General features: G+C 37.4%; 3 protein-coding genes across 3 annotated transcripts; all 3 read left to right on the forward strand.

Annotated features, from left to right (window-relative positions):
• Positions 1 to 1,656: 1,656 nt before the first annotated feature.
• LOC113299560 (uncharacterized protein YpgQ-like) lies at positions 1,657 to 7,398 on the forward strand. Its single transcript, XM_026548596.1, has 10 exons — positions 1,657 to 1,859; positions 2,042 to 2,072; positions 2,259 to 2,277; positions 2,471 to 2,568; positions 2,867 to 2,885; positions 3,076 to 3,173; positions 4,292 to 4,390; positions 5,389 to 5,561; positions 5,903 to 5,994; positions 7,044 to 7,398. The coding sequence occupies exons 1-9, from the start codon at positions 1,746 to 1,748 to the stop codon at positions 5,987 to 5,989; spliced, it is 738 nt and encodes a 245-aa protein (XP_026404381.1). The 5' UTR covers positions 1,657 to 1,745; the 3' UTR covers positions 5,990 to 5,994; positions 7,044 to 7,398.
• A 562-nt stretch (positions 7,399 to 7,960) lies between these two features.
• On the forward strand, positions 7,961 to 10,138 carry LOC113293351 (cytochrome P450 86B1-like). The gene is made up of 2 exons (XM_026542007.1): positions 7,961 to 9,407; positions 9,537 to 10,138. The coding sequence occupies exons 1-2, from the start codon at positions 8,052 to 8,054 to the stop codon at positions 9,948 to 9,950; spliced, it is 1,770 nt and encodes a 589-aa protein (XP_026397792.1). The 5' UTR covers positions 7,961 to 8,051; the 3' UTR covers positions 9,951 to 10,138.
• Positions 10,139 to 31,843: 21,705 nt separating this feature from the next.
• Positions 31,844 to 45,289, forward strand: LOC113299561. Its single transcript, XM_026548597.1, has 27 exons — positions 31,844 to 32,061; positions 32,695 to 32,925; positions 33,105 to 33,164; positions 33,299 to 33,391; positions 34,052 to 34,280; positions 34,412 to 34,518; positions 34,689 to 34,751; positions 35,356 to 35,456; positions 36,431 to 36,525; positions 36,735 to 36,755; positions 37,095 to 37,190; positions 37,285 to 37,405; positions 37,557 to 37,739; positions 37,973 to 38,154; positions 39,068 to 39,339; positions 39,968 to 40,069; positions 40,656 to 40,832; positions 41,133 to 41,321; positions 42,017 to 42,258; positions 42,345 to 42,491; positions 42,701 to 42,920; positions 43,185 to 43,313; positions 43,440 to 43,580; positions 43,944 to 44,027; positions 44,116 to 44,301; positions 44,486 to 44,545; positions 44,628 to 45,289. Exons 1-27 carry the CDS (start codon positions 32,053 to 32,055, stop codon positions 44,700 to 44,702), a joined length of 3,615 nt encoding a protein of 1,204 aa, XP_026404382.1. The 5' UTR covers positions 31,844 to 32,052; the 3' UTR covers positions 44,703 to 45,289.
• Positions 45,290 to 72,089: the final 26,800 nt, after the last annotated feature.

Genomic DNA, 72,089 nt, shown 5'->3' on the forward strand with positions numbered 1-72,089 from the left:
AAAGAATACATAAGATACATACTTTAGTAGAAGCTCAGTTACAGAAGTCCCAAGCTAAGTACAAGGCTAAACATGACAAGCATCGTGTTCCTTGTAATTTTTCTAAAGGAGATTTGGTATGGTTCTGTATAGGGAAAGAACGGCTCAAAGGTAAAGGAAAGAAGCTTAAACCCATACGCTATGGTCCATTCAGAATACTGAAACAATTTGGAGATAATGCTTTTCAGCTGGATTTACCACCATACATGCAGATGTACTCTGTCATTAATGCAGAATATCTGAAGTTATTTGAACCTCCATTACTTAATGAAGAGGAAGATCAAGAACTGAAGCTACCACCTATAGAATATTTGTGGATAGAACGAGAAGAAGTCCTCAAAGAAGATTGCATTGTTGAGAAGAAAGTGGCACCTACCAGAAGAGGAGATCGTGTAATGTTTCGTGTGGGACGTGCAGGTCAAGTGCCAAGTAAAGCAAGATGGTTCAATGAAGAACAGGGAGAGGCTGAATTTCCCCATCTTCAATTCAAAGCTTACACAGGAGTTTCAGCTTCTTAAAATGGGGGAGCCATGATACAGGATTATCGTAGCAGAAGACGAATGCTGTGAATATCATCTTCACGGTTAGAATAGTTGTGCAGGTCGTCTGCATGGAATCTAAGTAGAGTGAAGATTGTATCCACACAAGCACAGGGACAGCTAAGTAGTGTCAGAGGAGGCTAATCATTAGTCTAGGAATAGTTGAGCCATACTATGGATAGAAAGTGTCTAGAGGATACAAGATATTGGTCGACTAGTTTGTTTGATCAACAAGACTTGAGGTTTCCTTACTTAGATTAGGATTCCTAGTTTGATGAGTTCTTAAGCTCATAACTTTTATTTCTTTTACGACAAGTTTTCCCTCATATAAAAAGGGGAGACTTGTAAGCTAGAAAGAGAGAGAAAAATGAGAGGGAGACAACCATATTTTTGGTTTGTAATAGATTTTATTCTCAAGACAATAGAAAAAGAAGAAGTTAGAAGAATCAATCGTATTCTTTTCTTTGAATTCTGTTATTTATCTTCGTGTTCTTTTACTAACTTCCTATTCAGCAGCACTAACTCTAGGTACCCTTGATCGGTTACGTATCAATTTGAGAGTGAAGAGATTTAGAATGTGTGAATTTGGAGTTGAAATGAGGTATGAGGAGTATTTATAGAACTCAAAGTTCTAGCCGTTGGATGACAAGATTTTTCAACTGTCCAGATATAGCCGTTGGCGGTTTTGGGGAAAACGCGGGAGAATTCAGCAAAGACGTTGGCGTGTGAAGGAAAAACGGGCGGTTGTGCGACACACGCCAGCATTCATACTATAACCGCCCGGTTTTTCATCAAGCGCGCGTCTGTTCTTTCGTCTCACTCAACAAATCAATAACTTTGTTAGTTTGCCCATCGATTTTTCATGTTTATTGAATCCATAGTGGGAGTCATGCTTGCTATTATCATTCAAAAATGATTAACAAACCGAAAAAATGTACTGCAAACACACCGTGAGAAAGGGATGTGAGAGGGAAGGGGACCCACTTCTGCCCTTCCCTTTCTAGATGCTAAGCACGCTAAAATACTGGCCATTGGATCCTCTGCGGGACACAACGAAGTGTAAAACTTCGGTGTGTCTATCATCTCTCCTTATCATTTGCTCTTATCATCAGCTGAGAGGTGACTGAGAGTGTAATAAGCGAAGCAGAGAAGCTGGTAATATCATCCATGAAAGGAAACGATGCATCTCATGATGCTTCACATGTTTTCAGGGTTAGAGACCTTGCTCTCTCTTTAGCAAAAGAAGAAGGTTTATCCTCTTCCCTTGATCCCATGGAAATTGTATGTTCAAGAATAAAAAACCTAATTGATTTTTGTTCTGCTTTTTATTTCTACTAAGTTAGGAGTTAACAAAATTAGGGTATTTAGAGGCAATCAAAAACTATAACCTGATTATTTCCCCGTTCCATTTTCATTTTTCTTTGAGATTTATTCTGAAAAGGGTATTTATCTTTTCTTGTTAGGTTGAACTTGCTGCGCTTCTCCATGATATTGGTAAATCGTTACCTCTTTCTCTTGTTAAGGTAGTTTTTTTTTTTTCATTTGGCTTTTTGTATGTTGATGTGAGTTCTTTAAATTGATTGTATTCCTCTAATTCAGTTAAGGGATTTTATAACAATACTTTTATTATTTCATCTTATGATCCTCGGTTAATTGCTAATTTTGCGCTCTTTGATGCAGGAGACTACAAATATGTGAGGTATGCATTCACTCGTGCAGTTCTTCATTTCATGTTATCTCATGTTAAATGATTGGGGTAGCGTCTGCTGTGTCTTGTTTAATTTCATTTGCACAATCTGTTCTTTTTTTTTTTTTTTTTTGCATTTTACTTGTTTCAGTTTAAGCTTTTTATCTTATCAGTTTCCTCTTCTTTTCTTGTATGTACTCTATAGAGATCCTTCTGAAGAAATGATTACTGAGAGGTTTCTTGAGGCAGAGAATGCTGAGGAGAGCAAGAGGCAAAGAATACTAAGTATCATAAAAGGAATGGGTAATGTTCTTTACAAAGCTATCCTGCATTTCCATGTGATTTCAATTCATATAGGTCCTTTGTAACTTATCAAATGTTGGATTCCTCTGAAATATCGTACTAGTATCATTAGGCTCTTTGTATTTCATCAAATTTCATGGGGCATCTAGGGTACAGGAAAAAAACAGTCCTATAGTACAAGTGAGGAATTCTAGCAATATTAGCCTTAATAATTCAGTTAAGGGATTTTATAACAATACTTTTATTATTTCATCTTATGATCCTCCGTTAATTGCTAATTTTGCGCTCTTTGATGCAGGAGACTACAAATATGTGAGGTATGCATTCACTCGTGCAGTTCTTCATTTCATGTTATCTCATGTTAAATGATTGGGGTAGCGTCTGCTGTGTCTTGTTTAATTTCATTTGCATAATCTGTTCTTTTTTTTTTTTTTTGCATTTTACTTGTTTCAGTTTAAGCTTTTTATCTTATCAGTTTCCTCTTCTTTTCTTGTATGTACTCTATAGAGATCCTTCTGAAGAAATGATTACTGAGAGGTTTCTTGAGGCAGAGAATGCTGAGGAGAGCAAGAGGCAAAGAATACTAAGTATCATAAAAGGAATGGGTAATGTTCTTTACAAAGCTATCCTGCATTTCCATGTGATTTCAATTCATATAGGTCCTTTGTAACTTATCAAATGTTGGATTCCTCTGAAATATCGTACTAGTATCATTAGGCTCTTTGTATTTCATCAAATTTCATGGGGCATCTAGGGTACAGGAATAAAACAGTCCTATAGTACAAGTGAGGAATTCTAGCAATATTAGCCTTAATAATTTTAAAATGCTTTCCCATTCTCTATGAAACCTAACCCATTTTTTAAAAATCTACTATTAGCTAGCTCATGAAAAACAACTTAAATTTTAAGATAATTATCTTACGGACCCAAACAGGACAGAAAACCATCGTAAAACTTAATGAGTTTGTAAGCGGAATCACCTCAAACCTAGTTGATATATTTTTATGATAGCCAGCTAGGCCCTGTGTTCTTAAAACAGTTCAATGACTCTCTTTCTGCATCTTCAGTGGTTGATTCCTAATGGCAGAAGAAAATTTTCATTTCTTTCTCCAGCGATTTTTACACAGGGTTCACTCTGACACTAGTATTTGCTTAGTTTTCCCCCTTCCCATTTTTGTCAGTACTTCTATATGTATACGTCTATCTTATACAACAAAGCATCTGTTGCGCTTCAGCTTGGATGGCTGATAAAGACTGTTATGCAAGTAAATGATATTTGAAATTCTTTAGGCCAGTTGAAAACATATCTGCAAATTCAATTTTCCGTGTATCATTCGTCGGGATTTCTTAATTGATGTGGCTATGATTACCAGTGAATTTTCAGGTTTCAGTTTTTTCAATAGGTTATGCTCGAACATACACCATCCATCTAGCTGGCGGAGTCGTACTAACATTTATTAACCTTGATCACTTTATGTTGTTACTATTAATTTTGTAGTTTTTATTTCGTTGATATTAATTTAATTACCATGGAACCTTATATGTTGACTTCTGGTCTAATATCTAATGCTGTTTTTGTTTCAATTGTCACCTTTGAATATTTAATCTGCTGCCATGTATTAAGATATCCTAAGTCAGTGTTCTGTGCTTAATAAACTTGATATCCCTGATGTTATTACTTCTTTCCTTTTTGATTTTTGGTTGATACTCTCTTTTAATTCAGGTTTCAAAGAGGAGCTTGCGGGTAACCAAAGTGCTGAATTTTCTCCAGAGTTTGGTGTCGTCCAAGATGCTGACCGTCTTGATGCAATTGGAGCTGTTGGTAATCTCTTTATCTTTAGTCATAAAGCGTGGAGGACATACTCATTGCAAGATCACCTGGTTTTGAAGCAAATGCGGTTCCTTCTTTACTTAAATACAGCTTAGTGGATTAAGTGGCTTCTGCCATATTTTAGCCAAAATATACAGTTACCTTATTTTCCAAGTTCTGTTTAGGTTAGATGTCTACCTCTCATTTAGCTAAATTTCTTATTAAGACTAATAGTATGCAAATATTCTTTATAGGTATAGATCAAAGTAGGAAGCAGTTAATGATTGATAAAATGTGTAACTCAAACATTGTTCACTCTTTTTGCTAGTTTAATGAATCGTAATTTCATCCAAAAAGAAAAAAAGATGTCTACCTCGCATGAGTGGTATGTATGTGGCATCAAAGAGCTCGCACTAGTATTGCCATTGGTTACCAATCTCTACCATAGATTTGGTGCATTGTGATTCCACATGTCTGTTGATCTCCACTAGTCCCATGTATTGGGGTTAGTGGGGTTATGGTCAGTTGGACTATTGAATATCCCCACTCAGCTTAAGGACAACCCTGGCACAGGGCTTTAAGGGTGTATCTCTTTTCTAATGTTGCATGAACCTTTTACTTATTCTGGAAAACCATGTACCATGGGCAGAGGCCGAAATTGGGACAATAGCGGGTAGAAACTGAGAGAGAGGTGTTACACATGACACTACCACTCTAGGAAATTGGTAGTTAGGAAAGTCTTGTATGTTGTTGTCATCCTTCATAATCTTTACCATCCTGTCTATGGTCTGTCCATTCATCCAGAGCCCAGAGCTGGACTAGGCTTCAAGAAACCTAAGAAATTCCAAGAATTGGGCAGGTAGATTTTTTTCCACTGTATAACATGTGGGTGTATACCCCAAATGCTAATGATGTAGGTTTTCTATATTGTTATCCTGTTTCTGTTTTTACCTAATGTCCAATGATTTCTGACTTTGACCCTCGAATTATTATCTCTATTTTGCATACAGGAATTGCACGATGCTTCACATTTGGTGGAAGTAGGAGCCGTGTATTGCATGACCCTAACATTCATCCACGATTACATTTATCGAAGGGGCAATATATGAATAAAACCGAGCAGACTACTGTCAATCATTTTCATGAAAAGCTACTTAAGCTGAAGGACTTGATGAAAACAAAGGTACGTAACTGAAGTATGAATGTCTCAGATTTTAGTAGTATGCATCCGTATAACTATTGTTTTCTCTCGAACTCAGTGTCCTATAATTCATTGATATGTCCTCGAATTGTTAAACCTCATCCCAACTGTCTAAGGATATGCATCAATGAAATGTAGTTCATGTATTTTCTTAATTAGAAGAGTATGGAATGAAGCTAATTTTGATATTTGATGTTTTATAGAACTGGCTTATCTTGGCTCCTCGAGCGAGTCTGTAATCACTAGGTTTAAAAACAGAGCTTGATAACCATGATGTGCAGCAGCGAAAATAAATAACAATCTCGCGCGTATGCTTATTTCAGGCTGGGCAGAGAAGAGCAGAAAAAAGGCACAAGTTCATGGAGGAGTTCTTAACAGAGTTTTATGAAAAGTGGGATGGAAGATCTTAAACAAGGTAAATTTACATGCCTTACATGTCTAGAACGATAATTCTTATGCAACCCTTCAAGGGGCTCTGATGGAGACAATCCAAGTGTTGATATTTGTTGGGATAATATCTTCGACATCTCAATTTTGCTCAGCTGTAGATGCGTGTCAAACCCTTGACTTCGCCACCAGCCAGTTAGGATGTGATATGTATGAAATCCTCAATTCTCCTCCGTGTAGGGACCAACGAGGGAAGTGTAACGGTTATCTAATTGAAACCAACCTTAGCTCGCCCAATACTACGCCAAACTTCCTATTCTAAATTTCTAATACAGCGTGTCTTCTTTACTAATATGAAACTGAAACGTATGTAGAAATGTTAAATCCACAAGGAACTGATTAATCTCAAGGAAGGAACAGTCACTCTGGAATCTAGATTTTTGGATGCATCGATGAATCTTATGAGCCGCCAATTTCGGATGCTAGTCTGATCTGGCCCAAAAAACATTCTCTTATCAGCTTGTCACAAATATCTTTGTAGGTAGTTTGGGTGTAAATTAGAACCAAATAGTTTCAACCTATACTAAGAGTATTGATCTCCTTAGTCACTCGCTATTTTATTATGGTAACTGTGTTAAGAACTTGAAGGAATTTCTTTATTTCACTTGGCAAATTTAATCTCAAATTTATCAGAGTTAGGTTTAGTAATTCAGGAAAACTTCTCCTTTCTTGTCATCGACTTTAGATTATCTAAGCTTTTGCACCTTAATCATTTAGGCAAGAATTTGTATGTTTTCACCGAGTGGTTGATGAGCAACATTAGCTGACTAGGGCTATATGCACAAAATAACCAAAATGCAAACAGACCAAGAAAATTATACATAGGTTTGATGGAAATTAGGCGTGAAGAATTAGAAGTTGCAAAAATGGTAAATGAAATTCAGAAAATTTGATGCCACTTGGGTTAATATCAACAGAAACTGACGTATCATGCACACTTTACAAAGTATTCTAGATCATGCACATGTGAAAATGGAGTATTTTTCTGGAGAATAATTGTTTTTATCATGTGGACAGGGAGAACAAATTTATGCTACAATTTTTCACCGGAGGAGGACCGTAATCATCTGTGAAGCGCAAAGAGCGCAATTGATAAATAGTTGTGGTCTGGTGGCCGAAGCTTTCGGCATAAATACCAACTGGTATTACACTCTGAAGTGTAAATCATGTTGATGCTTCCATTTTGTATAAATTTATAGCTGATATAACTAATTTGTTTGCTAGCTAATTGTGGTTTTAGATACTGGATAATGTTTATACCACCTCGAACGGATATCGTCTACCTATTAGACTATTGACTGGAGCTGGGGAACCTTGGAAGGAATAGTTTCCTTCTGGCTTCATGTTAGAAAATATTTTAGAGTTTGTACCAGGAGAAGAAACCCAAAAGGCCAAAACTGTCTATTCCTATTTTCGTTTGAGTACAAATCTAATTCCGGTATCATTTTCGTTAAGCAGGATAGGCCTTGTGCGCATTGAGTTAGCTAGTTTATTCTATCTTCGACACTTTTAAGTTGCATACCTCACCTCACTTAATGCTGACCTAGGCGCTCAAAAAGAAAATCAAATAGTTAGTTTTCATGGTTACAATTCGAGTTATATCATGTTCCTTCTATTCCAGTTGCAGCAACTCATAATCAAACAGCACATTTTAAAATTTTGTGATAGTTGCACTACAGATCAACTGTCACACCAACTTCTATCTTCCAAAAAAAGAAAAACCTTAGAAAAAGAAGTAGAAGCATTCAACAACTAAAATAAGACCCTCCATTCATATACTAAGATAATTTCCAAACCATCTCAAAGACTTCAACTCATAATTGTCAACTGAAAAAAAAAATAGTTTAAACTTTGGGGGAAACCCTTGGCTTCAAGAAACCTCCATTTTTTGCAAAATTATAAAACTTTACAGTTACACCTCAAAATTTTCAGCTCACCAAATTAAAACTGATAACCAAAGCTAAGCACGCAAGGAACACAAATTGCACACATTATAACACATGAGGACAGTCACACCAATTGTCCATGTACTCCAAAATACATTCATGTATCCCCTGTATTATCTTGAAAATTGGGGTTAACAGAAGTTCTTTCATCCTTCATTTCCTCTCCATTAAAATTATGAATCTTACCAATCAAACTAGCTTCTTCTCCGGCGAAGTCGCCGGAAATATAGGTTCTGGGAGTATCTTTCTTTTACCTGAGATCCAACTTCTTGAACTTTTTGTTGCCATCGTGTTTTTCGTAGCTATACATTCTCTTAGGCAACGGAGACGCCATGGTTTGGCTGTTTGGCCATTTGTTGGTATGTTACCTTCTTTGTTGATTGCTGTACACATACACACTGATATCTATGAATGGCTTACTGATGTGATTCGTCAGCAACGCGGTACGTTTACGTTTAGGGGACCTTGGTTTACTAGTCTCAATTCTGTGATCACGGCCGATCCTCGAAATTTAGAACACCTTCTTAAGACAAAATTTACAAATTTTCCAAAAGGTGAATTCTTTCGCAATAATGTATGCGACCTTCTTGGTGATGGCATATTCAGTGCCGATAATGAGACTTGGCGTAGCCAAAGGAAGACTGCAAGTATTGAGTTGCACTCATCTGGGTCCCGGAAGTTAACTACTGAATCATTGGTTGAACTTGTTCATTCTCGGCTTTTACCGGTCTTAGATGAATTAATCAAGAATTCTGCCTCAGTTGATTTACAGGATGTTCTTTTAAGACTAACTTTTGATAATGTCTGTATGCTAGCATTTGGTGTTGATCCTGGTTGTCTTGGGTTAGGTTTGCCAGAAATTCCATTCGCTCGGGCCTTTGAAGATGCAACAGAAATGACGGTCTTACGTTTCATTATGCCATCCTTTGTATGGAAAATCATGAGATATCTGAATATTGGTTCTGAAAGGAAACTTAAGGAGTCAATAAGTGAAGTAGATAAATTTGCAGATAAAGTAATTCGTACAAGGAACAAAGAACTTTCATTGTTGGATCAATCTAACGATTATGATATCGATAACAAGCCGAGGTCAGATCTTTTAACGGCGTTTATGAGACTAAAAGACGACGATGGAAAGCCATTTTCGCAGAAATTCTTGAGAGATATCTGTGTCAACTTCATTCTTGCTGGAAGAGATACATCATCAGTTGCATTAAGCTGGTTTTTCTGGTTGGTTAGTAGGAACCCAAATGTCGAGAAACAAATTCTTGAAGAAATTTATGGTATTATTGGGGAACGACAGAACGTCGAAGTGACGGAGAATGAAAGTACTATTGTGTTCAAGCCTGAGGAAGTGAAGAAAATGGATTATTTGCAAGCTGCGCTTTCAGAGGCTCTAAGGCTGTACCCATCTGTTCCATTGGACCACAAGGAGGTAATCTTCTTTCCCTACAGACCTTCAGTTTACAAGACTGACGCTCTACGGGCAGCTGTGTAATGCGAACTTATTAGATTTTGTTATATTACTGTACTAACTTGAGCATTTGATTTGATGATTAATCAGGTAGTTGAAGATGAAGTGTTCCCTGATGGAACAGTTCTAAAGAAAGGAACCAAAGTAATATATGCAATTTACGCAATGGGAAGAATGGAAAGTATATGGGGAAAAGATTGTCGAGAATATAAGCCAGAAAGATGGTTAAGAGATGGACGTTTTATGAGCGAATCCGCATATAAATTCACTGCATTTAACGGCGGTCCAAGGCTTTGTTTAGGAAAAGATTTCGCCTACTATCAGATGAAGTTTGTTGCAGCATCAATTATTTATCATTATCGAGTAAATGTGGTGAAGAATCATTTGGTGACCCCTAAGTTGGCACTGACTATGTACATGAAACATGGTTTGAAGGTGACCCTTAACAAGAGAGATGATATCATGCATCCATCTGCCAAACCATGCAATAAAGTTGAATCTTAGTTAGCAGTACGAATCGAGCTCAGCTGTTTCGATTTTGGAACTGATTAAGAAGTATATAAGATTATGTTTTAGTGTTGTTATTACAAGTATCTAAGAATGTTTGTATACGATAATAATTCGAAATTTGGTGTTGTAATAGTAGCAATTTGCGTGTAGTAACAATTTGAAACGATGTTGGGGTTTATGTATACAAAAATGGGGGTTCAATCATGCAAGTTTCACTTGTAAAGTTGTCAGGTAGTTATTTACCCTAAAGTAATAAGAAGTGTGCAAATATCATGAAACAACTAACGATCTTGTGGTAACATGTATTTATATGCATGACAATTCTTTAGAATCTAGTAAAATGACTTTCACGTATAGTTCCGTGACCAAACAACTCAAGATGTAGATGTTCCATCTATTCATTATTTGTGCGTGCATGGAGTTGCTTTACAAGTCTTAAAACGGTGATGTGATTCAGAAATTTGCAATTACTTTCTGTTGTTGATGGTAAAAGTAAAATTAGTCTTAAGATATCTCATTTTCAGATTTCCAGGTAATGTTCAATGTTTTATGAAGAGACTTGGGTTTAGGGCTGCAAGAGACTTTGAAGGGGTAGGACATAATCTTGACATTTTAGCGCCGTTTGCTTTACCAAACTCAACTGGCAATGAATTTGAATCTAATTTTTTGATGACATATTCTTCTTATAAGTCTCTACACTCCCACCAAAAATGAGAGTATTCCGAGATGTATAAGACCACCGTCTACCATTTTGAGTATCAACCATTGAAGATTAACGGTTGAAATTAAAATTTGTGGATGGTGAAATTTCGTATTTCGGAATACTCTCATTTTTGGTGGGAGTGTAGAGACTTATACGAGGAACATGTCACCAAAATCTTAGCTTCAAATTGATTAACGATTGGGTTTAGTAGAGAAAATGGCGCTAAAATGTCAAGATTATGTCATTATAACCATGTCAACGGATCCTTCCCGACTTTGAAGGGGTGGGATCCGTTGACATGGTTAAAATGACATAATCTTGACATTTTAGCGTCATTTTGTTTACCAAACTCAACCGGCAATGAATTTGAATCTAATTGTTTGATGATATATTCTTCTTATAACTCTCTACACTCCCACCAAAAATGAGAGTGTAGAGACTTATAAGAACCATATAAGATGTTACCAGGTGATTTTCACATGATCATCTTTTGACTTTCGTCAAGAATAATGATGAACGTGGTTAAAGCAAAAAGCTTCCCAACACATATTTCGAGAAAGATATAATCGAGTTAAACTCAGCTCGAAATATCAAATGTGTATAATGTAAAGTTTATATAGCTATATGACTTTGTCTCAATAGGAGATAAATAGAATAGACTTATGAGTGATATATAGATGAGTTCAAGTCTCCTCATACCTTTTGTTGATGAAGTTCCACAAGCTCCCCTTAGTAGTTCTTCGTCTTCAATCGATAAATTCCGTGAAGTCTAAAGCTCCACTAAACATTCTATCATAATCCGATACGTAGCTATAAGTATATTAGAAATCAAGACTTATAGTTTTGACAACTAAACTTGACAAACAATCTTGAGATAGCAACACTTGCGAGTTCGATCGAGCAGTGATCTAACACTTTCCATACGAAGTACAAACATGTATAGTGTATATGACTAGGTCGACGCAGATTTACCATACTATAAAAAATTAAATGAACCTAACTATAGAAATTGGATGCTCTAACTGTAGATTACAATTGTAACTTACAGTAGATGTCCTACAAGCTGTAATTTACAAAACCTAGTCGTAAATCACACTGTAACTAGTATTTAATGAGCTACAATTATGTCTTCATTTATATACACAACCCTAGGACACATTGTAACTAATAGTGAGTAACATATGACCAGGTCATAATTTATAACCCTAAATGTTGATTTGTCTTTGCAATTACTACGGTTTGGTCATATCAAGCGTTCAACAACAAGAATCAACCAAGAGGACAAAAAATAAGAGACTGAATAAGAAGTAGAACAAGAGGAGATTCAAGAAGAAAAGACATAAAAAGAAGAGGGTGAATAAAAGTGAAGAAAAAAATTTCGCAAGTCCACTTGCACTTATAGATCCACTGAAAGAGAAGAAACCGAAGAAACCTTAGCATAAATGCAAGCACATTGTTGCTAGCAGGCCTAATGGGGAGCCAGCAGATGTGGCCAAAATCTTATTTTCCTACTAGCATTTTGTTGGAAAGTTACACCAATACAAAGGATGAAAAACAATCAGAGATGTTTTATTTCCGACTTCGAGGCTCTAAAAAATTTCTTTTAGACAATTATTATGAGCCTCCCGATCAAATTGATGATTACAACGCGTATGTGAAATAACACCTTCATGGTATAATGAAGCCATATAATAACATAATTAAATTCAAGGTTTGTACCCCTTGATCTATAGAAGAACAAAAAAAAATAGATTTCTGATGATGTTTAGAAAAAATAAAAAAATCAAAGTGTTTTGGTGTTGTTGAATGGGATAACATCTTCACTACTTTTAGGAGATTTCATGTCCATTGAAGATGTATTTTCATCTCCAATAGACACCTCCTAGAGACCTCGATGGTGGAATATGGGAAGAGACTTGTCTGTTCAAATTTAATGAAACTTGAATTAGGTCGACTATAGCCGAGGGAAGTGGGAGGAGGTTGTCGTCTCCTGAACTCCACTATCATAGCTAAAAACATATTTGAAAATATCCAACATATTCAAGGGTTTCAAAGATTTTTGAGATGAAGGTAATAATCTAAACTTATTAATATTTGATTATTGTTTTATGTATCATGTTTTTGATTTCACTTTTGGGAAGAAGAAATACAGAGAGAAAACATTATTTTAGGTTCATTTTTTTGGAAAATATTTCTTTAACTATGCCTACCTAAGTTCTTTTTGATTAGGGATGATCCTAAATAATTCTTTTCAAAAAAAATAATATATTATGTTTTTGAATTGGTCTTTTTACTTAAATATTTTTTCTGATTTTTGTAGGATCATAAGAGAGATGTTGGGAATCTTAAACACAAGAAGGTGGGGGTATTGGCCATTGAGTTGTGAATGTGATGGGTGATAAATATAGTACAAAATTATGGGATATGATTTTCCAATGAAATATATTTGTTATGGTAATATGATGTTATTCATATATTTGTCTTGAGGGAAAGATATACTTTCCTGAAGCAGATACATTATCTCTCATTTTTCTAAACGTATAATATTCCCAGTGATGTTGCTCGACATGTATGTGGAGAGGAAATTTGTATAAGAGATTTACGTGAAAAACTTTCCTTGGGGTGTGAAAAGAAGAGGGTACCTAGTACACCACCAACTTTTTGGTTTAAAGAGGAGAATGAACATGTGTAGTATTTAAAACAATTAAAAGAAAACTTTCAATTCAGAAAGGTAAAAAATGCACACGCACCCAATAATTTTGTTAACAATGAAAACCACAATATGCAGAAAAATCCTGGGACCTAATCCAACCTGAACATTACATTGTAGTAAACCAGTGCAAACACTAGCCTGGTATCAAACTTCTGATCGGAATGTAGTGTTCTACCTCTAACAAATAGCTTGTTGATTTCTTTCATAAAGATATTAAATCAAGGAAATGTAAATTTATTGGCATATTCAAAGGTAAATTAAGAAGATATCAAGAAAAACCTCAACAATTAAGATAGTTTACACTCTTCAATGATTGCAGAAATTCCTAATCGATTGTACCTCACAAGATCATTCTAAAAATAATATATAAATCTTGTGGATTTGAAAAATCTGGGACGAAGAGAAATTTGTAATTTTTATCAAGCTTATTCATTGATTGGTGATTCTTTGATGGATGTACAACATCATTCAAATTATGGACCTATATCTGTTGAGTTCTAACTATTAAAAGAATGAAAAACTTTGTCATATTTTTTTTCAAGACATGCATCATTACGGCACATGAGTATTTGATTATATGTATTGATAACAAAATTAACGAAAATAATAATTTTTAGAATATTTGATCCAGGAAACTAAACTAGAAGACAAATGACAAAGCTACTGTAAAACACCAATAAATACATAGCGGGAAAATTGAGAAATTTAAATTATTAGGATTTGATTTGAACGTGGACACCAGATTTATTATTTTTAACAGATTTGAAAATAAAATAAGTTTAGGTCGAAAAGACTATAAGGCTAATGGAGTTTGGATAGGTTTAAGTTTGACCGTATTCAAGGTCAGTTTTGTGGACCTTACTTATAATTCTAAATAGTCATTCTCAATAATTTTAAATCTTGTTTTTCAATAAATCCCTTGTAAAATCTAATTTTTCATTTATATCAACAAAAAATTTCACTTTATTTTAGTTGTTATCATGCCAATTTTCATGCCATATCTACAAAATACTCCCTCCGTCCCACTATTAGTTGACCTACTTTATAACTAAGTTAGGTCAACTAATAGTGGGACGGAGGTAGTATCTATTTTGCTCCTCTAATGGTATCCATTAACTATGTTGTCTCGTATAACAAAAAAATAAAAAACTCTTATAAATAAAGAGGTAACTGCTAATTAAATGTTATATTTTTTATTGTGTTATTTGGTTCTTTTTATTCCACGGGCTGGATATTAAATTTCAAATGCTATAATTACTAACAAAATGAAAATTTTGTACCAAAAAGTCATGTAAAGAGTATATTATTTATTTTTAGGAAAACCGAAGTTAATTAGTAGGTCCAAACTACCTTATAAGTAGGACATACCGAAGGGATGTTTTAGGAATACCTAGAACATACCTATAAATTCATAATAAAAGTAAAATAATATTCTTTTTATGAAAGATTCCATAAGTTATAAACCTTCTTCTAACGATAACGGAAGACAACCGTTGAAGAAATATCAAAGGTCCAAAGAAAAACGTAAACAAAAGATGACTTTCGACTTGAGCAATTTCGAAGTTGCAAAGTTTGAAAAATGCTATTGTGCTAGTTGAACTCATCATAGTTTAGGTTATGTCGGTGCATTTTTCTCTAAAGATATATAATTATCATGTTTTCTTTGTAGGTTCTATTTTTATTTGATGTTTACAAACAAATATGAAGGTTAAAAAAATATGATTTTGACTTTTGATGGGTACTTGGAAAGATATGACGTGAGGCGTCTACTCTCAATGAATTACCAAGTTAGACTTGGTGTTATGGCAGTTGGATCCTCCGGCCTTCCTCAATTTGGGCAACACGTGTTTGTATGGAGAGCGTAAATTTGAAAAGTAAATTTTACTATGATTACTAAGTGTTCGGAGATTTGTCTTCTTTGTTTTCTCTTAGTTCATTTGTTTACATCTTGATTTGTTGTCTCTTTTTTTTTTGTAGAAAATTCCTTCTTACCCATATCCCGCGCATGGGGTCGTTGTAAGGGGGTGGTATCCCTACTGAATTTGACGTAAGAATTTGTAACTCTAAGATGTTTTTGCTGGATATTGACTTGGTACTGAAAATATTTTTATTTTTTGGAACAATTAATATCTTGTTGCCTCAGATGAGTTCACTAAATCGAACTATAAGATCATTTATTCCTCAAAGATGCCTTCACTGACCTGCTGAGGTGTATTTACTTCTTTCGATTAATAACAATTTTATGCATTATAAAGTGATCTCTAAATTTCTTTTTAACTACGTTGTATATATAGTGACGATAACAATTTTGTATCATGTTATTATTTTCAGGTTGACAACGCTTAAGGCACAATGAAATATCATATGCACAAGACCCTAAAGTCAATTTTAAAACACATATTAGGATGAACAAAGAAGTTTAGTATAGAAATATACATGTGCTTTCAATTGTACAAATGTGTTATGTTCACCACATCTGCGCGAAGCTTCAATTCGAATAACTAGTATTGTTATTAATAATGGTGATATTGGTAGGTAGTTTTTTACCATCATGTGTTAGGATTACTTGGTTATTTTATATTGTTTGACTTGACTTCTATATAAATCGATTATGTGATACTCATTTTCGTGGGTTTCATTTGGATTATTGTTTGATGGTTCTTGTTTCCAATTTGAATTTTCCTTTGTTGTCAAATTCTTCTAGGTATTACGAGTTCAAGATGTAAAGGAACATGTCTTGTTTCGGCTAGAATGTAAGACTCGAGATTTTTTTTATTCAATGGTAGTTACTCGTGAAACTCTTATGATAAAAGCTTAATTTTGTTTATTGCAACCTTCAATTGCTTTCCTAAGTTAACTTCCAATGCGGAGTTTTGTGAGCGGGAGAGGATTTGTTAACAAGATTTGGGCTTGGGTACACAATTGTGCCTCAGTATTTTGCATGCAACCTATCTTTTCAAGCTCTTCGTCTTTCTCGCCATCAATAATATTGCTTGAAATTTGAGTTTGAATCATTGTAACTCCAACATGTGTTGTTATTAATTTATGGAGTTAGTATAATAGATGGTGCTCTAGTTAGTGATATTAATTAAAAAGACGCTAGTAAAGAAACTCATCAAGTGTATAATGTATTGAGCATTTCTTAAGTGTGTAAGAAAGTGACCAGAGCAGCGTTTGGGTCACGAGGAATTTTTTATTAGAGTTTGGGTCACGAGACAGTCTTGACCGTTAGTTAGTAATGATTTATTTTTAAAAAATTAATATTTATTAATGTAACTCGGTTAGTTGTCGTTCGCACAACCATCACCACCACCACCTCTTGAAAACCCAGCATCACCTCTGCCTCCTTCAGTTCAGCAGTTCCAAAATCACCTCAACTATCACCTCCAACACCACCACTACCACCACCACTGTTAGAGCACTGCTCGGTCGAACTCGCAAGCGTTGCTATCTCAATCTTGTTTTTCAAGTTTAGTTGTCAAAACTATAAGTCTTAATTTCTAGTCTACTTATAGCTAAGTCTTGGATTAGGATAGTAAGTGTAGTTGAGCATTAGACTTCACGGTGTTCATCGATTGAAGACGAAGAACTACTAAGGGGAGCTTGTGGAACTTCGTCAACAAAAGGTATGTGGAGACTTGAACTCATCTATCACTCAAAATTCTATCTACTCTATCTCCTATTTGAGACAAAAGTCGTATAGATATATAGACTTCGATTATACACATTTGATATTTCGAGCTGAGTTTAACTCGCTTACATATTTCTCGAAATATGTGTTGGTAAGCTTTCGCTTTAACCAATCTCATCTTATATTCTTGACGAAAGTCAAAAGATGATCAGGTGAAAATCGCCTTGTAACATCTTACATGATTTTGTGAGCCAGTCATTTGATGTGGACTCGGAATGTTTCGTATTGATCATTCGATCACTTGAAAATTGCTTTGAAGCTAATAGTTTGTGTGAGACAGCTATTGTCGTCTTCTAAGAATGTTTCAAAGATTGAAATGGGAGTTTAGAACAAATAACCATGATTGGATATAGCATAGTATGCGTACTTGTATATATGTAGTCCAAGTCCTGGAACCATAGTATGCATACCCCTTTAAGACCTTATAAGTCTGTGTTTGTAACAATCTGACTCTATTGACAGAGGTGTTATCTCTATAAACGTACCGCCAGTCTTCGATGACTCGAATTACTCATGTAGAAAATTGTTATGCGTGCATTTTTTCAAGCGCGTGATTTCAAACATGGGTTTATGTTGTTAATGGCTATAATCCTCCAGTTGTTACAAAAGGCAATGTAACTTCTCCAAAGCATATTGGTGATTATGATGCTGTTGAGATTCTTGACGCAAAGCAAAATTCTGACGGATTAAATGCAATAATCCATGCCATTACCCCATATCTTCAACACCATGTGACTACGTTCACTAAGTCTAAAGAATCCTGGGATATCTTAGAAACTATATTCGAAGGAAATTCCTCTGAGAAAGAAGCTAGGCTTCAAAACCTATGTTCTGATTGGGAAAACCTTCGTATGACTGATGACGATTCATTGGATGAGTTTAATTACAAAGTGTCTGAAATTGTTAACGCGTCTTTTGCATTGGGTAAGACTATTCCTGAAAAGGGCATTGTGATGAAAATTCTCAGATTGTTGCCATCCAAATACGATTCTGAGAAACATGCCATCGTTGAAGGAAATAACCTTAATACATTATCCAAAATACTTTGGTTGGGAAGTCAAAGATATTTGATCATGAGCATACATCCAAATCTGAAAAGAATATTTCCTTCAAAGCACAAAAGAAAACAAAATTACTTGACAAAAGTAAATGTGTTGGCAACTCTGTGGATGATCCTAGTGAGACTGATTCATCAGATGAAGATCTTGATAACTCAATTTCTCTGATCACAAGACAGATTAGAGATCTTCTTTTGAAGAGAATTAAACGGTTTGTCAGAGATAAGCCTAGATCATCAATTAAACTTCATGACCGTGTTCTCCTAAAAACAGGGATATAGTCGATACTGATGATGAGGATATGTTGCAGTACTTCAAGTGTAAAGGTTTTGGTCATTTTTCCAATGAGTGTCGAAATCGTAGAAAATACACTGGTAACAAAGGTCTTGTTGCAACTCTTGATAAAATGTCTGATTATGATTCAAATGAAGATGAAAAATCAAGTGTTGCGCTCCTTGTTGAAAATATTGATTTTTGATAGTTGTAGCAATACCACATCAATCTTGATATTTTTCCTGGAGAAACTTCTTCAACTATTTTGGAAGATAAAATGGATTTTTCTCTATCTACTGGAAATCTCTCTTCTAATGTTTCAGGTACCACAATATGTCTAGCAGCTTGCTCCACTACGGTGTCTGAACCATCCTCCACCTTGATATGTTCTTACTGTACTATTAAAGGTCACGAAATTTCTAGTTGTTTCGAGTACAAGCATAAAGTAAGATATGTCAACAAACTTCAACGGAGAGCAAATCGATTAGCAAACAAGATCAAACTTGTTCATGTAAACTTATCTCTTCTCCAAAGAAGTTCATCTCCAAAGAAAAAATTAGACCACCAGAGAAAAGATTACGGTCTAAACAATATGTGAAACAAGGTTCTAAGAATTCCATTCAAGAAGGTTATGGTGGACAGATTATTTTTCACCCCAGCATAACTTAATTTTGTTGTAGGTGTATCTTGTCTCAAGTGCCTGGTTCAAAAGAGACAAGAATTTGCACATTTCAGGCTTTTGAAAAAGATTTTTTTTGTTTTTTTTTGGCTTCGTTTTCACCTGTTTGGAATTTTTCTATCTTTTCATATCTAATTGATATTGAAAAGGGTTTCCCTGTTTGATCATTAAAGAGGGTTAAAATCGATAATTCTGCCTTCTTTAGGGTTGAGAATTATGCGTACGTGAATTCCTTTTGTATAAAGGTTCATTAATCCTACATTCTTTTTTCCTTCTCTGAAAAAACTATTTCTATTACAAGATAGATTGTTGAGACTAATTTGTGAATTCCTCTCACAATCAAATACTCATATGGAGACTCCAAGCATTATGTCTTCTGATGGAAAAGATGTTAATATGATTGTTAAACCATCAATCATGAAGGAAAAATACATATCTCCTGCACCTTCAACTTTGAAAAGAACAAGGAGAAATGTGAGAAAACCAAGGGTTGTCCCTTCAAATCTTCAGAAGTTCTCTGGTGTTCTTGAAGAGTTGAAGGAAACAAGAAAGAAAATACAGCAAATAAAGGCTATTGTTTTTAGGACTCTTGAAATTCAGAAGGCCCTGGTTCGAGTGTAATCAAAATGGTTCCTCGGTCCTACTCGGTTGGGGAGTTTGGAGTGAGGAGCAATAAGTTCGGAGTTGGAAATCGCCAAAACTAGGCCTAATACTCGGAACTTATTTATGAGAGACTTATATATTGATGCTCATGAATCATGATTTCTACATAATTAAAATTAAAATTTAACACTATCATGTGATTAAGTGGGTAATATTGTTATATTGAACCTATTTATAATGTTTTTAGATATTTTTCTATTTAATAACTCCCATTTGAGGGGTTATAAAAAAAATCCTTTCCAATTTTGGTGCATGCACGACCAACTCGGGAAATTCGCCAACTCGTTTTGCTCAAAAATCGGTCTAAATCGGTAAAATCGACCGCCTTAATCGCTAAAAGCCGGAAATAACTTGGAATCGGAAATCGCGCCGGTCATATAGATTGTAGCGATCACTCGGCGAGTAATCGGCCTTGGAGAGCAATTTTGACTACACCGACATCAGTCAAGAAGGTTTGTTGGAATTGAATCCTATCTTCATGAACCTTATGTCCCAATGGCTGTTGACGACAAGGAGTTCGGAGACGATAAAGAATTTTTCAAAGGTCTTAATGTCTAGGAAACTTCTTATGAGAATTTATTCTTGTGTTTTAAGAAGGATAACTAGGGTTTGGAATAGCAATTATTGTGAGTACACATAGCTATTGCCAACGATTTTCATTTTGCAATGTTTTTAGATTTATTTATTTAAATTCCAAAGTTTATTTGGAAGATGATTCTGCAGTATTAATCTTTTTTGGTTTTATATATTGCAAAAATTGTTATGGGATATGTGTGTTTACGTCCTTGAACTATGATTGTCCCATATACGTCAAAAGTTATGTCATTATGCAAATATTGATGGAAGATAGGATGAACTTTTGATTGCAAAGATTAAGTCTATTATATGTCTTTATGCAAATATTGATGAAAAATAAAATGAATCTTTGAATATTCCGCAGTATTGATCTTTCCTTGATCCACTTCTATGTGAAAGTATTGTGCGGCTCCATAAGTTCTCTTATGTTAAGCATTTCCGATTAAATTAATCATGGGTTCTCTTGTGGTTAATTTAATTGAGATTGTTGGATACAAATTCATGTTTCATGTAATTTGTTAATGTCCAAAGAAATCCTTCTTTTCTTATAAAGTAAAGTCGCTCTTGTTGTTCTTTCAGGAATGATATTTTATGGGGGAGAATTCTTAATTGAAATTGTGCTTAGTTGCCAACTCTTTGTGGGGAGCGCGGCTGTGGAATATTGTAGGAGTTTTCTTGTATCTTTATTAACTCCTTGATGAATGCATTTAGTTTCGACTATTTTATTGCATCTAAAAAAATTGATATGTTCTTTTTTAGTCATGAAGAATCTCTATGAGAATTTCATTAGGATCCCACTAGTTTTCGTACCTTTGCCAATTTATATTGACAAAAAAGGGGAGAATTAATGTGTAGTTCACACTACAAATACATATGGTTTACGAATCATTATGTAAGGGGGAGTGGTTTTCATGTGAGATGAAGTATTGACTAAGGGGGAATGATACATATCACCTTAGTATTATTGTCAAAGTTGTGATACAATTGAACTTTGATGTTGTGTAATAATACTATGACATTATATAACAATGATTGAGAGCAACTGCTTTCTCATTGTGATAGATACGGATCTTCAACAACTATTATGTTGAGTTGAACACATTCAGAATCACTGGAGTACTTGGAAGTGACGAAGATTTCAAGTAAGGTTGAAGAACCAAGGAAATCAAGCATTTGGATGAGAAGCTACAAAGTTTATTTATTTTGTAATTCGTATGTATTGATAATTTTGTCACTAAAATTTACAAAGGGGGAGATTGTTAGAGCACTTCTCGGTCGAACTCGCAAGCGTTACTATCTCAATCTTGTTTGCCAAGTTTAGTTGTCAAAACTATAAGTCTTGATTTCTAGTCTACTTAGAGCAAGAGCTATGGGGTTGAGAGTCCATTCGAAACGAAAGAGTCTAACACCAAAAGACCTAATTTGGTGCTACTATGGATAGAGGGAAACACCCTATCATCCTAAACTCAATCGAACACTCGCTCAAATGAAGGAGTGTATGATAGTCTTCCCTATATGGATGATTAATTTCCGTGTAAAAAAAAAGAGGAAAAAACGGCAAACCAAAAACCGTTTGATTTTGAAGTTGTTAAAAAATAATATAAAATTATTAAACAAATATATTTTAGGTATAATTATATATTTAGATAAATAAGAATCTTACAGAATCTTACCAAGATTATTAAAAAAAAACAATTTTTGGGTGTGGACGGCTAATTAAGTGTCGTCCACAATATTTTTTTCTCCCAAACGTCCAATTAAGTGCCGTATAGTCTCCCATTACTCGTACTCGTAGTGAGAAACCCACTCTATCACATGGCCTCTCAATCACTTTGAAAGGGATAGAGTGTCAAATCACTCTATCCCATAGTCCTTTCTCTTATAGCTAAGTCTCGGATTAGGATAGTAAGTGTATTTGAGCATTAGACTTCACGACGTTCATCGATAGAAGACGAAGAACTACTAAGGGGAGCTTGCGGAACTTCATCAACAAAAGGTATGTAGAGGCTTGAACTCATCTATCACTCAAAAGTCTATCTACTCTATCTCCTATTTGAAACAAAATTCGCATCTGTTAGAGCATAGCTCGGTTGAACCCACCAAGCGTTGGTATGTAAAGTTTGGTTGTCATATTTTAGTGAATAAAAACTCATGTTAAGAGTAGCTTGATTATGTACTAGAGTCAACTTCGTATAGGTTGGCTTGAAAGTATTAGGATATGAGACATTACAAGTATTGTGAATTCTTGAAGATGTGAAGAAGCAAGGAGCTACAACGACAACAATCATCCTTCCACTTGAGGTTAGTGATATTTGACTTGAAATGTTTCATTCTCTAACGTATCTTTCAAATCGTGCATATTGAAAACAAAACTGCGAAGCATATTTGAACTCTAGATAGACATAGTATTAAGGAATAAAATACGAGGTTTATTGCTTAACCATTAAACTTTGTAGATAAGACATCGCCATAATCATTTGAATGCTATTGTGATTATGTATGGGTATGAGGTGAGTATTTCATTCTAGGGAACAATGTTTTACATGTGTTCTAAGGAAGTAAGTTCATAAACTTGTTTGTGAACCGAAAAGGAAATCGCCAGGCGTTATTGGTTTTGTTATTCATTACATATTTTATGAACAACCAATATGTGTGATTGAGTATAACCGTTCACGATTTGTTGTGTTCTTGGTAGAACTATTCACAAAGGCCTGACTTATGTATTGGTATGACTTTTATTAGTGAAACCGATCTTAAGTAATCACCTGAGATGGTATGATCGGGTTTGTGATTTTATGTCTGGCCAAATATGGGAAAGGGGAGCCGATCCTAGTAAGAGGTGCAGTACATCACAAAGTGGAACCGATCCTTGTATGAGGTGCAACAAGGTTTATAGCAGAAAGGGGGACCGATCCTATGAACATGTGCAACACGTTTTTAGGCAAAGGGGAACCGATCTTATGGACATGTGCAACACATATAAGTTAGTTACCATATATATGTGTGGAACCGATCCTAGTACCTAGTCAACTGAATTTGGAAAGCTAGTGTGACTATGCACAGTACTCACATGAAAGGTAGAAGCAAAACTTGTTTTGGTAGAACCGATAAACCCATGATTGTGATTGAATGTTATTTGATCAATCGCATAGTTCTTGAAAGTCAGATGAACCAATTATAAACTTGTTTGGAAGTGTGGCAAATCGGTTTCAAGGTTGTAAGTGTGAAAGAGAACTTACAAAGTAAGGATGTCGACATACTTTGAACACGTGCTATGAATGTTTATTATTTAATTGTTCAAAGTTATTCCTTAATATCTAAGGGAAGAGAATCCCAGGATCGAAACATAAATAAGTTAAGAATCTTTTAATTAAGGTATTTAACTTCATTTTGTAGGGAAATAAGAATTAGTAATGTGCATTTACTAATTAGAGATTTTTCGAGAGATTTCGATCATTATTTTTGGACAGAGCATTTCCAGGAATTATGAAAATCGAATTTGTGCTTTAATGAATATCTTGAGAATATTTTCGGTTTTGGAAATTCCTTGATGTCCAAACTTCCTTGTCTATAAATACTTGAAGTTTGCCTTTATATCAAACTAATCCTTCGTAACAACAAGCTTCCTCTTTGTTGTGTTGTTACTAGTGTAGCCGCCTATTCGGAGAGGAGAGTAACCTAATTAGGTGAAATCTCTTACGGCCGCTCAGTTTAAATTCTTATTTGGGATTGAGAAGCTCTAGCGTGTACCGTTAGTGGGAAACTAGATAATTGTGATTTATCTTTTGTTTTCATTGATTTGATTGACTAACGGTGGTTGAACTTTGATTGCACCTAGTTTGTTTATGCTTGAGAATCTTCTCTTCTGATATAAGATTCACTCAAACTAGTTCAGAGTTTCGACAGAGATCTTTAGACCGTTGTTAGTTCTGAAGATGATCTTGTGATAATCCATTGTTAACAGACTCCGTTCTGTGCGTGATTGATCACAAGAGATTCAAGTGATTGTGTGCAGGTTATTATTGAAGATCTAAGAAGATCTGAAGAGAAAGAAGATATTGAAGATTTCTGATTTGTGGGTTCATAATATTTGGTGTGCACAATACTTGTGTCGGTAAAAAAGGATCCAATTAATAATCGGTTTATCATTGTGATAGATTAGATTGATTAATTGAGTAGATCGGTATCAACATAATTCTTTGGATTAATAGTGTTATTGTCTTAATCTTAAATGATTACTTCGGTAATTGAATATAAGATAGATCTAAGAACCTGACGAAGGAGTTTATGTTAAGATAAACAGAAGAGCATTTGTCCCACTCATATCACTTGGTTGAAGAGAGTTGATACCAAACAGATTTGTTGTTCCTTTACTGTTTGGAATACGAACCAAAGGAATTGTTCCAAGTGCGTGACTAAGGTCGGAGGCGTGGGAATACAGACAGAACTAGGTGAACTATAGGTTTAGTTGCTTGGTCTCAACTATACGAAGTTATTGTAATTTTGTGTAGCGGCTTAATCCTAAGAGTATTCAATTCTGGACAAGGTCCCGGGGTTTTTCTGCATTTGCGGTTTCCTCGTTAACAAAATCTTGCTGTATCATTTACTTTATATTTCCGCATTATAATTGTTTTATTATAATTAAAATAAATTATACAAACGTTAATTCCTATTTACTTGATAAGTGAATCCTATTGTGTTTGGTTAAGTCCGAACCTTTTTATCAAGTAATATAATTCGTTGTTGTATTGTCTCGATCTCGTATCCATAGACGATCACACGAAGTGTGAACCGATTAATTGTATTGTCTGGACTCAGTCTATGGACAATCACTTTCGAAGAAAGGACTTACAGGTAGGAAAAGTTTTAGCTTGAGGTATATTTGGGTACCCTTGCCTTTTCAGTATCGCTATATATACTTCGATTATACACATTTGATATTTCGAGCTGAGTTTAACTCGCTTACATATTTCTCGAAATATGTGTTGTTAAGCTTTCGTTTTAACCAAGTTCATCTTATATTCTTGACGAAGGTCAAAAGATGATCATGTGAAAATCTCCTTGTAACATCTTATATGATTTGTGTGAGACATTCATTTGATGTAGGCTCAGAATGTTTCGTATTGATCATTCGATCACTTGCAAATTGCTTAGAAGTTATAGTCTGTGTGAGACATCTATTGTCATCTTATAAGAATGTTTCAATGATTGAAATGAGAGTTTAGAACAAATAACCATGATTGGATATAGCATAGTATGCGTACTTGCATATATGTAGTCCAAGTCCGGGAACCATAGTATGCATACCCGTGTGCGTATTGTTTGGTTAGTGAAAGTCCGGGAACTTAGTATGCATACCGGTATGAGTACTGGCGTGAGGTTCAAGTCCCGGAAATTCAACTGAGTTTGGAAGGTATGCGTACCCGTTTGCATACTGGCGAACCCAAACTTAGTCTGACCACTTAGGTATGCGTACCTGTTTGCATACTTGAGTAGGTTATGTTCTAAAATCGGTTTGTTCATGAACTAATACATTTATATAATAAGGAATGCAATATTTTGCACATCGTGTCTATAATGTTCATGAATTCATTCGACTGAATGAAAATCGATTTTGCTTCAATCGTGTCTTATATACTTCTATGAGAATATAAACAGTTGAACAACTCTAGAACTAGTTTCATTTGAGCCATTTGAACTAGTTATGGTTAAGATGAATATGGTTGATATGAAAGTGTTCGTATGGCTAACTTCGGTTAACTATTATTGAGCCAACAAAAATGCACACGTTTAGATACGATTACTCATATCTAAATGAAGTCACTTTTCATTTGTGTGTAACAAGCTAAGTTCGATCTAACGGTTGAAAGATATTAGCTTGAGTCTAATCAGGTTTTCATCTAACGGTGAATATTGAATGCTTTGTTACCAAGGTAGCATTGGTTGCAAACCCTTATTTGTAGACTATATAAGGGAGAACTCTAGCTACTGGGAAACATAATCCCCACACCTCATGTGTGATACTAGTTGCGACTAGAGTCGATTCTCCTTTAACCTTAGGTTATTCTCAAAACTTTGTAGGTTAACGACTTGAAGACTTCATTGGGATTGTGAAGCCATACCCAACTATTTTCTCTGTAGTTGCGTGTTCTGATCTTGTTTTTTCTATCGTATTTAGTACTATCTTCTCTAAGATTTTCTCGAGATTTAATCTCCGATAGGCAAGATAAAAAGTAGTCACAAATATCTTCGTCTCATCGTTTGTGATTCCACGATATCTTGTTTCGCTACCATACGATTAAGATTATTGTGAGGTGATTGATATTTCTAGGTTGTTCTTCGGGAATATAAGTCCGGTATATCAATTGGTTCCTGTTCACCTTGATTTATCAAAAGACGGAAGAAAACTCATAAGTTATCTTTGGGAGACAAATTTATCTATTCAGTAGACTTTTCTGTGTGAGACAGATTGGTTTATCAAGTTTTCGACTTTGGGTCGTAGCAACTCTTAGTTGTGGGTGAGATCAGCTAAGGGAATCAAGTGCGCAAAATCCTGTTGGGATTCAGAGGCATAAGGAACACGATTGTACCTTGATCAGTGTGAGATTGGTTAGGGCTCAACTACATTCCAGTCCGAAGTTAACTTGGAGTAGGCTAGTGTCTGTAGAGGCTTATAAAATATGGTATTCAAATATGGACTAGGTCCCGGGGGTTTTCTGAATTTGCGATTTCCTCATTAACAAAATTTATGGTGTCCGTGTTATTTCTTTTCCGCATTATATTTTCTATATAATTGAAATATCACAGGTTGTGCGTAAGTTCAATCAATTGTGAATCCAAACTTTGGTTGTTGATTATATTGATTGACACTTGGATATTGGTTTTTGATACCGTCCAAGTTATTTCTTATATTCAATCGGTCTCGCAAATTCTTATTTGTTTGATTGCAGATTGAATTAAGAAATAAAGATATAAATCTTGGATATATTTTTATTAAGATTGAGTCTGACTGTCTAGTTGATCCTCTTGAAAGTATATTGGAGTTAGTCCATACAGGTTGCTAAGCGAAATATTGGGTGTGGTTGTTAGACCCCTGCTTTTTCAACCACCGCCAATACTCAATACCCATTTCAAATGAAATTAATTAAACCAAAGCAATTACAAGCAAAATCAACAAACAAATACACACACAAAAAAAAAATTTCTTCAAGAGAATCAATTAAGATTTGGGAAATAGTTTAACAGGGAAAGGAAGTTGTGTTGTTTCCGCTATCGTTGATTTGCAAGAGGAATGAGGAAAATCAAACATAAATAAGAAGATGTTCATGACTACAAGATATGAATAGGTTATTTGGGAATTTTAGCAAACACCTTGAATGTATTTCATTGGTAATGCAAATATGAGTTTGCCGGTGAATTAAGCCCATTGTTTCTCATTCTTTGAGAATTTAGCTTCTAAAACAAGCGTACACATTCAACCTAACCCATTAATTCACACACATACAACTTGCACACCCATCAAGAAAAACTACTAACCATTGCCAAATACCACCTGCGTATGTCCACTTCCCTTAACAAGGATGCCACTTGATGGTTGTTTTCACGGCATATAACAAATCAAAAACAAACCAAATTAAAATTCACAACCAACATATTCCTCTTGATCAATCCTGGACCAGAAAGCACTCATGAAGCTTATCCATGCATCAACCACAATCAATAGTATAGCACACTTCCTTGGCAATCTTCTTAGCATCAGAACTTACCAAACTCGAACTCATCAACAAGTTTCTTTTCCATTACTTGATTTAAAACCCTTCAATCTCCTTCACTTTTTTCTCAATTTAGCTACATCACATATAGATGTTCGTGGAAGAAACATATCCTTCATCCTTATTCTCAAATTTTCGAAATCCCTCAATTGATAATAAATATTTTAAATCATTCCTTGTTAAAATTCACCTTGATTTAATTACATCTTCGTTTCTTATTAATTCTGCTATACTCGGTTCATCAACAACTTCACTTTCAGGTTAAGAAACTAGAAAAGAAAGTTCATTATCTTCAAATTGATTTCAAGGTTTAAATGGCAAAGTTAGTAAATAATCTAAAATCCAAGTTTTAATTAATCATTTACACATTTAACAGATTTCCTAACGGTAAAGATGGTCAACAACGGTCTCGTGACCCAAACTCTAATTAATTTTTTTCGTGACCTAAATGCAACTTTGGTCACTTTTATGTGACACAAAGTCAAAATATCCCTATTATTTATTGCTAATGATGGAAGCATTATCTGAGTAGTGAGTATATAAAAGGAAAGGGTATCTAGTATACACCACCAACTTTTTCGTTAATGAACCTATATCGATAATTACTTGTACAATCAATAAGTAAAGTTCAACAAAAAATATCCTTGTACCTAATTATAAAACAAGGTTAACCTAGTGTGTACCCTAATTGTACATGAACTGAATTCAACAAGAGCAAGTATTGTCATCAATATTTCAATACACAAAATCACAAAACGGGTCTTGTATGTTCTATACAGTTTGAGCTAAAAAAAACTATCTAGGTTGATTAACGTACTACTTGTGATACTTCAATTATAAAGATACACAATATAATGCGGAAAAGAAATAACACAAGACACCGGAAATTTTGGTTAATGAGAAACTATATTATTATAGAAAAATCCCGGGACCTCATCCATCTTGAACACTACGTTGTATTAAACCACTATAAACACTAGCCTACTATCATACTTCAGACTGGAATGTACTTCAAACCAAATCGATGCTCAGAGCAACTCAACTTCATCCCTTCTTCTTATATCTCTTGGATCTCGCAAGACCCTAGCACTTGATTCCCCTAGCTAGCTTCTTTTACAACCCTATGAGTTGCTTTAGCCTAGATTTTTTTTTTTTACGTAATACACGTTTAATAGGTAGCTTACTGATTTTCTTCAAAAAGATATACAATCAAGGTAATGAAAATTTGTTTGATTATAAGGGGATCTTTAAAGTAAATAACATACCAAGCAACCTAAAAAACTAGGATAACTTACTCCCTTTAAAAGTTTATAGAGATCCCTAATCGATTCCACCTCATAAGATCAATCAAAGAAAACATATGAAACTTATGAAATCAGAAAGTTTGAGACGAAGAAAACTTTGTAATTTCTATCAATATTATTCTCTAGTTGATTGATGCGTGTCATGGGTGCAAAAAATTAATAACCTTATTTCCACTCAATTAATGAATAATATAATGAAGGTCAAGTTCGTTACCACGAAGAGCACAGAGATTTAGCTGTCAAAAGTGTCACAAGGGGGTTTTGTTTTGGATTTATAAACAAAATAAATAATAATAAAAAAAATATCATCGAAGAATCCTTCCTCATTACTAAGCGTCATCAAGTTATTATATTCATCCATTCATACAATTAAGCACTAATTATTATCGATCATGGAATAGTAGCTAGCTCAGTGTTATCCCCTAAATTCCTTATATCACGAAACTATATTCGTTTAAACTACCTCATAGTATCTCACTCAAGGTGTAATTTGGTCGAACAGTTTATCTTTGTGAATTTATAGATTGATCCCAGTTGTTAGACTCTTAGTTCAAGGTCCACGTTCTAGTGTTTGTGTGTAAAATCCTTCTACAAGGTCTTGTGATCTTTATTTGTGTAAAAGTTATTCGATGATTACTTATTTCCTAACTCAATATTAGCAATAGATCAAATAAACAAATCAATTCAGTTGTCCACCTAAACAAAAAAGTTACAGTGATGAAAGTGGCTCCAAAACCCTAGCTTTTCTTCTCTTGCGTTTTTTCTCCCGAAAGTTCAATAAAATACTAAAGATTAAAAGAAAAGATTAGGAGTTTCCCTTAAATAGATGCCCAAAGTATTGATGTGCTTGTGCGCCAAATCCCAGCCAATAATAATACGACAATTGCCAAAATTATACAAATATCCTTCCATTGCTAATAAGGGCACCGTGACTTTATGTTTGTACGGTTATTTAAAAATTCTTAAGGTTGGAAAACTTTTATGGAAACAAAAGTCTAAGAATCAGTGGTTAAAGGAAGGGGACTTTATTATTAGATTTTTTCGTATCTCCACTCTGATACGTGGGGGAAAAGATCACATTTGTATGTTGAAAGATAAAAATGGTGATCGACTTGATCTAGATGAGGATCTTGAACATCATAGTCTCTCATTTTGAATCTTTGTTTAATCAACATGTGAATATTACTGACTATATACAAGATTTTAAATCTCTTTCCCCTGCTATTTAGACCCATGCAGATAATTAGTTATTGACTAAAAGAGTAACCGAATCTGAAACCAAAGTTGTTATTGACCAAATAGGACCTATGAAGGCTCGTGGAGCCTATATGGCTTTTTCTATGGAAAACATTGACACTTTGTGGGACTTAACGTCATATCTATGTTTACTTATTTCTTTCTTGATAGTCAATTGCATCCTAAATTCAATCGCACGTTTATTGTTTTAATTCATAAACGGAAATCGCCTACCACTATCGAGAAATACAGTCCTATTAGTTGATGCAACCTTGCTGTGAGAATAATTACTAAAGTTCTGGATAATCTTTTACGCCCCTTGTTGAGTAGAACTATTAGTCCCTTCCAACATGTTTCAGACTCAATTAAGATTTTTTGCTTCATATTTTTCATTATCTTAGTTTTAGTCCATAATAGATCGGATGGGTATCTACGTGTAGTAAGTCTATCTTTTTTTCTTCCAGGTCCTTATTAGTTGGTATCTGAACACTATTGTTTTTCCAGGTAATGAGGAACTAATTTACTTAAACCTGCTATATATCCAATTTTTAAGGGCAGTTCCCATAGTAATCACCAAATTATTTTTTTTGGCAAGCCACGTGGATGAACAAATATGATTGTCCATTATGAAGAACCAAAACAAAATGAAAAGTATCTGATATTTCAGGATCCCGCTACTATTTCCTTTTAATATAAAATATTTTGTAAGATAGAGTTAAAGTTTAAAATATTGGATTTGTGTGAGATAAAATGGAATAAAGTGAGATAAAGAATAGTAAAATAACTTTCGGAAAACTCAATTTACAGTGAGCGGTTTTGGAAGGCCCACTGACGGTTGAAAAACCTACTGTGGATTTTGTTGGTCCACACGGTTTCAACTCATATTGATCCGCGGTGAACAAACCATCAAATTTATTGGTTTGTCCCCAGTTTTTCATGTTTGTTAAGCCCATCGTGGGATCAAAATTAACGAACTTCAAATTTGTGCATTGAGTTGCTCTGATCATCTCATGTATAGTTTTGAAGCTTCCATCACAGGTAATCAAAATTTTGTGAAAACACAAAAAGCCCCAAAGCTCAAAAGTTCAAACCAGAATACCGTATAATTCCGCCCCACAGTTTCTGCATCAACTAGAGCAAACGCGAGCGGGATTGTGGTGGGTGGGCGTAAAAAGTGAGAAGGAAAAAGTGAGTCCATCCAGGAACATATTATTACATCGGAAATAGAAGAAGAAAAAAAAGGACATCAGCGAGAACTCATCTCTCAACAACAAGAACAGTTGGAAAATATTTTTAGAAAAAAATTAGAAAGAAACCCATCACTTTCCCGCTGGATCTCTCGTTAACTCTTCTCCGAAACGGAGACAGGTACAATTTGCCCTAATTTGTTTCCCAAGTTGGGCAGATCAGCTTCCTTAATCTGCATCCATGGCTACGGTAAGAGATCTCATCATTTTTTGTATTTCAAATCTTTACTACATACATTAACAACTGAATAAGATGACACGAAAAAACCAGATCCATCATCAAATTTGAAGTAATTCATTTGTTAATAGCTTCAATTATTACGTATTTCTATATGTTGGATGATATACGAAGAAGAAGAAGAATTAGTGGTGCATAGTTAGGTTTTGGAGTTCAACGCATGAGAATAAGTTCATTTCGTTGTCATTTTAATTCGTCATTTTTTTTAAATCAGTAGAATTAGCAATTTAGGATTCTATTCGTCCACTTTTTCCTACTTCCATTTGATTTTGCAGATTTCTAACCAGCATCTAAACTGGCATAAGCATATTTAATAGTTAGGGTTAGAATTATTCAGCTTTAATGGTTGTGTTGACCACGCCCACAGAAACTGAACTGGAATTCACTAACTCTCTTAGGATCAATAGTTACTTGAGCTTATCATATGAACTATGTGTTTAATGTTCACCATAATTTCATTATTAACTTGTAAATGGATACTTCTTGACATTAGGGATGAAAGTATTACGTTTATATTTTGACATTGATGCCAAGTATTAAGTTTATATTATTAACTTGTATGACATTGTTGCCACATCTTCTCAGGATGCTTCGGGGACGACACTTATGGATCTTATCACTTCAGATCCTTCGTCTGCCCCCGCATCTACGTCATCAACAACGCCATCCATCCTTGGGAAGCCGGCTCAGAAGCCAGTGCCAACAGAGAAGAGGTCTAAAAGGGGCACCTTGATGCAGATACAAAGCGACACCATGGCAGTAGCCAAGGCTTTAAATCCTGTGAGAACAAATATGACAAGCAAACAGAAGAGAAAGGTATTTGCATCTGCAAGCTCTTTATTGACCCTTGAAATTCCATTCCGTCATTGTTGAGTTCTGTTTATTTTGCCACAAGTCCTTGACATAGGAGTTCCCGATGTCTGAATAGTCATCACTCATGAATGTTTGTGTCGTATATTATGTTTGCATTGTCAAACAATTATTTCCTTTTGCAGCCGGTTTCATATGCACAGCTTGCTAGGAGTATTCACGAACTTGCCGCTTCATCAGATCAGGTAAGGGTGGTCGTTTTTCGTTTATAATATTTTTATTGATTAGAAGTATGCTGTTATCTCTAGTTTCTCATTTTGTTTCATCCACACTTCACTACGAACTTTAATCTGTCACCTTTCTTGAATTTGTTCTGTAGAAAAGCTCCCAGAAGCAGTTAGTGCATCATGTGTTCCCCAAACTTGCTGTATATAACTCAGTGGACCCTTCTGTAGCACCATCTCTTCTCATGGTAATCTCTCTCTCTCTCTCTCTCTCTCTCTCTCTCTCTCTCTCTCATTGCTGTTAGTTTTCACATATTTGGCTTGAACAGTAACAGTTCGGTGCCATATATCCTTTTGTCTTTGCTAAAGATCTAACTGGGCCAAACATATTTGTTATGTCTTATCTGTGTGCTATAGTAGACATGGCTTGTTATAATGGTTGAATTGAATTGAAGGCAGATGTTTATGATAGACCTGGCATCTAAGCCTACTGGGTTGTAGGCATTGAAGCTTTTTTTTGCCCAAGAACTTATCCTTTATGCTATCACGCTTTCTTTCTAAACAATGTATAATTATACTAGTTGGGGTGATGTATCTTCTCAATTGCTTACAAATTTTGCTAACACATTGTAGCGAGTCTAGAAACTAGTGAGAGTTGGCTCATCCAAACCTTGTCCTTTGGAAGTGTTTCCTTCAGAAGTTTATACTTGGAACTTATTCTCATCTTCTTTCAGACCAATTTATATAATAGTATGTTATTTTTGTTCTCTGCATATTACTCTGATTTCAGAACTTGAAAATCTATAGAGTTCTGTTATCATGAACGGGACATTATATTTTAACAATGCATACACATATTTCTATGGAGTGGATCAGGTGGGCTTATGTACTATTTTTTAATTTTGCAGCTTGATCAGCAATGCGAGGATAGAAATGTTTTACGCTATGTTTATTACTACTTGGCGAGGATTTTATCAGATACTGGTTCACAGGGTTTAAGCGCAGGTGGTGGGATTCCTACACCAAACTGGGATGCTCTTGCGGACATTGATGCTGGTGGTGGGGTTACTAGAGCAGATGTTGTACCTCGAATTGTAAATCAGCTTACGACAGAGTCATTAAATGAAGATGTTGAATGTAAAGTGATTCCTGGATCAAATTAAACCTAACTTTCTGCCTTTTGTACTTGATATCATGCTGGTTCATGTTTTAATAGATATTCCTCCGTTGATTTCTCTATTTGACTTGCGTTTGTGTATCTTTTGCAGTTCATGCTCGAAGAATTGCTGCTTTGAAGGCCCTCACGTACGCACCATCAAGCAGCACCGAGATTTTGACCCAATTATATGAAATTGTGTTTGGTATCCTTGAGAAGGTTTTTTCCTAAACTCCATGTCGGTGGTCTGTTGGAACAAGTGTATATGAAATTTCTTCGCTTAAATTAGTTGACACAGACCAGAATTTTGCTTTGTAGTTTCTTCTGCAGGGGAATTCATTTTCTGTAAACTATTATTAATGATTTGTATCTATGCTTACTGAACCCAGGTTGGTGATACAAAACAAAAGAGGAAGAAGGGAATATTTGGTACAAAAGGTGGTGATAAAGAGGTAACTGGTTACATGTGAATGCCAAAGGAAAAATAATATATTAATTTAATGTCGACATGCAGTTCCCATTGTAAGCAATTGGGTTGTTGTTGAGGGTTGGTCACACATCAAGTAAATATATATATATATATATATATATGTTTTTTTTTACCAAATAGCTTCTTTTAGCAGCAAAGTTAGATATCAATTCTTCTCGAAGTTTTTTTTCCATGTCCTCAGTAATTTTTTTAGTTTATATGTTGTTTGGAGTGTCGGTTTCTACTTAAATGTTTGTTCCTACACATGTTCGGGAAGCAAATAATTTTACCAATAATTATGTTAGTGTTCGAGAATATTATATCGATTTGTTTTCAAGGTTTCTTATCAGAGATACCTGGTACAGTCTCAGGATTTTGCAGTTATTGCTGTCTTTTCCCTCTCATGTAACACGTCATGGAATTTGTATCAGTTCTAGTGGGAATTTTTTGTAATCCTTGTGAATAAACCATTTTACACAAATAGTTCTTCTATTTGTGCAACTAAGTGCAATTTTTGAAGCATCCTAATCCCCTACTGCTTCAAAGAGGATTAGTGAGATTATTAATGACCTTATGAACTCTTACAGTTTGTTATTCGGAGTAATCTGCAATACGCTGCACTCAGTGCTTTGAGAAGACTTCCTCTAGACCCTGGGAATCCAGCTTTCCTTCACCGTGCTGTACAGGGGTAAGCAATATATATTCAACCTTCTTTTTCTTTTGAATTTAAGTGCTCATGTTTTGCGAGTCTTAACTTTTAAGTGGTTCCTGATGGAGAATGCCTAAACCTAATTGTTGCACTTTTCACAGTACATAAAATCTTTATGAGATATAAATTAGTTTTATTCGCTAAATGATTTTTTTCTTATTTTTTAAATATTTTCAAGTCAGTGACGGTTGTTCCTTAGATGATTTAAAAAGGCCAAGTGTCTACAGCCTATTTTATGAATAAAATGGTATACATTAATCCAACTAAGGTGATAATGCTCTGTACATCTGTGAATATGAAGCTTAAAAGTAGAAGATCTCATCATATAATTTCCGGTTACCCTGTGGAGTTCACATGCTCTTTTATTTTGAAAGAGCCTTTTATGCTCATTTTTATAGACTACCGTTGTGAATTTTATTTGTCGCTGTGATGTGGTTCTTATTATCAAACAGTATTCTTATAGTTAAGTTTCACGATTAAGTTTGACATGTGTTTAACCATCAAAGTGAATATCCTCTTACTATAGATATTTTGACAAGCTTTGTTAGGAATCTACCAATTCGTCAGTATGTAGATTATCATACTCTGCTATGAAGCACCTTATCCTAAATTTTGTTCAGATCCAAAGTTAATAGCTCCAGAATCGTTCAGCTTTCATGGTGTTGTAACTTGTACTCAGCCATATCCAAATTATTCTCTTCTAGTTTATTCTATAATCAAGTTCTTCAGTTTTTTTTTTTTTTGAGAGTAATGAATATTTCATGGCAGCTACATTTATATTGCACGCTTGATCTGATTTTTAGTAAACTTTAATGGGATCTACGTGTATATTGCACTCTTTTGTCTTTAGCATGTTACTTTGAGGTTGGTTATATTTATCTTTACTGCTGCTATATTTTGGCTTCTGCAGTTACATATTTAGTTTGTTGATTGAGACTCACTTGTCACTGTAGTGTATCATTTGCTGATCCAGTTGCTGTGAGGCATGCTCTGGCAATGATTTCTGAGTTGGCCACTAAAGATCCTTATTCTGTTGCGATGGGTTTGGGTAAGTTGCTTAACTCTACATATATACTAATTATTCACAGATTAGTAGGAACTTCTATTCTCGTTTGCATAATTAGATAGTCAAGTTTTTGAGATTCTTAATGAAAAGAATCTGCTGGAAGGTGGGGCGAAATTGGCGGCTGAGGGGTGTAATTAGTTGGTTTCAAATATATTTCTAACAATTTCTTTTATGTTTTTTTGTGTGTGCAGGAAAACTTGTGCTTCCTGGAGGTATCGCTTATTCTCTTTGTTTCTTCGCGACTACGTATAATTTGTATAATGCACTCGAGGAATGAATCTAGTTTCATGTTTTCTTCTTTCCAAAGAACATCAGCACTCAGTGATGTGAATTTTGCCACTGAGACCTACTAGCCTTACCAAAAGCATGTGTATACCTGGGCAAAAGAAATGGTTCCCAACAGTCATTTAGCCTGACCAATGTAGGGATAGGAAATAGATGCTAGTGATTATTTCATCAAATATTTTAATACGCTTACTATACATTTATACAACCTGTAACGCATTTCAGATAATTGTTGGCTAAGTTGTGATAAATATTATATGATTCAGGGGCTTTGCAGGATGTTCTCCATCTGCACGATGTCCTTGCTAGAGTCTCTCTTGCCAGATTGTGCCACACCATATCTAGAGCTCGTGCGTTAGATGGTAAATTTTAACTATATGCATCTAATTAGTAATTAGTCACATAACGTGTCAAACTGGAATATAAGGTTAATATGACCTTTACTATTATTTGCAGAGAGACCTGATATTAAATCTCAATTTGCCTCCGTGCTCTACCAACTTCTTCTGGATCCTAGTGAAAGAGTTTGTTTTGAAGCTATTCTTTGTGTATTGGGCAAATTCGATAACACGGAGAAGTATGTCGATGATCTGTTTGTAATTATTATGGCAAGATTTTTTTTATTTCAGCAGATGAATTGGAATTGTCATGGAAGTTGCCCATATCATGTCTTTTTTGATTTTCCTAGTCTAGTAGTTTGACAAACTTAACCTTTTCTGTTTTGGTAGCACGGAAGAACGTGCTGCTGGATGGTACCGGTTGACCAGAGAAATTCTCAAGCTGCCAGAGGCACCGTCCGTGTCATCAAAGGATGGTGAGTCCAAAGATGGTCTCCCACCAAAGCCTGTCAAAGAGAAAGCTTCTCAGAAAACAAGGCGTCCACAGCCTCTTGTAAAACTTGTAATGAGAAGGTTCGTGGGTTTCACCTATGTCTTTGTTATGTTTCTGCATTCTAATTTACATTGACGAGGTACTTGCATCATACGACTTTGAAGGGGTCTGATCTTTTATAAGCATACCGTCTCACTGGGCTTCTCAAAAGTAAAGAGTCGTAAAACTGTAAAGTTGAAATTCTCACCATTGGGTTGCTCCATATATCCAGCATTTTGTCGTTTGTGCTTGATTATATTTGTTTTCTTTACAGACTTGAAAGTTCTTTTAGAAGTTTCTCGAGGCCTGTACTTCATGCTGCATCGAGAGTTGTGCAGGAGATGGGGAAGAGTCGGGCTGCTGCATTTGCATTAGGCATCCAAGACATCGACGAAGGAGCACATCTGAATGACAGTGTAGAGTACATTGACGAGGATATCAATCCACTAGCAGAAGGTAATTTATCTTATTGTGCGAGTGTACTGCCATTACATTTATTCATACAATTGTATCGAACATTACTGTTCTATGATTCAGTTAATAGGTTTATCTTTTGTGACTTGGTCTAGCACACTTGCATAATACAAGAGAAGATAGAAAGGACTGTCGAGGTGATTCTTAGTGTTCCTTTCTGGACTAGCGAAGTTCGATACTCAGCCACTCATACCCTGAGCTTGTTTGTTATGTCATCCACTGAGCTTGTTTCATATGCTACTGTTGTTTCTATAACTTTTATCCTTTAGGTTCATTTTATCTGATAGGAAATAGTAAGCCGTTCATTTATTTTGAATTATAGAACCACTTATTTATTGATGTATACCAATTAACACATAGAGACTTGCACTAATGCACTTTGTCATACTTGAGAATACTTGGGCCGGCAACCATGTCGTCAGAAAAAAAAAACCCTTCATTTATCAGAGACTTGAAATGTAATCACTAATTAGTCTCTGCACTTACTGTTACTTGTTTCTTAGAACTGCAAACTCAGTTTGAAGTTTTGGCTGGCATATTGAGACGGTTTAAGTTTATTCATATAACAAAACAGTCTCATGGTTCCATAAGCTAAACTATGACTTATTTCATTACTTCTTTTTTCTTATGCCCATTTTTTTTATCTAGTAGCAAAAGACTTATATGCAGATCTTATGCATTAAGTGTTTGTACCAAGCATCGATATGGAACATAATTATATCTATAGTCTGAGTTTAATTCATCCGTCAGTAAATAGTTCTAAATGTTTGATTTTTAATCCAAAAGTCTTGTACATAAGAATTCTGTTTTCTGCTCATCTAAAATGTTTAAAGGTAAAAGAAACTTTAAATAAATTTTCTGGTATATTAACAGCTTCTCTTTTGTTGTTCTGCAGCTCCCCGGAAGTCTTCTTCATTATCCAATGGGGCAGGAGGCAAGGATACAATTGCTAGTTTATTAGCTTCATTAATGGAAGTTGTGCGAACTACTGTAGCATGCGAGTGTGTTTATGTTAGAGCAATGGTGATAAAAGCATTGATCTGGATGCAAAGTCCATATGAATCTTTTGAAGAACTAGAATCTATAATTGCGTCAGAGCTTTCTGATCCAGCTTGGCCTGCAACACTCTTGAATGATATCTTGCTCACTTTGCATGCTCGGTTTAAGGTATGTCAAAAAAGCAGAACAACATTTCTTATAATTAGTTTGTATTAGCATAGTTGTTTATTTTAACCTAATAATCGTTGGGGTTTGTTTATCAACTGTTCAAATAGGTATATTTGGTAATCTATACAAATGCCAAATTAACTGTTGTGTTTGATTTGTTGCACATCAACCTGTTAAAGTGCAGTTCATTCTCATACTAAATGAGCCTATTAGGAATGATGTGTAGCCGTAGGTACATTGCTAGTACTGGAGATACACCTGTCTATGTCCTTTTTTGGATAGGCTTGTATATGAAAGAACTCTGTATATATCGTGAACCTGTAATCATAACATTGATCTTTGCATAGTAATTGGTCATTTTTCACTAACTTTGAAATATTTTGGTCTTTAATTCCTAATGCACTGTTACAGGATGAGTAGTAAAGATACTGCATACATCCAACTTGTATCAGTGATTGTCTATTTGCTGTATATTTCTACGCATTCCGATGTCATGTTTTGTTTTTTTTTGTTTCTTAATATAAGCCGTACAAAACTGCTGACATATTTCATCTTCATTTGGATCATTTTGTATATAGTGGTTTGTCAAACTTCTTTTACCTTAACTTCTGCATTGTTGGTTTATCAGGCAACACCAGATATGGCTGTCACTCTTCTTGAAATTGCGAGAATTTTTGCAACGAAAGTTCCCGGGAAAATTGACGCTGATGTGTTGCAGTTGCTATGGAAAGTAGGTTTAACTCTTCGGAATCATACTATAACCTTTTCTCACTTATCAATTTTTACAAAGCAGTCTAGTGGGTCAAGATCCTCATTTTATATTCTGAACATCACTCGTTCATTGTGCTATCCCTAGATTCTTCTGAATGCTGTTTTCTTGTTTTTTCTTTACTACTCAATACTATTTGTTATATCCTCATTCTGCTCTAACTGGTCTGAGTTAGTACGTCCCTTGGTGCCAGATAATGGCCTCATAAACAAGTTAAATCAGTCTCATATGATTGATGACTTGCGAATAACTTCGAAAGTCCTAAGCTTACTGTTATGCCAACCTCAATTTGCTTTTTGAAGTTATGTTCTTCCAATTTCTCACATATAATAATGATTTTAACCTATGTACACAAATGATATTCTGAAAGTACGAAACTTTCAGAATATCATTTTGTGGCCCAAATTAGTAAGTTTTGTATATTAGTTTCACCCAACTTATGCTTTGACATGACTCACATGCATGACCTGTTGGTAGAGTGGTGCATCATGTTTTGTTTGAATTTCATCTTTTAAAAATAAATAAAAACAATCGACGTTTCTTTCAGACTTGCCTTGTTGGAGCTGGACCAGATGGAAAACACACAGCTTTGGAAGCCGTAACAATAGTTCTTGATCTTCCACCACCACAACCTGGGTCGCTGTCTGGAATTACATCCATAGACAGGGTTTCTGCATCTGATCCTAAGTCGGCTTTAGCATTACAGAGATTAGTACAGGCCGCAGTAAGTATGATTTTTTTTTTTTTAACATTTACATATGTTTTACTGTAATGCGATGTTAGTGCACAAGAAGTTTATAGGACAGAATGAGCGAAATTGGTGCGTCAACAAGTCAATGATAGAAACGTTATTGCAGTTTCTTAGGCAATGCAACCACAGGAACTCGTGGAATTTTTCTTTGTGCATGTCCACCCATGGCTCACCTATAGTGTATACATACTTTGATAATCTGGTGTTCATAGTGTTCAACCAAAAATAGTGCCAATCTTTTTGGTCTCTCTCTTGCTAAAAGGGTACATGCAGGTATGGTTCCTTGGAGAAAACGCAAACTATGCTGCATCTGAGTATGCATGGGAGTCTGCAACCCCTCCTGGAACTGCGCTGATGATGCTAGATGCAGATAAAATGGTTGCTGCTGCCAGTTCTCGGAATCCTACTCTAGCTGGTGCACTGACTCGGCTACAAAGGTGTGCGTTCAGTGGGGGCTGGGAGGTATGTTTTCCTATCTTGCTACCTTCTCTCGACTTCTTTCTAATTCCTACTGACGTATAAAAAGTAGATACCGTTTAGCTGCATATTATCCCTTATATAATCTCGACTGCTTCATTATAAATTCAGCAACTTATTTTAGAAGATTATGCTGCCTTTCCACTTCCCAAATGAAGGAAGGAAAAATTATAAACTAATATCCTTTCCTTCAACACATCCTCATCCTTGATTGGGAAACTTATAGGAACTCTATCTTTTTCTTTGTTTCTTCTCTTCACCTAAATTTGAGAGCAAAATGACGAAATGTATATGTTTCTCTTTCACATATCAAAATTTTCCTTAAAATAATAAGTAACTTTGAAAAAGGTTGTTAAGTAGTGTTCGGTATAGTAATCTAGTGATTAAAATTTTCATTTGTTCAAAGTAAAATTTATTTAGTGGTGATCGATCAAATAAAGAAAACTTATCTGGCAGTGACGCTGGATTTCTGGGTATATTTGTCCGGAGTTGCCCCAATATATTGAGCTTTTTCTGGTAAAATGATCCTAACTTATTATCAATTGGGATCTGTGCAAAGTTATCATCCTTGGGGCTTTTGGACGAAGTCTTTAATTTGGTTTTACAATGGCTCTTATGGTATGTTAGTGTTGTATTCAACATAATCATTTTGATTCTCCTGTTCTGATTTGTGATTGCAGGTTCGCATCATTGCTGCTCAAGCGCTTACAACTATTGCGATAAGGTCCGGCGAGCCTTTCAGGTTACAGATATATGAATTCTTGAATGCTCTAGCACAAGGTGGGGTGCAATCTCAATATTTAGATATGTATGTAAGTAATGGCGAAGATCAAGGGGCGAGTGGTACTGGTCTAGGATCCTTAATAAGTCCCATGATCAAGGTTCTTGATGAAATGTATAAAGAACAAGATGAATTGAGCAAGTAAGAGCAAAGGCATATAGTTACTTCGTCGTGCTTAACATTGATCTTCGTTCACTCTTATATGTGTTTTGTCCGTGTGTATGCAGAGAAATACGTAATCACGATAACACAAAAAAGGAGTGGACAGATGAGGAACTCAAGAAATTGTATGAGACTCATGAGAAGTTGCTTGATCTGGTTTCATTGTTTTGTTATGTTCCAAGAGCAAAATATCTGCCGCTTGGGCCAACAAGGTAGTGTTTCATTATTATTGCAGCACCACTCAACTCAATGGTTTAACATTTTGATGGCCGTATTGTTTGCTTTGGTCGACTCGCTGTAGCAATATGCAATGATTTTGAATAGCCTAAAAACCAGTGTACAGAGACAGACAGTTACACAATTTGTGATCCTACGTAAAAAATAAATAAATCTCATTTAACTTCTTGTATTCATATAACAGTGCGAAGCTTATTGACATATATCGTACCCGACACAACATAAGTGCATCAACTGGTTTGAACGATCCAGCTGTTGCTACAGGAATCTCTGAATTAATTTATGAAACTACTAAAGAAGCAGCAAAGGAGCCGGATGCGCTTGATGATGACCTAGTAAACGCGTGGGCTGCAAATTTAGGCGATGATGGTTTGTGGGGAAAGAATGCACCAGCAATGAGCAGGGTAAGATACATGTCTAAAAACATCCGCAGGGACTATCAGACGATCAAACATATTTTATCCTCTTAACGGCTAGTATCCTTTGTCATCACGTTCAGCATGAACTGCAGTATTTTGATATATCTAAGTTATATGTGATATTTCTGGAACTTCCTGCCCTTGTTGCACCGCGAGACTTATATTTTTTCCTGCTAAGTCTGTTTCTCCTAAGGGTGTGGTGTAGTTGCAGCGGTTTTAATTTATTTATTTTTATCTAAATGTTTATAGGTAAATGAATTCCTTGCTGGCGCTGGAACTGATGCTCCAGATGTCGAAGAGGAGCATTATACCTCTAGGCCATCAGTTAGCTACGATGATATGTGGGCCAAGACACTTCTAGAACCTTCAGAGATGGAGGTATTACTGGATATCTTATCTTGTGTAGGATACAGCTTGAATACAAGAACAGTAGTATTTTCAAGTGCTCTGGCTCAGTCAGTGACAAGGATCTTTAATGCTAAAGTTTCTTATCTACTTCTACAGGAAGAAGATGCAAGGTCATATGGGTCATCATCTCCCGAGTCGACAGGATCGGTGGAGACCTCTATATCATCTCATTTTGGTGGCATGAACTACCCCTCTTTGTTTAGCTCAAAACCATCAGGATTGTCGTCGCAGCCCTCGGTATATATCTCCAACACTTATTAGTTGTTTCTTATATATACCCTCCGTGTTTCATCTGTGGTCTATTATATGCAAAATGTACTGGCTTATGAAAACTAAAAAAACATGTTTAATGATAATTTATATATTTTGGATCACCATTAGAATCATGTGCGTCATAAAAGTTCGAGAAATCACTTCTAAGTTGTGCAGATCATTCGATTTTGTGTATTACATGCTCTCCTCCTTGATACTTTATTTGGAATGGTTATATTTTTGGCAGCCAAATGAAATGAACATTCCAACAAACTACAAATTTCTTATCTTGGACGTTCAGATACCGACGTGTTAGAAATTATTCACAGCTTGTATTTGTATTAACAGGATAGGTCATCAGGACCAGCTGCTAGCAGATTTAGCAACTCTTCTTACAGTACTCCATCAATATATGAGAGTCCAGTATCTCCGGTCAGTGGCCATACTCTGTCATACAAGTCACCTTTGCATATTATGATCAAAGCGAAGCTAATAGCATTTAATCTGCACAAATGTTCAGGTTAGAGAAGACCCTCCATCATATTCATCATCAGTTATGCAGCGATTCGAGTCGTTTGAGAATCCTCTGGCGGGTCGTGGAGCACAGAGTTTCGGATCCCATGAAGATGATGATGAGCCTGCTTCCTCGCAAAGTTCACAATTCGGGAAAGCATTATATGACTTCACTGCCGGTGGTGATGATGAGGTAAACTTTTTCTAGGTCTTCACAATCACGCATGGATTAACCAACATGTCAGGGTGTGCATCATAGAAATGGAACTGCTATTGTTTTACCTCCAGTTTGCACGATGCCAACAGCCCAAACCCTCTTAGATGATGTAATCCATCTGGCATGATTTTGTTCACAAATTTTTACTGTTATCTTGCAGCTAAACCTGACAGCAGGAGAGGATCTCGAAATCGATTATGAGGTGGATGGTTGGTTCTATGTGAGTCTTTTTCACCAGTACAACTCCTCTCTTCTCTCCTTCTCTCAATAATCTGTTTTGACCTTCCAATATCTTTTTGCAGGTGAAGAAGAAAAAACCTGGAAGGGATGGCAAAATGGCTGGGTTGGTACCCGTCCTCTATGTCAGCCAATCTTGACATTTCTATCTGATTCTATAAATATTTCATATTGCTTCCACTACCCGTTACCATGACTCTTCTCAATTCCCCGTGCTCTCTAGGATATATGTGATCATTCAGGAGTTCTAACTGGAGAGCTGTATCTTGCAGTTTCTTTAGTAATGAGAAATAACCTTGAGAGTTAAGATGATTTAGTGCCAAATTCTTTAGGGTGGGCCTTTTCTTTAAATCCCCTGGTCAAAGAGTATAATTGTGTGTATTATTTTAGAAATTATAGCCAACACTTTTCATGTCGAGATTAAAGGTAGTTCTTGTGGTAAGTTGAGTTACTGTTGTCCCTGTATGCTTAGGTGGGGAAATTTAGTAAGTGGTGATCAATGAATGTATAGGGCTGATCACAACCCAGAAGGAAAGAAAGTTGAGGATATTTGAGGGTGCAATTTGGAATTTGCAGACTGCTAATTTTGGCGAATGTAACATTCTTGTATTTTGTGTTGGGTTTTTGTTTTTGTTTTTATTCTTGGTCATGGTTGTTTTTATGGTACATATTTGTTCTTTTTCATTTATAATCAATGGTGTTTTTCCTTCGGGTCCTTTGAACGTGATATGTTTGTTAAATGTTACATCACGTTCTGTCATTTTTCATTCCAAAGTTTGTATGGAGGCTATTTATCTAGAATTTGCAAGGACCAATTCCTTTCACCAGGTTTCTGTAGTCCTCTAATCTTGTCATTTTTCCTTGTTTCTATGATCCCTGGCTTTGTGACCTTCCTTTCAAAGATTATTTTTAATCGGGCCGCGAGTTATAACCTCAAAGGTGTCACTGTTCATGGACAAAAACTTCAACAAAATAAAATGTTCACAAAAACTCCATTTAACATAAACTGTCTATATTATCCTTCTAGTTTAAATTACCCCAACAAAAACAAAAATCAACCCCATTTTTAATTTTTATTATATTATGACCAACAACAACCCACCACCAGCAACTAGCCAGACCACCATCCACCACCATCGATCGCCGCCGACCATCACCGACCACCGCGCCGCCACCCACCACCACCGCTGTGCCGCCACCCACCACCAACCACCGTCGCCGTCCACCACCGCCGACGACGATCACCACCACAGACCACCGCCGCCGACGACCACCATTGTGCCGTCGCCGCCGCCGACCACCACGAACCACCGTTGACGACGACCACCGCCGCCGAGCAACACCAGCATGATCGCTGGCCACCACCACCACCAACCAGCCGCCACCTCCACAAAAAATGAGTTTCATTGATCAGTATTCAACAAAATGAGAAAAAAATGATGAAACCAAACAGAAAAAATGATGAAACCAAAATTGGTTTCACCAAAATTTGGTTTCATCATTTTTCCACATATTGTAATTTCACCAACACAACTTTAATGATGAAACCAAACACGCTGACTTCCAAGTCAGGCCGAATAAACTAGGAAAAAATCAGGTGAAACCAAAATTTGGTTTCATCATAAAAGAAAGGAGAAGGAAGAAAGAAGAAAAAATGAAACACAATAAGATGAAACCTACCGCCACTGCAGCACCCACATCGCCGCCACAACCACCAGCACCACAACCACCACTACCATTACCTCCTCAACTAAAATTAGTTTCAACAAAAAACAATCCACCTGTGTCTCACCATCAAAAATTGGTTTCATAGAGATCAATATTCAACAAAATGAAAAAATACGATGAAATCTAATTAGGTTTCATCATTTTTCCTCATATTGTCATTTAATCAATATAACATAAACGATGAAATCAAACACGCCGACTTCCAAGTCAGGCCGAATAAACTAGGCAAAAGTCAGGTGAAACCAAATTTTGGTTTCATCATAAACTTAATTTTCATCATTAAAATCCTTGGTTTCATGATAGAAAATAGGCAAGATTATGATGAGACCAAATTTGGTTTCATCATAAATTTACCGTTTTCACCAACCAAAACTGTGAGAATTGATGAAACCAATTTGAAGGTATTTGTGATAGTTTTAGATGATAGAAGGAGGAGGCAGAAGTAGTGTTGGTGGCGGATCTGACATGTAGTGGTGGGAAAAAACAGAAGTAAGAGGAGGCGGTGTTGTTGATGGAAAATCAGGACGTAGAAAGAGAAGAAGGTGATGATGGTGTTAATGGAGGAGACGGAGGTGTTGTTGGTGGGGATCTGAACATAGCGGTTGGTTTGGTGGTGGCGAAGCTACTGTTGGTGATAGATCTGAACATAAAAGTATAAGAAAAGAGAAGGAGATGTTCATGGAGAAGATGGAGGTGTTGTTGGTGACGAATCTGGAAATAAAGACTGGTTTGGTGGCGGCGGAGCTACTGTTGGTGATAGATCTGAAATAAAAGTAGAAGAAAAGAGACGGAGGTGTTCGTAGAGGAGACAGAGGCGTTCATGTTGGTGGTGACGGAGGTGTTGCTGCTGGTGTTCGTGGAGATATTTGTTGTTGCTGGTGGTGATGGTGGTGGGGAGAAGGAGACGGAAGAAAGAAGAAAAAAGAAAGAAGAAGAAGAAGAAAAGAAAAAAAAAGGATATGTTTGGCTTTTTTTTAAGTAATAAAAATTAAATTTACTCACTATCATTTGATTTGGGATTTTTGTGACACTTTTTAATCAAATGATTTTTATTTATTAAAAATAATATGGCCGGATGTTTTGTACCACTAGTTTGGTCACCTTGGTGTTTTGTGACTAGTTTTGATTTTTAATTTCTTATTCTCTCTTTAGAATAGCTCATCTCAAAAGTCAAAAAAAGGTTCATCCAAACAAAACTCAGCTGATGGTTCTGTTTGGAAAAATACGTAGAAAAGACCCACTTTCACCAATTTACGTTATACCATGTCCTGGTCACATCACCCAAAGGTTGATTTTCAGATAAAACTGCCTACCTTTTACTTCTTACCTACCTTCAACAAACCCTCAACCTCAACCCTCCCTCCAAAAATTCATCTGGAACAACCTCATCCCACCAAAACATAAATTTCTTATGTGTACTGCATCCCACAATAGCACCCTTGCCCAAACCACCTTCACCTCGCAAAGAAAAAAAAAAGGCTGATACCCAAATTGACTACGTGCGTTTTCCAAAAATGGCTGAACAAAATACAGCTTTTATGTTATTTGCTTTCTAATTTTGGATTTTTGATATAGTTGTGGTGCTTAAGTTTAAGTCAACGATAAAAATGCTCTGTCTCCACCTGTAAACAGTGGAAATCGATATTCTAGTGCAATTAAAGGTCTAACCTTCTAACTGGGAGTCGCTTAATTTGTGTTTCATATTGTCGCAAGTGGCATTCAATAATCAGCAACCGAGTTGTAGGCATGATTTATATAAAACTTTCTTGTAGTATCTTTCTAGTTGTTCAAAAATGGAGTTAGTTGTCTAATTTATCTATACTTTCACACTGAATTGCAGAGTAAAGTAAAGCTAGAGTTATGTAGCCTAGTGGCCATAGAAAGGCTATGGTAAGGGATCCTTTTGTGGAGATGGAGAGGTGAATGTACAAGTAGTTGTTATGGACTAAAATCATTTTATCCATGGACAGCATGGGAGAACAAGCCTCTCACCATGTCTGTTCCTTTTTATTGGTGCCTGGTGTGAGTTCCCAGTTCGCTGGAAAAAAAATTCATATATATATATATATATATATATATATATATATATATATATATATATATATATATCTTTCTTGTCATTTTTTAATTTTTATTCCCAAGTCAAAACTTGTTTGGCTGTTTGCCTTAGTTAAGTACTTAAACTTGAACTTAGGGACTCAACTTCATCTCAATTACATTTATATCTATCTTGTCTGCTTCCTGAACCAGCTTTAACTGCGACATGTACTTTTACCAGTTTATCCCGTGGCTAAGATACCAGTTAAGTTGCCTGAATTGAGCTTGCAACAAAAGCGTTCTTTTTGTAATTTTTTTTTTTACCCCAGAGAAATCTGTACACTATACATCGACTTGAAACTTAGTCAAGTCAATCGTTGGTTTTCACAGGGTGTGATTTTTTGTTTTGGTTGTTTGAGAAGGAAATCCGGTTTTGTTTCTTGTAGAATCTGGGATTTCTGAGACAGAATCTGCTAAGATTAGCTTCGGCTGTACAACATAATTATATGCAAATTTCATTGCCTACTGGTGCTTCCAACCTGGCGAGGCTGTAGGTTTAATGGTGTTGTAAAATGGAGCTTTTGCTCGGCAAACCGGGCGGTTCAAAATTCAAATAAGTAATCACGACTCAAGCCACGATCAACAAAATGCAGGTTAGACGTGTTAAGAATAACTGACCCTAACTATTTTCTCCTCCATATCTCACTAAGACGTGTACATAATCTTTTCAAAATATCATTAATCTCTTTATTCAAAATCCAATTTATCGCTCATTATACTCTCTAAATTCAAAAGAGAAACTTTGCCGTCTTCAAAAAGGAGAAAAAAAAAACCTTCCCTCAGTAACAATTCACTTTGAGTGAAAATGACGAACAACCCTCAATTGCAAGTTTCTGTCATCGGAAACAAGCGAAAGAGAACAAAGATTGACGCAAGTGCTTTAAGATCCCAAACTAGAATTGTTGATGAGGCAGCAGCCAAAATAGAATCAAATGTGATGGGTGAGGCGGAGCAAGACAGAATTAGTGCCTTACCAGACTCGATTTTGCACTACATCCTCTCTTCTGTTCCTACGAAGATCCTTGCCAGTACTTCCGCATTATCGAAAAGGTGGAATTGCGTTTGGACTTGTGTGCCGGCTCTGGATTTCAAAGAGGCAATCTGTGGATTAAACACTATTGACAAGATAAAAGAATTCACGGCATCTGTGGAAACATATCTCCTTAATCGCAACCAGGAATCAAATATACAAAAGTTCATCTTCAAGTGCAGAAAATACATGGACACAGATCGGGTAACTTCTATAATCTCCTCTGCAGTAAATCTTGATGTTCAAGAAATGATTATCCATTTACGCCCCAAAACCCTCTCTGTCATCCCTCCATCTCTTTTCACGTGTGAATCACTTATTTTGTTAACCAAAGCAACAGTAACCCCCAGTATAGGAATTCCTGAATATATCTCCCTGCCAAACCTCAAGACTAAAATTTAACACTTGGTGAGATAACTTTTAGCGGTAAGTGTGAGCAACTCTTCACGGGTTGCCATGTGCTTGAAGACTTGAGTCTGTATGAATGCACTTTTCCAATGAGAGAGTTTTGTATTTCTTGTCCAATGCTTAAAAATTTGGTAATCAATAATCGTGAAGGACAGGAAGCTGTTATCGGAGATTGTGTTTTAAAAATTAATGCACCAAATCTAGTGTCTCTCAACTACGAGAGTAATTTTGCAGAGGACTATGTTCTGTCCACATTTGCAGCTCTAGTGGAAGCAGATTTTCAGTTTTTTCTTACCGGATATGAAACCATGGAGAAAAAGGTAAAACAAAATGCTGCTGTAAGTAAGTTATTTGGAGCACTTTCACAAGTCAAGTGTCTCTCGATAATTAACCCACATAATGAGGCTCTCGCTGTTTCCGATGATTTGTTAAACAAGCTGCCTACATTTCATAAATTGAATCGGTTGGTACTGTATCACGTAATGGGTGATAAAACAGTTACTGATTTGCTCAAAGCATCACCGAACTTGGAGTATCTTGAATTTTGCCTTTTCCAGGATGGTCCGATGGCGACATTGAGGGATTTCATACTTCATTTCCGCACCTCAAAGAAGTTAGCTTCGTGGAACATTTTGGCCATCCAAGGGAGCTGAGATGGATGAAACTAATTCTGAAGAATGCAGTTGCTTTGCAAAGAATGAATATTGGTTATTGTCTGGAAAGGCGACAAGAATTTATGGAAGAAATAAGTAATGTTCCAAGAGCCTCAAGTGTCTGTGTGCTTCAAGTGTTCTTAGGAATAGTGCCATCTCGAAGTTAGATAAAGCATTCTTGAAGATAGTCCAGTGAAGTAGAGTTTAGTTTGTTTTAGTAAATAAGATGATGATCATCAAATTATGGCTTATTTTTCGGTTATTCAAGACTTAATGAGTTGAAATATGAATTTCTTTTTCTGATGTTTTGGTGTTGACTGATGGTAATGTAACTAACAACTGCCACCATTCTTGTAGTTTCATTGATTTGCAAGGATTGCATATCCCATAGTCCCAGCCACAAATGGAAACAACAATGTATCTTAAGATTTCACTGCTTGTCACAGCTCTGAACATCTTCTTATTGATGTTGTTACTGATTTAGAAGTCGGAGTTGTCTTTGTTGAGTCTGCATTAAGTAAAGCATGCAATTTCTATCTTAGATTAGGTTTCTTATGTGAATTAATGAATAATACAAAGTGCAGCTGCAATCCTTGCTTCATCACTATTGGTTAGTTTTGTTACTTCTTCTTTTTTCTTTTCTTGTTTTGATGATGCCAAGGATGTTCTAGCTGCTTGTTTCTATGAGTGAATGCTTATTGGCATTACAAGCTGAGGTTGGTTGGTATTCATGTTATGCTGTAACTCCTTTTTCAACAAGGGTACTAAGTGATGGAAGTGTTGGTATAATGGATCTGATGACGATATAATTCTATTGATTTGCTTGATTTATCATTCCCCTTGCTGGTGTCATCTTTGCTGTTGATAGCTGTGTGCATGTCTAATTTCTGCGACAAGGATTTAGCATCTCCAACATCTAGATCTCCCATGTTCAAATTATTGTCATCAAGTGCAGAAATACAAGTTTATTTGCAAGTCTGATTAGCTTAATTCTGGATTTGGTTGGGGACATGTCATGGTGCTAGGATTGGTGATATTGGTGCTGGTTTGTGCTGAAGTTTTATGATTCATTGTGCCTTGATTTGCAAGTGTATGTACACACTTCATCATCCACCACGTGTACAGGAAGAGACACGTGGAAGGCATGCAAAGCGAGATATCAAAACATGATAACAAGCAGTCATAACCTAGAGGAGCATCTCATCAGAAAATGTCACCGGTCAGCAGATCTGACGGTCAGGGACTGAGGATCACAGAGGTATGATGGAAAAGAGGAGCACCAGATAATACCCCTTGGGTGTTAGTACATCCTATCCCGAGGAAGATCCCAGATCAATAGCTGAGAGAGAGTTTGACTGACGCAGATGTGACCAGACTAAGAGACACTTGTCTGACACGAGCGGACGTCCAACTGCCCGCATTAAATACCAAGAGATATACACGTGTCAATCAGCTCGTGGAATAAGCGAGGATAGCTCTTTATATTCAAGCTTAGACCGCAGCATATGCCGAAGACCTCTGCGTAATGGGCAGAAAGCACAAGAAGATAAGGTTGCAACGGCACCTCAGAAGTAGGACCCACGTTCCAACCCTATAAATACCCCTCTCCACTAAGAGAGAGGGGGTCGACCAATCCAGAGCAATTATAAAATAATATAGGAGAGAGAAATAGGAAGAGTAAGTAATCCCCCTACTTCCGCAGACCTCTGTATACTCTAAAGTCATTCGACTATCTTTGTAATCATTTAATACATAGTGAAACACCAGCCCCATGGATGTAGGCCTTAGTGCGAACCACGTAAATCTTTGTCTTATTTACATTTCAGCACTTTGCATTCAGCGTTGAACTTCATGTGCTTTACATTTATACTTGATTCTCTGTTTATTCCTTTATACGAACATTATTTATGATAATATTCGACTAGACAATGTCAAGCTCGAAGGCTTTGAGTCGATGAATTGATATAATCATCCCCTTTACACATACGACGTACAATTTTAGAATTAGAATGTATGCGAATATTGTTTGTGAACACGTGGATGGCTTCGTGATTTATGTGTTCACAATCTGGCGCTAGAAACAGGGACTTTGTCCCGGTAAAAGATTTATCTTATCCTGTGATTTCACCTTAAACGCGCATTATGGCTGTGCTCTATTCTGGGTTCAGCGTGCTTTCAAAACCTTTTTATTCTGGGTTCATGGTCTTTATTTTCACAAACACCATTTCAAAGCAGACAAATCCACGGCTATTTATCACAGATTTGCACGTGCGGAGTTTTTTAAAACTAAGTAAGACTTGATAATCAGATTCACGAGTTTTCGCTTAGGGGAAGCAGTGCATATGATCCGGATTATGCCGCCGAAGACTCATATTATTATGACAATGAAGACCGAAGAAAGAAACTCTCAACTGAGCACGAGAACGTGGGACATTACCACGCAATGGAAGAGCTGCGTGATGAGATGATGGCTGAGATCAGGCAGTTAAAATCCAGACAAGGCGGAGGAAGGCTTGAAGAGATGATGAAAGAGGCTAACTCCATGCCCCTAACTCATCGCCTGGAAAATACCCCCATTCCGCTGAAGTGCCCTGTCCCAACTTTTGAATGCTATGACGGATCCAGTGATCCTGCGGCACATATCCGGTATTATAATCGTATCTTAGTCCGATGGAGTCAAAACGACGCCGTCCTCTGTAGGTATTTCCCATCAAGTCTGAAGGGATCGGCTTTGTCTTGGTTTGACAACCTGCCACCTGATTCCATCAACTCCTACGATCAACTCGCAGAGAAATTCTTGAGAACCTATATGTACAACAAAGCTGTCAATACCGGAATGGATAAACTTTTTTCTCTGGGAATTGGTTACAAAGAGAACACAAGGGAATAGACCAACAGATGGCATAAGATCTTCCAAGCTATAGGGAGTGTGGATCCCGTAGTAAGCATCAACTGCTACAAGTGGGGATTAGACCAAATGAGTCCACTGTTTGTTGAGATCCACGGAAGCGTACCTAAGACAGAAGGAGATCTTCGAATAATTATTGAGAAGTATGCTTGTCTTGAAGAAATACAACGTGAGAACCCGAGGGCACAAACGCAAAGGTCTCACCGTACCAATTCCGCAGAACAAACCAGCGGGTCCAAAAGGAATAGCTCAGTGGAACGACCGCACGAAGATAGGAAGGAACGAAGAGATGATAGAAAAAAAGACGATCGAAAATTCGAAGATCAGGTTTATACGAAGCTCAATACTATCTACGCTCGGATCTTGCGAGAGATCAAAGGAAGGGAAAATTTGGAGTGGCCATGGTCTAAGGGAAAACAACCCCCAAGGACCGAGAAGTCAAAATATTATTGTGAGTATCATTGCTTCAATGGTCACCAGACCGAGAAATGCAAAAACCTCAAAATAATGATCCAAAAGTTGATTGATGCTGGCGAACTCAAGCAATACATACGAAAGGAAGTCACCGAGGACAGATCCAAACGAACCAAGCAAGTCCAACTTCCAGAGGGAAACCGCACAATCAACACCATTTCGTGTTCCGAAGCCGTAGGGTCCCTCACTTACAACGCAGATAGGAAAGAGGCTAAGAAAGCAATTCGAAGACCACTGCGAATTATATAAGATTGATGGCGTAGAGGTGGACGAGCACGAAGAGTGGATGGACGCACCTATCATCTTCGATACTGAAGATATCGAAGAATATATGGTTGATCATAACGATCCCTTGGTCCTCACACTACCAGTGGACGGATGTAACCTCAAAAAGATCCTCATCGACGGGGAAGCTTAGTTAACGTTCTATTCTACGACACCTTCAAACGGATGAAGCTCCATGATGAGCAGCTGATGTCCTCTTATTACACCATCTACGGGTTCAACGGAGCACCCACAAAGCCATTGGGAGACATCGTGTTGCAGGTGAACGCCGGTCCCATGAAAGTAGAAACACGGTTCAGCGTGGTAGACGCCCCATCCCCTATAACGCCATTATTGGACGAAAATGGGTACATAAACTCAAGGGAGTGGCAGCAACTTACTACCAATATCTCAGATTCCCTACACCCGAGGGAGTAATGGAAATCAAGGGAGATCGAGTCTCTGCAAAGGAGTTCCAGGCCACTCAGGATCGTATCAAAAACGAACAGGAAGAGCAGCGAAAAACCTGAAGGACCAAAAATAAAGAATCTGCGAAAGAAAAGGCCATAGACCTGTTCCTCAAGGAAACCGCGGGGAAGGGCTTGAAAAAAGATGATAATGTTCTTAACACAGAGGAAAGTACTTCAGCAGCCAACGAAGGACAGAAACATACCAAAGAGCAACTAAAGAACGTCCCAGTCCTTGGGGACCCGAAGCCGATGTTCACACCAGTGGAGCCCGTAAAAGAAATCAACATAGGAACGGAAAAAAATACGAAGATGATCAAAGTAGGGACCATAATGGACGAAGAAAGAGAAGCTTCCTTAACCAAACTACTTAAAGAATACGCGGATGTATTCGCCTGGAAGTTAGGACACATGCCGGGGATTGATCCAAAAATAATCCAACACGATCTACGCATCAAACCAGGCACGCCACCTTTCAGGAAGAAAATAAGAAAAGTTGCACCAGAGTATCATAAGGAAGTAGAGAAAGAACTCCGGAAACTACTAGAAGCAGGCTTCATCAAGGAAGTCAAATACCCAACATGGATCTCGAACATGGTCATCGTTCCTAAGAAAAATGGAGGGGTTAGAATATGCATCGACTTTACTAACCTCAACAAGGCATGTCCAAAAGACAGCTATCCACTACCGAGCATAGATCAACTGGTTGAAGCAGTGGAAGGGTACGAAGAGCTGTCATTCATGGATGGATATTCTGGTTACGACCAAGTATCCCTGGAAGAAGAAGATCAACAACACACAACATTCTACACCCCGCACGTCCTTTATTGTTATACTAGAATGCCCTTCGGACTTCGAAACGCAGGGGCAACTTACCAAAGAATGGTCGATGCTATCTTCAAGCCATGGATTGGTAGTACCCTAGAAGTCTACGTTGATGACATGCTCGTCAAAAGTAGGCTGCGCAAAGATCACCACCAGGACCTGAGAGATATTTTTGAAGAATGAGGAAACATCACATGAAAGTAAATCCAGAAAAATGCACCTTCGGTGTCACCTCAGGGAAATTTCTCGGATATCTGGTAACAAAAAGGGGCATTGAGGTAGACCCCGCGAAGATTCATGCCATAGTGGAAATGCCATCTCCGAAGAATTTAAAATAAGTACAAAAGCTCAATGGATCCTTAGCAGCCTTGGGCAGATTTATTGCCCGATCCTCGGACAAATGCAAACATTTTTTCAATATTCTCAAAAAAGGGAGTAAGTTTGAATGGACCGCAGAATGTGAAGAAGCCTTCCAAAAAATCAAGGACTACCTGGATTAAATTCCAATCCTACAGAAGCCTGATCCTGATGAGGTTTTGGCACTGTACATAGCAGCGACAGAAGACGCAATTAGCACAGTGCTGGTCAAAACCAATACGAAGATAGAACAACCTATCTATTATGTCAGCAAGACCCTCAATTCTGCGGAAAGGAATTACACGAAGATCGAACAACTCATCCTGGCATTAGTATGGGCTACTCAAAAGCTGAGAACCTATTTCCTAACTCACTTCATCCGCGTCCCATGCAAAGCACCATTGGAAGCAGTCATCAAAAGCGCGGGAAAAGTAGGGAGAATATCCAAGTGGAACACCCACCTGGACCAATTCAACATCATCCATGAAATTCAACACTCCCAAAAATCCCAAGTATTGGCGGATTTCCTAACAGACCTCCCCCTGGACAACGATGAAGAGATTAGGGGCATACCAGAAGCTGATGAGGAAAGCAAGGATCCAGTTGATGTCCTCGAACCCACGAGTCAAAGACGATGGGAGGTCTTCGTTGATGGTTCCAAAAATAAGGAAGGGGAAGGAATAGGCATTGTCATCACCACCCCAACTGGAGAAAGGATCGTACAGGCACTCAGGTTAGAATTCAAAGAGCATACTAACAACATCGTCGAATACGAGGCAGTCGTACATGCCCTCCGCTTGATAATAGAGATGGGGGTAACTGATGTAAGACTGACAAGTGATTCGCAGCTTGTCATACGACAAATAGGGTTCGAATACAATGTATATGACGACACCCTCTCAGCTTACATGGCCTTGGTCCAAACATTGGCATCACAAATTCCGAACATCAAGTTCAGGCACTTGTGCAGGAGAGATCTCAGGCACGCGGATGCCCTAGCATATATATCATCCATGCTGAAGGAAAAGAATATCGAAGCTATCAAAATAACAAGGGTATACGAGCCTTCAATTGCATCACAATTTTCCTTTGCTACAAATCAAGATACAGTGGAAGAAAATATCAAAGATCAGGTGGGAGAAGACATCCATAACGATTTTGACGAAGAAGATATCCTGTCAAGAGCAAATCAAGACGAAGATTTCAGCAACAAAGATGATTGGAGAATGACGATTCATGCGTTTCTCAAGGATGGAACCTTACCCGCGGATCATAAACAAGCCAGGAAAATACTCTCCAAAGTAGGAAGATATGATCTTCGGGATGGGGTCCTGTACAATAAATCTTTCCTCGGACCGTTACTATGTTGCTTATCCAGGAAAGAGGGGCATCGAATTCTAAACGACATCCATTATGGTGACGCAGGGAATCATAGCGGCATGAGATCACTAGACGACAAAGCAAAAATGCAAGGATATTACTGGCCCACAATGATACAAGATGCTGCAAGAATGTCCCGACGATGTGAAGAATGTCAGCGTTTCGCCAAATAGATACACGCACCAGCAACAACGTTGAATTCTGTGGATAGTCCGTGGCCATTTGCAAAATGGGGCATAGATATCGTTGGGACTTTCATCGAAGGATCAGGGAAAAGACGATTTTTGATAGTAGCCACGGACTACTTCAGTAAATGGGTGGAAGCTAAAGCTTTAGCCAGGATCAGAGACGTGGATGTGTTTACTTTCATATTCCAAAACATCATTTGCAGGTTCGGCATACCAGCGGAAATCGTGTCCGATAATGGTAAACAATTACAGGGGAAAAACATAGACATGCTCTTCGACACTTTCAAAATAAGGAAGAACAAGTCCACCCCCATATACCCTCAAAGCAACGGACAAGCGGAAGCTACTAACAAGACCCTCGCCCTTATCCTCAAAAAGCAATTAGATGAACACAAGGGGCGATGGTGTGAACAGCTACACAATGTATTATGGGCATACAGGACAACACGAAGATCTGCTACCGGGTAATCCCCATTTCTCCTCACTTATGGAGCTGAAGCAGTCATCCCAACAGAGATCCTCATGCCAACCACAAAGACTGAAGCATGGGAGAAAAATCTCACAACAGACATGATGTTAGAGAGACTGGACGACCTGGAATAAAGGAGGGAAGCAGCATTGCAAAAGATGGAAAATTATCAACGAAGATTAGCGAGAGAGTACAACAAAAAGGTTAAGCTTCGAAATTTTGTAGAAGGGCAGTATGTGCTAAGAAAAATCCCGCAGTATCAACGAGAGAAGAAATGGGGAAAGTTAGCACCTACATGGGGAGGACCTTTTATAATACACGACATTGCGGGAAACGGTTCCTACTATCTTCGCAATATGAAAGGCGAGGTCCTCCGACACCCTTGGAATGCTAAATGGCTCAAACCGTACTACCCATAGGAGCAGCGCAGCTTTGCATCTGCGTGAAGAATACCAGAAGAAGAAGGCAGCGTAACCGCTCTACATGTTTTTATCTCTGGACGAGGAATAACAGGCCTCAACCTATCAATCAAACAAACTTTTTGGGAAATTTTCAAGCAAACGAAATGGTCAAAAGGCCCGCTGGGTGAACGCATGTACATTACATAATAAATTAACAATATTGGGGAAAGTAGTTAATCTACAATCTCTCAGGGCTCCCCTATCAGTGTCTATGAGTGCAAGACCAGGGGGAAGGCACCCAGTAGAAAGAGATACCCAACCAATTTTAAGGCAGCGGGTCGAGGGAATGGGTGCATGTAAATATTTCAAATAAGCATCCCATATCCTAGAACGCTGCCTCGACCCCCACCGTTTGGGAATCCTCTGGCCCAGGATTCGCCAGCGGGGTGACAGGTCTCAAGACGATCACGAAGGTATTTACCTTCGATGTCGCACCCAAACACTCTTTAACTTTTTACAAAGCAAGTTATTTCTAATTTAACGCTTCACAATATTTAAAATAAAAATGAACTTATAACGCAGGTATGCCCAAAGGATGATCCATTTCATAAAGAGTTGATTACAAGTTCAGCAAATAAGATAGAGCAAGAAACACATCAAAAAATGATCCGAAATTATATAATCAACAAGGATCAACTTTCTATGACTAATAAAAGAAATCTACTTGGACGATACAGCTCCATCAGCAAGGTTGTCTTTGCGAGATGAAGGTACGCTACCACCTGAAGAAGACCCAGAAGAACCAGGCAAGGGCGCGGGTAGGGGACGACGCGGATAATTATTGACAAGACCATGTTCGACTTTAAGATCAAGTTAAATATTGTCTAGGACTTTGTTGGTCTCCTCAGCCAACTGACATCGAGCTTTATATGTGATAACAGCGGTCCGCTGGTGGGCCTGAGACAACAATGCAGATAGGCGTTCCGCCTCTTTGGAGGCAATCTCTGCTGCTTCCTCATGAGAAGCGGCCAACCCTTTGAAATAGTTGGCTTGTCCCTCCTGCTGCACTAAGGCAGATTGAGCTTTTTAAGCTCATCATTTGCTGCGTGAAGCTGTCCCTCGAGTGCTGAAAACAAGAAATACCAAGGGGTTAAAACAAAGAAATAACAGAATCACACTCGATAAAACGAGGTTATACCTTCGACATTAGCCGAAGCCTCTTCATACTCATTAACAACTGCGTCTCGTGCCTCATCAAGAAAGTCATATTCGTCGGATAGTTTCTTATAATCCGTTTGAAGGTTCATAAGAGCAACTTGAATCGCGTCTAAGTCTACCTGCTTCATTGAATCCAAGTGACGAAGATGGTTGACTTCATCATTCATCTCCCCCATCCTTTTATGGAGTCGATACACATTCACTTCAAGATCTCTCTCAGACTCCACTTAGCGGGCAACATCAGCTCGAGACGCTGCTAGGGCTTTACTAAGAGCGCCAACCTCAGTCCTAGCATTATCTCTTTCCTTGGTAAGATGCAACATACTATCCCTAACCCCGGGGCCTAAGAAAGAACGAGCCTGTTGTAATTCTCCTTCCAAAAGGCGCACTCTAGCCTCTAAGTCCGAAGCATGTCCTCGAGCTTCACGCAGGTTATCACGTGTCCATAGCAGCGTACCATTAAACAGACGACGGTCATGATTGTACTTATTTCGCATATCAACCATCAGTGTTCGCTTTTCATGCCACTCAGCTGCTAAGGCGTTGTGCTCATCAGCACGAGCGTTCCACTTTACGGCTTCGCTTTTCAACTTACCCACCAACTCTGCAATGCGGGATTTCTGTCGTTCTCTTTTTTTCCGAAGCCATGTCAGCTCGGGGACTCCACCCACTGAAGATAGGGTGGGGAGACTCAGACAGAACACCAAAGTACAAATAGGGAATCACGAGGAGTGAAATATCGGTAAAATACGAACCTATGAGGGACGATACATTTATACGAGTCTGCTCCAATTCGTTGCAGACTATAGCAAGTTTCGAACAAAGACTCTCCTCAGCGTTACCCAGCCGCTCCTTTTCCTTCAGGCGGCCCCTCAGTTCACTTATTTCCACTTCAGCCGCATATAGTTCCTCTTCTCTATGACGAAGCTTAGCCTCCAACTTTAAAGACTTTTCTTTAAAGAATTGGTATAGAACATGGTTACAATGTTCGCTACTCATCATCTATGTCACAAACAACAAACATTATTGTACCCAAGGGATCGGATATCACGAAGAATACAATGTTCGGATATCATGAAGAAATAAGTACAAGGATTTACCTCTAAGATACGCTGCTGGGGAAAACCGTATTAGTACCCATCAGCCATGGCCATCATATCATCAACAGAGGAGGGAGGGTAAACTACTAGGTTAGCTTCCGAAGCTCTCAGATTCATCTCCCACATCTCAGCAACGCGGGCTTCAGAAGACAATTGCATCATCTGACGAGTATAAGCGTCAGAATTCTTCTCACCAGGGACCACTGGGGCAGGGTTGGGGACGAACATCAGATTCTTCTTCTTAAGCCAAGCCAAAATGACATCTTCACCTTCAGGCATTAGCGAGTAAGGGAAATACTCTGAAGGAGACTCAACCGCAGACTTCCCCTTGGCTGTTATCTCCTCACCCGTGCAAGTCTCGACATCACCACCCTCAGCATGACCACCTTCGTTTTCAGCCTGCTGACCAGTAGCACCTTCTTTACCAAGATTCCCAAGCACATCCCAATCATCATTTGGGGGAAAGAAATGATAAGTCTTCGGCAAGACCCATGGCAGCGTTCACATCAAAGGATTCCCCCGTGGAATATATCCTACCAAAAGAAAATTCAGGGGAAATAACGGGCAGAGTACCCACACCACCAATATTATCGCCAACAGGGGCAGATCTCCCCTCGCCAGTACCACATGCGGTAATATTACCCTCAGACTCACCATCACCACCCGCGGAAACTTCTTCTTCACCATCACCACCCGCGACAACTTCTTCTTCACCATTACCACCCTCGTCATCAGGATGAGAAGTATCAGTACGCTCTTCTCCATCAGACATTTCTTCATCCTCAGCATACCCTTCGTTTACAGGACTCGTAACCTCCTCATAAACCTCAGCCTCACCGGTCACAACAGTAGAAGATTGTTTGGATCCAAGTTTCTTCTTCTTCGACACCTACAAACCAGTACACGTCCCAACAAAGGCTCATTTTTTCCCTCACTTAAAAAAAATGCTTTTTTTTTTCAACCAAGGAAAAAGGGGCAAATAGAATAGAGAATATAGGAAGAAACTATACCTTGGCAGCAGCAGCACTCTTCGGTGGATGGGTAGCGCCAGAACCCTCCTCCTCATCTCCATCAACGACATCAAGAGCGTAAGGAAAAATCATGCCCGCGAAATTCGGACGCCAATGACAGAAATCTCCATAACGAGCAGGAGGAGTTTCACGAGGCTTGCTGTTTTCAGAAGGACGCCAACCGCGCGGACCAGGAATCCAACCATAAGCCCAAGAACCAACTATTTCAATGACAGTAGCATGCCACTCATAATCATGATCACGCTTAATACTTTCACGAACAGGAAAGAGTTTCCGTTTAGCATATCCCTCAGTACCAGGAACATACTTCAGCTTGGCATCACTCACTTCACTCAAAAGACGAATTTCACCACGAGGAGCAGCAATGTTACGAAGACTAACACTCCACGGATTACGGTTCCTACTGTTGACATAATCCCCAAAGGAACTGTTAAAATTCTGAGGAGTGTACCACTCTCTCTCAGCAGGATTTGGAACATAGCAGGTCATCATAGTCTCTCCCTTGCTCCGCAGGTAACATTCCTTCAGTGCACGAAGATAATTCCCAGACAGTTGTAACACGGAACTATTATGAGTGTTTGTGGAAGAGCCTTCGCGACTAGCCAGCACGTCATAATAAAAGGAGTCACCCGACTTATACAGGGGCAACATCAGACCCGCCTCGAAGGCTCCAACCGTAGTCAACAGATGGAACTCATCAAACTGATACTTAGAGAGGAGCTCATAAGTGATATCATCGTCAGGGGCATAAAAGCGAACCTCAAAAGATTGAAGCTCATGTTTTTCCTTGAACATCTCAAGATCAATATGCTTGAAAGTGACCTTCTTCTTACCAACTGAAACGCTGCATATCACGGGGGCAGTTTCTTCTTCGTCTGCGGAATCTGAAGTAGGACTCAATTCCGAAGCTTTCCTTTTGGAAGGAAGATTTTTAGACGGATCAGCTCTCGACATAGTACCCTTGGAGTACATCCCTTTGAAAGAAACCGTTGGAGGAGGCGGCAAAGAATTCTGCAGAGGCACTGAAGGAGGAGCCATTGAACGAAGGGGCGGAACATCCAATGTTTCATTACGAGGAGGAGGAGCCCGCGTACTCCTAGAATCATCACGAGGAGGAGCCTGCGTACTCCTAGAATCTTCACGAGGACGAGAAGGGGCGCGGTTAACAGCATACCTAGACCCAGAAGGACCCTTCGGCAAATCCCCTTTCTTAGTAGGCAAAGCCTTCGCAGCATAGGAAGATGAAACCCTATGACCCCGAGGATCTAATTGCGAAGATTTATAAGAACCTTCCCCAAGTGGAGATCTGTCAGAATCTCTACGCGGAGGGGATCTTGGTGGACTAGACGGCGGGGTTTGGTAAGGAGCCCGCGGACGATCAGACATATCTACAAGGAAACACAAAAAACAGTTTAGAGAAGAATACAAGGAGATCACTAAAGATAAAAAAAACCCATAAACTGATGGTTCATCCGGATTAACATCAAAAACCCTAAAAACTGAAAATAACCAGAAATACCCCATCAGACTCCAGAGATAATACTTAGATACAGACTTACAGACTTTGTAACAAAGAACAGGGGCAAGCATATATGCTTCGACATATGTGTTCTTCATCACAAAGCCAAAAGTATAGCAGCAGAAGACAAACGGGTAGATATAACAACAGAAAATAGATGAATCAACGATGAGCAGCTAATGAAAAACCCCATACATGTATAAAAGAGGACGACAAGCACCAACCACAGTCGAAGATAGAAGGATCAGAGATATCAAAAGCAAGTTATCTTTGATACAGGGGCAGCAGCAGTCGAGAGCGAAAGAGTCAGAAAATTGAATGTTGTTATCTTCCTCACAAGAACGACGATAATAAATGACTAAAGAACAAGAATAGAAAACAAAGAAAGGATGAACACTGACAAGAAGAGGATGAACACTGACAAGAAGAGGATAAAAGTTTTTTTTCACATTCTCTTTCCTATTTATAAAGCTAGAGAAGACAATAAATGTCCCTCGTACCAAGGAGCAGTTATGGGGAAAGTTAATGCAAAAGTGGGAAACGTGCCCGTATTTATAGGAGAAGTTATTTCAGGAGAGATAAAACGTGTATGGCGACCTTTCTTCTTCGAAACTGCAAAATACGCCCAAGTCAGAAGAAGAGGGGCAAATTTTATGTACACATTTCATCATCCACCACGTGTACAGGAAGAAACACGTGGAAGGCATGCAAAGCGAGATATCAAAACATGATAACAAGCAGTCATAACCTAGAGGAGCATCTCATCAGAAAATGTCACCGGTCAGCAGATCTGACGGTCAGGGACTGAGGATCACAGAGGTATGATGGCAAAGAGGAGCACCAGATAATACCCCTTGGGTGTTAGTACATCCTATCCCGAGGAAGATCCCAGATCAACGGCTGAGAGAGAGTTTGACTGACGCAGATGTGACCAGACTAAGAGACACTTGTCTGACACGAGCGGACGTCCAACTGCTCGCATTAAATACCAAGAGATATACACGTGTCAATCAGCTCGTGGAATAAGCGAGGATAGCTCTTCGTATTCAAGCTTAGACCGCAGCATATGCCGAAGACCTCTGTGTAATGGGCACAAAACACAAGAAGATAAGGTTGCAACGACACCTCAGAAGTAGGACCCACGTTCCAACCTTATAAATACCCCTCTCCACTAAGAGAGAGGGGGTCGACCAATCCAGAGCAATTATAGGAGAATATAGGAGAGAGAAATAAGAAGAGTAAGTAATCCCCCTACTTCCGCAGACCTATGTATACTCTAAAGTCATTCGACTATCTTTGTAATCATTTAATACATAGTGAAACACCAGCCCCGTGGATGTAGTCCTTAGTGCCGAACCACGTAAATCTTTGTCTTATTTACATTTCAGCACTTTACATTCAGCGTTGAACTTCATGTGTTTTACATTTATACTTGATTCTCTTTTTATTCCTTTATACGAACATTATTTATGATAATATTCGACTAGACAATGACAAGCTCGAAGGCTTTGAGTCGATGAATCGATATAATCATCCCCTTTACACATACGACGTACAATTTTAGAATTAGAATGTATGCGAATATTGTTTGTGAACACGTGTATGGCTTCGTGATTTATGTGTTCACAGCAAGAGTCGAGGAGATGTGCAGATATCCCAACTTTGCTGGTGCGGAATTTTTCCAGGACCAGCTAGTGCTACTACAAAGATTTTTCCCTTGTTAATTTTCGAGCTGCTGCTGCACCAACAGTTTTGTCCTTCCTGCTACTACTGCATCTCCTGCTGCAGCCATATTTGAGCCACAAGTTTAAACTTCTGCAACATAAGGTCCGTCACCAACAATTTTTTTCCTGCGTACTACTACTGCATCTCCTGCTGCAGCCATATTTTAGCCACAAGTTTGAACTTCTGCAACATAAGGTCGGTCTCCAACTCGGTCAACCACTTCTATAATATTACCTGACAAGACCCAATCTAACTTGCTGACTGATGTGAAGTAGCTCCATACTTTGAAAGCGAAGTCGCAGTGATGTGCAGCGCTCTCCTCTTCCATCCCAGACATTACACAAATCCTTGAATGAACGTTTATGCCTCTTTGACTAAGCATACACCTTGTGGGAATCGAATGATGAAGTGACGCCCAAATACAGAATTGTACCTTTGATGGAATTCTCAAACTTAATAGCTTGCAAATGAATGCATAACTGTCGTCCTCCTAAGTTAGTGTATTGCACATCTTTTAAACGTCGCAAGCAAACCTGAAACAGTCAGAAATTTGTAGCACTTGTCTCTTGTCAGTGCATACATTCCTTGTACGGTCTAGGATGTTTCTCTTCGAGTACAACTTTGTCATGCCACCAGTCATTCCAAAAGCTAAAATCGGTTCCATTATTTAACTGCACATCCACACAGGCTCTCAACTCCTTCTTTGTCTTCAAAATATGAGGTGGAACACACACTTGACTATGAACCATCCAATTCAGGATGCATCAAAACAAAAAAAAAAAAAAATTAACAACTGCAACATTGGCATCATTGCCGCTAAAATTTACAACCTCCTTCTCATAATCAGCTGAGGATTTTTTTGTTTTGGCAAAAGGCTGTAGCTCAATATCAACTTGCAGCAATTCTCATGACAACTCAAAGTTGGAACCTGCGCACTACAAATACAGTTGCCTCGTAGCATTCCTACGAGCAATGTTTTAGGATTTGAGTTCACCCCAACATAACAACTAGATCTTACTGGTGGGGTTGTTGATGTTTTCTTAAGTGTATGTCCGAGTCCCAATCAAAAACATGGTTCTCAGTGCTGTTAATTTACGGTAGTCGAAGAGCCACAAAAAGTTCTTTGCGATTGATTGCATTACCCAAGTTGGAACCATTTGTATTTTTAGTCTTTGTACGCGGAGTTCTGGTGTTTACGGGAATTTTGGCGAATCCAGTCTCCACACCTCAGGTATGTGCACCCTCCTCCCCTTTGGGAACCCTTTAGTAATATCTAAGCGTCTCGTATGCTGGGTTCTAGTGTACGCGGCTTTTTGTCAAATTCAGATATTTCCGTATCTCGTGTGTGTGATTGTGCACCCCTCCCATTAAGATAATTAATGGGGGAAAGCCACTTTTACTAGGGGGAAAGCTGAATTCTGGGTGGATTTAACAATAGCTTTCCCCCTATCAATACTTTTTTTTTTCTTGATTTTCCATAGCATTTGTTTCTTGATTTTCCATAGCACCGTCTAGAACTGCATAGAAACACATTTTAAACTTAAACCAACCCTTGAGGGTTATATTTGTTGCATGTCACGCTTTTTATGACGAAGACAATCCAACTGATAAATTGAACTAATGGTAACTAAGGCGAAAATTCGGTGCACACTATTAAAAATGACACTGCACCTACGTTGCCAGATTACTATGGCAATTTTTCTAAGATTCTCTATGGGGTTAGAATGGGGAGGGTGTCACTCCAAGCTTTAATCCATTCTTGTATACTAGAGAATTCAACACTGTCGTTATACAGTGAGTTGCCAAGGGCCCAATGCAAATTACAGAAATTGCCGGTAGTGAATAGCAAAATCATCTGCAGCTTGACATCGAGAAAAAGTAGTTTAAGCAGATTTGTATATTTTGGCGGTTTACTCTAACAATGAGAATGTTATGAGCAATCTTCCACATAGAGTGAAGCAACTTGTAGGCAAGACCAGGATAAATATATGCCGCAATCTGATCTTACTACAAACTTATTATTAATAGCTAGGTTCCATCATAGTTGACCGAGCAGTGCTCTGACAATCTCCCTCTTTGTTAATTTTAGTGACAAAACTATCAATACATATGCAATACAAAAAAAGATAATGAAACTTTAGTAGCTCCTATCCCACATGTCTAATCTTCAACATTCCTCGAAATCTTCATCACTTCCAAGTACTCCAATGATCCCAAAGGTTGTAAGTTTAGCATCATCGTTGTTGAAGATCCGTAGCTATAACAATGAGAACACGTCGGTCTCGATCATTGTTATACAATGTCATAGTATTATTATACAGTGTCAAAGTCCAATTGTATCACAACTTCAACAATAATACTATGGTAATATGTATCACTCCCTCTTAGTCAATACTCCATCTCACATGAAAACCACTCCCCTTACACAATGATCCGAAAACCATATGTATTTGTAGTGTGAACTACATATTAATTCTCACTCTTTTTGTCAATAAAATTGGAAAAGGTACAAGAACGGAATCATAATGAAATTTCCGAAAGAGACATTTCATGACTGAGAGAAAGAAACACACATCATCTTATTTAGATGCAATCATATAGCCGAAGCTAACAGTATTCATCAAGGAGTTTAAAGATACAAGATAACCCCTCTAAAATTCCACAGCCGCACACCCCTCAAGGTATGACCATTAAGCACAAGTTCAAAAGAACTCTCCCCCATTTGATGTCATTCCCAAGGGAACAACAACGGGTGACCTTAATTTCAAGAGAAACGAAGGATTTTATTGGACACCAAAACCATGAGAATGATTTTTATATCCAAGACTCAATAAAATTATTCATAAGTAAACCCATGAATAATCTAATCGGAATACATAACCAAATTAACCACAAAAGTGATCAATTTAATTCATTGTGCTCAACATAAGTAAACTTACGGAGCAACGACTAAGTTAATCATATAAGAGAGTGATTGTCTTAATCGTTCATGTACTCAACACAAAAGAACTTGTGGAGTAATAACTAAATAACCAAGAAGATGATTAATTTAGTTCTAAATGCTCAACATAACGTACATTACGGAACAACCAACCAAGCTAATTAAAAATAATCAACTTAGTTGTATCGTGCTCAACATAAGACTCATCACGGAGCCTCACGGTAATACAAAAAGATGGATCAATGAAGATCTATACCATGGAATACACAAGGATTCATTATTTTGCACAAGCATATACAATAGCAATAATCCTTGGATAAAAAAGATTTTAACCTATCTTCCGTCAAGGATTGACAATATAGGCTTAATAACTTTTGTATATGTCAAAAGTGTATTCATTTTTAAACCAATACGTGAATATCGATCATGAACGACTGTACTTTTGACAAAATATGGGACAATATAGTTCACGGATGTAAACACCAAAATCCCATAACAAGTTGCAATATAACAAAATCAAAAATATTACAAAAGATCATCCTCCAAATAGTTTTAGAGTTTTAAACCAAAAAACCTAAAAACAAGAAGATGAAAATAATAGCTATGTGTAGTCACAATCATCGTTATTCAAAGCACTAGTTATTCTTCCAACTAAGCCAAAAAGAAGACATACTAGGCAAAAATAGTAAATCAACAAGCTAAAGGAAAACAAACTCCATTACACTTTCCGAACATGAACTAAGATCATATGGACGGTTCAGGAACTACACGAGTCATGGGGTCTTTGAGCTTGTGAAAGACAGCATTCATTGCAACATCGGAGTGGTGATTCTCTTTGCGAAGATCATTGATGCATGACTTTATGAGACCAAGGTCAGTAGTAACCTTTTTCAACTCAGTTTTCAAAGCATCAAGATTTTTCAGAGTAGCAATGAGCTCTTGTTTTGCTTCTCCAAAGTACTTAAGAAAGTCGTGAACAACTTCAGCAGAAATCATATCATCCTTTTCAGCATCCTCATGGACATAGGCAAAGTAACATGAAGCATTCGGATGATCTTCGTCTACAAGAGTTCTTTTCTTCTTATACTCGCCAACAACTTCTTTTTCAAGGAATCCTCTTGCGAAACCACCATAGCAAGATGAAGAAGAAGACATACTTGATAACCCAGAAACCAACCTAGAGTATGCTACGTGACTTTTGAAACTCACAAGTTGGTATATAAGGGTCTCTTAGAGAAGAGATTCTAGGGTTTTCTTAACAGTTGACTCGTGCCAAAACACGGGTATCCGTTCGAGTACAACATGACCCAGAAAAGGAAGCCCAATAAAAAAAAATGGCTTTTTAAAAAAAAAAACACTTTTGAACATGGATGTAGCAAGAACCAAGATTCAACGGAGGAATTCCTAAAGAAAATGAGAAGTAACTTTAGACCAAAACAATACTCTAAGCACAGTAAGTCTGCAATTGTTTCACTATGGACGATAAGAAGATAGCTCAACTTAACAGATGCGCATGCCAAAAGTATACCTGAATATCAACACATCTTACTCAACAGGGTTTTTATGAGTAAGCTCTTTAAACCTTGTGATTAATTAGCACAGGTATGAGCAATCTGCTCATCAAGAGATTTGTGTTTGTGTCCAAGTTTCTTTTTCCTTTCGAGACGAGGAAATGATCCCTTGTTATGTGAGAAATTATCATAAAACTTATTTTCATCAAAATATGAGACATAGTTTAAGTGCTTACCAGAAGAATTTTGGTTTGATGAGGAAGACAACCTGTTGACGAATTCTTTATACCCTTCATTTATCTTCTTTAGATTATCTCTCAATTCATCAATATTTCTTCTTTCATCTGAACTTTCTTTCTCAACAGGAGCAATGTTATTTTCAGAGATCATCGCACGATCTTCCTTTAGACGATGTTTATTCAGATGTCTGTTTTGTTCTCGAGTGTTTTAGGAACTCATTGAACTGACTTTCCTGGTAACATACACAGGGTAGGTACGAAAACCAATTGGTTTAGACATACGAATGTCAGTTAAGAATCAAATCTAAGGTGTGTTGAAGTTGAACCAAGGAGTTTTTCTTCAACTTAGAGGTTCCCTTTTGTTTCACCGAACTCTTTGTTTCACAGACAAGACATACTTTCTGATCATCAGAATGATTAGATAGTATAGCCTTAAAACCATCGTTAGAAGATTTCCTCCTTTCATTTGATGTGCAGTCTTTTTGATTGATGGTGACTCCAGGCACATTCGTTTTCCAAGAAGGGGTTTCTGTTTTTGCTTCTGAACATGAACCATCTTTTGTGTCAGAATTACGTGGTATATTAGATTGCTTTGAGCATCCTTAAATAGAGAGTTTACTCAAGCGATGTTCAATTTCCAAGGCATCTTTTCTCAGAATAGCTTCAAGAGACGTACACGATGACTGAACATCAGAGTTTCCTTTGGATTTGCAATCTTTTATTACACCAAGTAGAACATCGACATGATGTTTTAACCGATTAAATCTATCATCTTGGATTCTAGCAAGGTTTAGAATCAATTGACTCTCTTCAGCTGTTTCCCGTTCAATTGAAGGGTTATCGGAAAAAAACATGTCGGTGTTAGTCTGTCTCGTCAATGTGGAAGGTTTATCTAAGTACAGGATAATAGAACCTTTCTTTTTATAATTAGACGAGATAGAAGTCTTATTTCTGGTATTGTGTTTATCAGAGATAGTACTCTTATCCATAAAGTCAGATCGCTACAAACACAGACTTGTGAGGTCTTAACGTGTTTGCCTGCTCAGATACCAATTGAAAAAGCGGGGGTCTAACAACATCACCCAATATTTAGCTTAGCAATATGTATGAACTAACTCCGAAACACTTTCTAGAGAATCAACTAGACAGTCAGACTCAATCTAGGTAAAAATATCTCAAGGAGTTAATATCTCTCTCTTGTTTTGATTCACTCAAGCTAATAGAAATCAGCGAGTCTATAATCAAACACAAGGAATAACTTGGACGGTACCAAAGACCAATGTCCAAGGATCAATCAATATCAATCAACAACCAAAGGTTGTATTTCCAATTGATTGATTCCAATGCACAACATGTATTATTTCAATTATATAAACAAATATAATGCGGAAATAGAAATAACACAGACACCAGAATTTTGTTAACGAGGAAACTGCAAATGCAGAAAAACCCCGGGACCTAGTCCGGATTGAATACACACTGTATTAAGCCGTTACAGACACTAGCCTACTCCAAGCTAACTTCGGACTGGACTATAGTTGAACCCCAATCAGTCTCCCACTGATCCAAGGTACAGTTGTACTCCCTACGCCTCTGATCCCAGAAGGATACTACGCATTTGATTCCCTTAGCTGATCTCACCCATAACTAAGAGTTGCTACGACCCAAAATCGCAGGCTTTAACAATAAACAAATCTGTCACATACAGACAAGTCTATCAAAGGATCAATCTGTCTCCCACAGAAAAACCCTAAAAGTTTTTGTACCGTCTTTTGATAATAATCAAGGTGAACAGGAACCAATTGATAACCCGGTCTTATATTTCCGAAGAACAGCCTAGATTAATCAATCACCTCACAACAATCTTAATCGTATGGTAGCGAAACAAGATGTCGTGGAATCACAAACGATGAGACAAAGGTGTTTGTGATTACTTTTTATATCTTGCCTATCGGAGAACTCTCACGATCTCAAGCCAATCAATATGATTGTACTGTTACGATAGAAGATGCAAGATCAGATCACACAACTACGATAAAAGTAGTATCGGTCTGGCTTCACAATCCCAATAAAATCTTTAAGTCGTTAACCTGGTTTTAGAAGAAGAAAACCAAAGGTTAAAGGAGAATCGACTCTAGCACGCAAACTAGTATCACACGTAAGGTGTAGGGATTAGTTTTGCACAATACTAAATGTCTCCTTTATATAGCCTTTCAAATCAGGGTTTTGCCTTAGTTACAAAGCAATCAATATCCACCGTTAGATGAAAACCTGATTTACATTCAAGCTAATATTTCTCAACCGTCAGATCGAAAACTTAGCTTGTCATACACAAATGACTGTACGCATATTTCGAGATATAGGCGAGGTATACTCGGCTCGAAATACCAAATGTGTATGATCTAGTCTATATATAGCATACGACTTTTGTCTCAGAGAGTAGGAGATAAAATAGATAGAAGTTTTAGTGACAGATAAGTTCAAGTCTCCACATACCTTTTTGTCGAGAAGTTCCACCGGTTCCTTGAGTAGATCTTCTACTTGTATGATGAATCGCCATGAAGTCCTTGAGTTCAACTACACTTACTATCCTA

Source organism: Papaver somniferum, chromosome 7 (genome assembly GCF_003573695.1).
Source record: "Papaver somniferum cultivar HN1 chromosome 7, ASM357369v1, whole genome shotgun sequence".
Classification (NCBI taxonomy): Eukaryota; Viridiplantae; Streptophyta; class Magnoliopsida; order Ranunculales; family Papaveraceae; genus Papaver; species Papaver somniferum.

Excerpts from the sequence above, each read along its gene's own strand:
- LOC113299560 (XM_026548596.1), top strand. The coding sequence starts at position 1,746 with ATGAAAGGAAACGATGCATCTCATGATGCTTCACATGTTTTCAGGGTT. Across the intron at positions 3,174-4,291 it reads AAGTATCATAAAAGGAATGG|GTTTCAAAGAGGAGCTTGCG; the intron begins GTAATGTTCTTT and ends CTTTTAATTCAG. Across the intron at positions 5,562-5,902 it reads AGGACTTGATGAAAACAAAG|GCTGGGCAGAGAAGAGCAGA; the intron begins GTACGTAACTGA and ends TGCTTATTTCAG.
- LOC113293351 (XM_026542007.1), top strand. The coding sequence starts at position 8,052 with ATGTACTCCAAAATACATTCATGTATCCCCTGTATTATCTTGAAAATT. Across the intron at positions 9,408-9,536 it reads TTCCATTGGACCACAAGGAG|GTAGTTGAAGATGAAGTGTT; the intron begins GTAATCTTCTTT and ends ATGATTAATCAG.
- LOC113299561 (XM_026548597.1), top strand. Across the intron at positions 37,406-37,556 it reads AAATTCGATAACACGGAGAA|CACGGAAGAACGTGCTGCTG; the intron begins GTATGTCGATGA and ends CTGTTTTGGTAG. Across the intron at positions 44,028-44,115 it reads ATGAGAGTCCAGTATCTCCG|GTTAGAGAAGACCCTCCATC; the intron begins GTCAGTGGCCAT and ends ACAAATGTTCAG.